The 72089-nt window shown below is 41.3% G+C and overlaps 2 protein-coding genes across 7 annotated transcripts in view; one reads left to right on the forward strand and one right to left on the reverse strand.

Annotated features, from left to right (window-relative positions):
- The window catches only part of LOC128691902 (uncharacterized), a 343852-nt gene extending 341714 nt beyond the window's left edge, over positions 1–2138 (forward strand). For all 5 annotated transcript variants that reach the window (XM_053780875.2, XM_053780876.2, XM_053780874.2 and 2 more), the window contains one exon: positions 1–2138. This exon is cut by the window's left edge and continues 4346 nt beyond it. The gene's annotated coding sequence lies outside the window, so the exon portion shown is untranslated.
- Positions 2139–11770: 9632 nt separating this feature from the next.
- Rh50 (Rhesus blood group-associated glycoprotein Rh50) lies at positions 11771–57027 on the reverse strand. 2 transcript variants are annotated; one of them, XR_008407507.2, is made up of 11 exons: positions 56859–57026; positions 41227–41345; positions 32763–32946; positions 32332–32482; positions 19775–19916; positions 18019–18182; positions 17069–17206; positions 16518–16651; positions 15140–15321; positions 13661–13877; positions 11771–13057 (listed from the first exon to the last, which is right to left on the reverse strand). XR_008407507.2 is itself a non-coding variant. In XM_053780879.2 (11 exons), exons 1-11 carry the CDS (start codon positions 56936–56938, stop codon positions 13021–13023), a joined length of 1488 nt encoding a protein of 495 aa, XP_053636854.1. In that variant the 5' UTR covers positions 56939–57027; the 3' UTR covers positions 11771–13020. The 2 variants fall into 2 exon arrangements, 1 of the variants encoding a protein (XP_053636854.1); XM_053780879.2 differs by having other exon boundaries at positions 13721–13877; positions 56859–57027.
- Positions 57028–72089: the final 15062 nt, after the last annotated feature.

Here is a 72089-nt window from a genome sequence, read left to right on the forward strand (position 1 = left end):
AGTGTGTGAGGGATGAGAAGAAATGGTGTATTAAAGACATAACAGATATATAATTTGTGTATGTACAGTAAAAACCTTGCATAACACTAGGATTACATTCCTGAAAATGGGTTTCTTACCAGCTCTGTAAAGTTAAAGCATATTGGAGACAAATTGGGTTACTTTCCAAACATCTCCAAATCTGCCAGTTATTTTTTTATATATAATTTTCTAGGGAGATTATTTCCTGGTAAAAATAGGCCTTAGACAAGGGATGTGTGATGTCACCATGGTGGTTCCATATACTTATAGATGGGGTTGTAAGAGAAGTTAATGCAAGGGTCTTAGCAAAAGGTGTGGAGTTAAAAGATCAAACACAAAGTGGGAGTTGTCACAGTTGCTCTTTGCTTGATGACACTGTGTTTTTAGGAGATTCTGAAGAGAAGTTGCTGGATGAATTTGGTAGGGTATGTAAAAGAAGAAAATTAAAAGTGAATATAGGAAAGAGTAAGGTGATGATAAAAAGATTAGGTGGAGGTGAATGTATGTATTCAGATTTAGGAGTGGACGTGTCAGCAGATGGGTCTGTGAAGGATGAGGTGAAAAGGGTGAGTGGTGCACTTAGGAGTCTGTGGAGACAAAGAAATTTGTCCATGGAAGCAAAGAGGGGAATGTATGAGAGTATAGTTGTACCAACACTTGTATAGGTGATGAGGAGGCTGGAGATGTCATGTTTGAGGGCAATGTATATAATGCAGAGAATTCGTAGTTTGGAAATTAGTTGAAGGTGTGGGATTACCAAAACTATTATCCAGAGGAGAGGTGGTTTGGACATGTAGAGAATGGAACAAAACGGAACAAGTTCGAGAGTGTATAAATCTGTAGTGGAGGGAAGGGGTAAAGAAGGTTTTGTGTGCGAGGGGCTTGGACTTACAGCAAGCATGCATGAGCCTATTTGATAGGAGTGAATAGTTTTTAATACTTGATGAGCAAGCAAAATAACATTTACGAAGGGATTCAGGGTAACCAGCAGGCTGGACTGAGATGGGAGGTACAGTGTCTGCACTCTGAAGGAGGGTTGTTAATGTTGCAGTGTAAGTGCACCTCTGGCAAGACAGTGAATAATGATTAAAGTTTTTCTTTTTCGGGCCTTGGTGGGAATCGGCCGATGTGTTAATAAAATTTTCTATCGTTTAACTTCATATTCAGTTAGGCATTAAGAGTTTGGGGAGGGTCTACTGGGCTGAGCTGTTTGTTGCAAAGTTTATCAACTGCATGTTTACATAAAAATAAAAGGCACATTACCTAATAGCTGGGAATTCTCCACCCCTATACCAAATGTATACTGTACTAAAAAGTGAAGCAATACGCAAAATTTTGTTGGAGACTGACCCTACGGAGAGAGCTGCTGACCATTTTTTACTTGGCAGCAGACTGTTCAGTACATATCTATCTGAATTGCCAGTATAACCTTTATACGATCTATGCATGAGGAGATAGTAATATGTTGTTTAACAGAAGAGAAATGCCCCATGTTTTGGCCAAATGGAAGCTAGTCAGCAGGGAAATATCATGCCTGCACATACTTTGACTATTAGTGACATGTTGGTAAAACCTCGAGAGGTTCCTTGGTGTAGGGCTCTCGATTCAAGCTATTGAACCTGATTACCCCAATCCCTTCCAGGGCTGATTTGTGAAATTGGAGCTATTGTCCATTTCATTAGTTCAATCCTGATTACCTCTCATTCTCCATTTACTAAATGACCAATTCAGATTTGGTGCTTCCTCACAAAAATAATTTGCGTAAGATGTTATTTTATTCCTTTGGCTAGAAATTTCACTATTCATAATTCACCACTGTATATAGGATTTCAATGCATCAGTGTAAATATGCACCTCTTGAGTAATTTTAGTTATACTTTCATCTATAATATTTCACTAGTCATTTACATTATATTTCACTATAAGCCCAAGTATCTTTTCTTTACTCTTTGTTTTACTTTGGTTGTAATTAATAGTTATATATTTTTTAATATAGTCAGAGAGGTTAACACTTAAGTTTTGTACATATCAGTTTTAAGTCTAGAGTTAGTTAATGACCCCCACAGTATTCCTCTGGTTGTGCTGCACCCCATCCCGTGATAAATGTTGAGGACAAACCCCGTAGTTTCATTATCCTATTTGCTAGATTAAAAATTTATAACCAAAATTATTTTAGCGATATGAAAAATGGCCTGACTTGTAGGTTAAGTACATTTGTGTAAATTAAAAAGTATTACTGTATATGCCTCTTCAAGAGGGGCTCCTTGGCGTGGTGAAGAGGCTCTTGGTCTGAGGAATTAGACCTATCGATCTACTTCCTCAGACCGAACCTAATTACCCCCCAATCCCCCGTTCCCTATCCCACCTCCTCCTCCCCACCCCTCCCTTTTGCCCTTTGGTTTTTTTTTTTTCCCCCCCCACAGGCACGCTAGTTCCTAGGTAGGGGAAAGGGTACCGGGGTCCATCCCATTCCGTTGAGGTTCTTGGCGGTGGCGTAGTTTGCCTTGGAATCTGGATTGCCTGGGGATATCCTGATCCCTCTCCGGTATCCCGGAGGGTGGCTTTGGGTGTCTCTCGGGCGAATCTCTGGAAGCCACCTTTCGGATTCCGGGGGTGGTGGCCGAAGGAGGTATGCTTTGTGGCGGATTTCCGGCTGCCCTCTCTTGTCCACCGAGGTAGCTCGGCACATGTGAGGTTGCTATCCCGGATTGCCGGTTTACTGGCATGATGGGTAGGGTATGGCACGGGTTCCATGCTGAGGTCCTCTTGGGCGCGGAGGGAGATTTCTGGCCCTTTCATTCCTCCTAGGAACTATCCCTCCCCGGTCCCCCCTTTTTTTATTCTTTTTTTTATTTTTATTTTCTTTTCTTCTTTCTTAAAAATAAAAAGAAAGAAGTAACCTAACCATGGCAGCCCTAGTCCATGAACCTACTACCCCCGGGCCCCTTCTTGATACCGCACCCCGTTCTGACCCTGCCTCGTGTTTGGACCACTCTTCGGACACTCCTCATGCCGGTGCTGTTTCCTCACCCGCTTCAGGTACTGAGGCCTCGACTGACTCCTTCGATTTATCTGACCTTCGCTCTCCTCTGACTATGCTTCCGGCCTCTCCCTCTACGGTGCGGCAATTTTCGAATCGCCAGCCCGTTCCACGTCGGACCAACTCTGGTCCCACGCCTAAACACCAACGACAATTACCTGCTGATGATACTTCTCCACCTTCTCGTTCTTCTCAGAAAAGATCGACACGTCCTTCACTACCTTTCCACGCTCAGTTTCAGACTGCACAATGGACTAAATTCTTCACTTTATGACAGACTTCCTCTACTGCCTATCTTTCTGACCACAGTATCGGCAAGGCACTCCTATGCCATGTTGGTAAAGATATTTCTTTTCATGCTCTTAAGAGCGGTACGCACATCGTCACCGTACAGAATGCTACCCAGGCTCATAAGCTTTCTCGTCTTTCCCATATCGATACTGTTCCTGTAACTATTGAAAAGCATCATTCCCTCAATTCTTGTAGTGGTACCGTCATTCTGCCCCATACCATAGTTCAACAAAATTTCCAGACATGTGGCACTGACATTCTTGAACAGCTGGAACTCCAAGATCTCCCAATCCTCAAGGTAGACACTTACGTTCTTCCTGCCCGCGGGCGGAGACGATACCCTAGCAATGTGGCTCGTTTAACTTTTGACAGCCGTGAACTCCCATCCTCAATTTATGTAGCAGGACATCGGTTACAAGTTCAAAAGGTGATCCCTACACCGCAACAGTGTAGAAATTGCTGGCGATTTGGCCATCCAGCGAAATATTGCAGGTCTATCGCCGAATGCCCAGTCTGTGGTGCCGATGACCATTCTAATACGTCTTGCAATCGACCTCCCTCTTGCCTTGTCATGAGGCTCACCCTTTGTACTCTCGCCGTTGTCAAGTCTACTTAAACGAGCAGGAAATTTGTTACCTCAAAGAGGCAGGTCTCCCTTATGCCATGGCAGTTTCTCATCTCCGCCTCCAAGGGAGAGTACCTCGTGTTTCTTATTCCCGTGTTTCAAAACGTCCCCCCACTTCTGGTATTCCATCTTCTGCACCCACCTCTGTGATTACCTCTCCCATAGTCACTCCTGTAGCTAATTCTTTTGCTGTCCTCGGCTCAGACGTCCCTACTTCAACGTCTCAGTCTGATCTCGCTTCTTCGTGTTCTCTACCCCTCAAGGAAGGTTCCTTGATGTTGGTGAGGGGCTCTTGATTTAGGGAATTGGATCTGTGCTCCAGTTCCCCGAATTAAGCCTGAATGCCTTCCACATCCCCCCCCCAGGCGCTGTATAATCCTCCGGGTTTAGCGCTTCCCCCTCGATTATTATAATAATTCGTTTTCTCTCTCACAAGCCTCAGTAGCGACGAGATCTCATATGACACCTCCTCCCAATTGTCCCTCTACTTCTCAAAAGTCAAAAAAAGGTCCGTTAACACCTCCTACCCATTTTCCACCTCCTCATTTTCCCTTCCCTGTCTCTGTACCTGGTTCTCCCCCTCTCACTGGCTCTGTTACAAGTGTAGAGGTTCACCCTCCTCCTCGTACTGTACCTTCCTCCCCTGTTCCCTCCCAAGTTTCTTCCTCTTCTGCCACCTCCCAGGTTTCTGCCTCTTCTGTCTCCTTCCACACTTCTCCAGTTCCCTCCACCCTTTTGCCCCCCCCCCCCCCCCGTACCTTGGTACAGTTCCAATCTTTACTCATCCTCCCCCTACCATTTCCAATATTGTCTCCCATACGACGTCTCTGAATTCTGAAACACTTGAAGCAATCTCTGAATATATTGCAGAGACCAAACCATCAATGGACACTGATCCACCCTCCGCTCCTTCTCTCTCCTCTACTCCATCTGCGCAACTCCTTTCTTCGCAGCGCACCATTCCTTCGCTGCTTGAATGTTTTCCACTGCCTCCGCATGTGGACTTTTCTAACCCCTCTAGTCCGTAGGAACCCTTACCTGCGGATTTCAGGTATCTTTATCATTGCCAATCATGGTCTATTTACAGTGGAATATACGCGGCGTCAGGGGTAATCGGGGTGAGCTTCAGATGTTACTCTCCCAGTTTTCCCCTGTTGGTGTTTGCTTACAGGAACCAAAATTACACTCTGCTGTTATCTCTCCCATCTCAGGCTATAATTTATTGTATTCTTCAGATCCTTTTCCTGATGGGACCTTTAATGAAAGTGCCCTTCTTCTCCGCACTGATATTCCGTACCATCAGCTATTTGTTCATACTTCGCTGCATTACACAGCAGCCCGTATCCACTTGCATAGGTGGTATACGCTCTGTTCTTTATATCTCTCTCCTTCTCGGGCATTATCTATTCCGGATATTGCCTTTCTTGTTTTGTCATTACCACCACCGATTCTGTTACTTGGTGATTTTAATGCCCACCATTTCCTCTGGGGGGGGTCTCACTGTGATTCCCATGGCATTCAGTTAAGAGGCTTTTCTTGCCACCCACCCCCTCCATGTTTTAAATACAGGTACTCACACCCATTTTGATCCTCGGACTCACACTCTCTCTTGCATCGATCTCTCAGTCTGCTCTTCCTCCGCCGCATTAGACTTCACTTGGTCTGTTCTTCCGGACTTACATGACAGCGATCATTTCCCAATCATTCTTACTTCCCCTTCATATTCACCACCTCTTCACATCCCACGCTGGCAATTTGATCAGGCAAATTGGAACCTTTACTCACACCTAACTGTTTTTAGAGAGGTTCCTTCTTCGTCCTCCATCGATGAGCTTTTACACCTCTTCTCGTCCTCCGTTTTAACCGCAGCTTCTCATTCTATACCCCAAACTTCGGGCAGGCATTCTCAGAAATGCGTGCCTTGGTGGTCTCCTGCTTGTGCTCGTGCAGTACGTTTGAAACGCGCTGCATGGGGCAGGTACCAGTACAATAGAACCACAGAGAGACTTCTTGATTTTAAGCAGAAGCGTGCGATCGCTCACCGTGTCATCCGTGACGCTAAACACACTTGCTGGCGAGATTATGTCTCCACCATCACCTCTGCTTCCTCTATGAGTGCAGTCTGGAAAAAAGTACGAAAACTGAGTGGTAAATATTCTCCTGACCCGGCTCCTGTTCTGCGGGTTGCCGGTATTGATGTAGCAAACCCACTAGATGTTGCCAATGAAATTGGCAATCATCTTGTCCGTATTTCTCAGTGACTCCATCTGTGCCCCTCATTTCTTTCCTCAAAGTCTGCCAGAGAGTTAGCACTCTTGGACTTTTCTTCTCTCAGGGAAGAACAGTATAATGTGCCTTTTACACTTCAAGAACTGGAGGCAACACTCTCAGCTTGCCGATCATCGGCAGCTGGGCCCGACGACATTCATATTCTACAACATTTACATCAGTCAGCCCTTGCAGTCCTATTATGCCTTTACAATCTTATTTGGTCACAAGGAGTTCTTCCACAGCTGTGGAAATCCGCCATTGTTCTCCCTTTCCGCAAACCAGGCACTACGGGACATGAAACCTCCCACTATCGTCCCATTGCTCTTACCAGTGCAGTTTGCAAAGTGATGGAACGCCTAGTAAATAGACGTTTAGTGTGGTATTTAGAGACACACAACAGTCTCTCCACTCGTCAATATGGCTTTCGTAAGGGACATTCTACCATAGACCCCCTTACTACGCTTGGATACGTATGTTCGTAATGCTTTTGCGAATAACCACTCAGTTATTGCCATATTTTTTGACCTTGAGAAGGCATATGACGCTACTTGGAGGTATAATATTTTAGCCCAAGCCCACTCCTTAGGCCTTCGAGGCAATCTACCATCCTTCCTTAAGAACTTTTTAACTGACAGGCATTTCTGTGTTCGGGTTAATAATGTGCTCTCCCCGGACTTTATCCAAGCTGAAGGTGTTCCTCAGGGATGTGTTCTGACCACAACACTTTTTCTCCTTGCTATTAATGATTTGGCCTCTAGTCTTCCATCAAATATTTGGTCATCACTCTATGTTGATGACTTCGCTATTGCTTGTGCAGGCGCTGACTCACCTTATTACAGTTTCTCTCCAGCATGCAGTCGACCGTGTTTCCAATTGGGCCACCACACGTGGGTTTAAATTTTCCAGCACTAAAACCCACCAAATTACTTTCACTAGACGCTCTGTCATCTCCGATCATCCTTTGTACCTCTATGGCTCCCGTATCCCTGAACGTGATACAGTCAAGTTTCTGGGCCTCCTCTTTGACCGTAGGTTATCCTGGAAACCTCACATTACCTCTCTGAAGGCAGCTTGTCACAGCTGGCTGAACCTTCTTAAAACCCTTGCTCATCTTTTATGGGGAGCTGATCGTTGAACCCTCCTTTGCCTACATTCCACCCTTATTGTATCGAAACTTGATTATGGTGACCAGATCTATTCAGCGGCATCTCCTGCTACTCTCTCTAGCCTTAACCCCATTCATCACCAAGGATTACGTTTATGCCTTGGTGCTTCTTGTTCTTCCCCTGTCGAGAGCCTCTATGCAGAAGCGAACGTTCCATCCTTATCCGATTGCCGTGATGCCCATTGCCTTCGCTACTATGTACGCTCTCATGATCTCCGCAATCCTTCCATTTATAGAATGGTCACTGATATTAGTAGACATTCTTTATTTGTTCGCCGCCCCTGTTTACTCCATCCCTTCGCCTTCATTCGCTCGTCTTCTCTTCAATTACCACCTTTCTATGTACATGTAGCATCTCGCTTTTCCCTACCCCCCTGGGAAGTTCCAGCTGTTCGAATCTGTTCTTTCTCTCTCCCTTGCTCGAAAGCCCAACTGTCTACGGTCGCTTCCCGCTCTCTTTTTCTTGACCACTTTCACTCTCATTCTCATGCCATTGCTGTGTACACAGATGGCTCTAAGTCTTCCGACGGCGTAGGATTTGCAGCATTGTTTCCGGACAGCGTCGTACATGGGCATTTACTATCTTCGGCTAGTATTTTTACTGCTGAATTGTATGCCATCCTTACAGCACTTATCCGTATTGCATCTATGCCTGTGTCATCATTTGTGGTTGTCTCAAGACTCCCTTAGTGCTTTACAGGCTATACAGAAATTTGATACACCTCGCCCCTTAGTCCTCCGTATCCAACTTTGGCTACGCCGCATCTTTACTAAGCATAAAGATAGTTTTTTGTTGGGTCCCTGGTCATGTTGACGTACAGGGCAATGAACAGGCAGACACTGCTGCGCGGTCAGCAGTACATGACCTACCAGTTTCATGTAGAGGTATTCCATTTACGGACTATTTTGCTACAATATCTTCCCAACTTCACACCCGTTGGCAACAACGTTGGTCTACTATGCTTGGCAATAAACTTATATCTATTAAACCGAGTATAGGTTACTGGCCGTCTTCTTATAACCAGTGTCGAGGTTGGGAGACTACTCTCTCCCGTCTTCGCATTGGCCATACTCGTCTTACTCATGGAGAGGCGTCTTGCTCCTCTCTGTGATCAGATCAGATCTGATCGGACTCACAGGTAAGTACCCACGAGGGGCGAGGGGCAAGTGGGGACAGTGCGAAGAATAGACGGGGAGAGGAATGTCTTCAGTCGAAGAGAGAAGAGTCAGGACTAGACCCAACTGCTAAGCCTGGATAACAATGACGAAAGACGATGTAGAGACAACAGGAACTCTGTAGGAGCTGACTGCAACTTGCTGGATGGAAGATTACTGCTTCTTTATGGTGATTGGTGGCTGCAGGCGACAAGGGAGGAGCTCAACGTTGATTGGTCATTTCATAATGGCTTGGTGGTTATCTGGAATTGTGGCGTTTTTTTTTTTGAAGTAACTGAGTGGTGTTCCATTTTCAAGACGTTTGAATCGTTGGAGAGGAATTATTATGAGACGAGTTAACGAGTGTCGATATTTCCCTTCTTCGATTAACTTTTCAGCTTGCTTAATAAGTTGTGAAAGTTCAGTTCTACAATCAGAGTCGGTATCTTCAACAAACTTGACTGTTTTTTGGATGAGGTGAGATTTGAGTTCAGCTGGCTCCATGTCTTTAGGATAATTTTCTGTGGTACAGAAATATATTCCACCCCAATCAAGATATTCATCTGGTACAGTATTTGATCTTGGGTCTTGGGATGGTAGTGTTGGTGCTGGTGAATGTACATTTTCCACTTCATCTTCAATGGACGAATGAGAGGATGTTTCTGGTGGAAAGGCTTCTGATTGGTCGGTTTCGTTCAGGAGTGGAGGCGATGGAGGCTTCTCATTGGACGTTGTTGGAGTGACGTCACTAATTGTTGATGGTGTTGGAGCTGCAGGCATAGAGGTGTTGATTAGGTCCTTGGTGAATTTTAGTATTTCTTCCGAAGGTGGAGATGCTGGGAATATGAATGATGGCATATTATTTAGTGCAAATAACTCGTTGATGGTAGAGTTAAAAGATCCAGGTACAGCCATATTTTGCATGTGAGCGTATAGTAGACAGTAGTGGATCTTGGTTACGTCACATGCTGGAGGAGTGATGATGGTGGAGGCTGGCTGAGTAGTAGCTTGAAGTAATTTCGTAGTGTTAGCGTGAATCTTTGCAATTGCTGCATACGTTGGTGTGTTGCTAGTAGGTTTTTTCTTTGCTGCTTCTTGTGTTTTGTTCACAATATCCTTACGTGTAGGACATTTTGCTGCCAGTGTATGGTGGTCGTTACTCTTACAGTTTAAGCACAATGGTTGTGGTGGAGTAGCAGCGGTGCAGGAACTGAAGGTGTGTCCCTCACTACCACATGTAGTGCAGAACAACTTGTCTTTTACTGGACATGCTTTGGTGGTATGATGGTAAGAATAACAGTTCCAGCAGTGTTGGATGTACTGATATCTCTCTGCTTCGATGTAGGTTGGACTGATGAAGTAGTAGTAAACAACAAGACCTTCAGTCAGAGCAGTGGCAGCCATGTTAACGTCGGTGAAGGTGACCTTGAGCATGGACGATGCATTCGGGATTTTTGTGATGCTGTCAACAGTAGCCCAAGTATTTTGCGTCTTGATGGATGTCTTGAGTTCAGCAGGTGATTGAGACGTCAGAATCTTGTCCAGTTTTTTGAGGAATACTGATTTCCTGGCCTTGAGGGCAGGAGATGACATAACAGTAAACCCTTGAGCGGTAAGTGTAGTGGTGGCATCTGTAGCGAGTAGCTTCTCTGCTTCAGCATCATCGTGACACACAACAATGAATGCTTCTTTCAGAGACAAAATGGTGTTGAATTTAACTTGAAGTGTTCCTTGAACAACAGTTGCAAGAGCAATCTTCGTTGAAACATCAACGGTATCACTTGTTGGCTTGATCTTGACACGATTTGCGTAGCTCATCGTGCATGAAGATGAAGACGACGCTGGTAAAGGTTCCCCTCCCCAACGGGGATCGTAGGGAGACAGAGTAGGGAAGACTTCACCCAGCTACAAGAGTGCAGAGGCCAACTGTCTGCCAGGGGGCAGGCAGCCAGCTACGCACCAAGTCCTGGAGCAGGATGAAGAGTTCCTCTTCTCTTGCCTATACTAGTTGCTGAGTGTCGAGGTCTGATCCTCCCAACCGGGAGCAGGTACATCTTGCCAGTGCAGAAGCCAGTCGAAGAGTCCCTCCTCCTCTCTGTGAGAATTGCCAAGCTCCATTATCAGTCAGCCACATTCTGTTGGACTGCCCACTTTATCAACGAGCACGCAGAATTTACCTCTGTCGTTGTCTTCACTCCGCTGCTCTCTCTTTACCTTCCCTTCTCGCTGATGGACCCACCTTTCATCCGGACTCTCTCATTGACTTTTTGACAACAACTGACTTACTTCACAAATTCTGATACCTTCAGCCCTTTCTACTTCAATCTCTTGCTACCCACTATCCCCTGCCCCTCTGTTTTCTGTAACCTACTGATCATCCCTCCTCCCATCCAATACCCTCGCTTCCTTCCCTACCCTGCAGCGTTGTATAGCCCTTGTGGCTTAGCGCTTCTTTTTGATTATAATAATAATAATCAAGGGAAAGGAATGTCTCTTTAAACATGGCGAAGGGCATGTGATCTGAGGAATTGGATCGAATACAATTATCCCACATCTCTATTTAGCCTTTGAGGATATTTCTCTTTCAAGACTGCAAAAATAATTTCAACATATTAAGTGCTACAGTCTGGTAGCTAGTAAAAACAATTTCCTACTTAAGGCAATACATATTTTGCTATCAAATATTTTAATACAGGTTATATATAAGTTACATATATAGAAGTAGGTAGGTAGACAGCAACCGCCCAGGGAGGTACTACCGTCCTGCCAAGTGAGTGTAAAACGAAAGCCTGTAATTGTTTTACATGATGGTAGGATTGCTGGTGTCTTTTGTGTCTCATAAATATGCAAGATTACAGGTAAGTCTTGCTACTTCTACTTAGGTCACACTACACATACATGTACAAGCATATATATACACACCCCTCTGGGTTTTCTTCTATTTTCTTTCCTCTTATCTCCATGGGGAAGTGGAACAGAATTCTTCCTCTGTAAGCCATGCGTGTCGTAAGAGGCTAGTAACCCTTTCTCCTGTATATATTACTAAATTTAAAAGGAGAAACTTCAGTTTTTTCTTTTGGGCCACCCCACCTCAGTGGGATACGGCTGGTACGTTGAAAGAAGAAGAAGAACATATATAGAATAGGTCAACCTCTAACTTGTCTACCTTAGGGGGGGGGGGGGAAAATCACTTGTTACCAGATAAACTTTTACAATATTTATTTCTTCATAGCACTGATACATTATAGTATACAAATAAGTTGTCTTGCAATTTTTACCCAAAATGTATAAATCTGGAATCCTTGAAAAATCTGTCCTAAAATATTTTTCTATATAAACACATCATCATACATGTTATTACAATGAAATAGGGTGTCAGTAAAGCTGACATGTTTTGAGAAAATTATAAACAATTTAAATGTATCAATGTTTTTCTTTATGATACTATATTAAATTTTTAAGACCAAGTGCTAGATGTGGAAACCTTGTGGCCTCTTAAAATAAAAAAAACTGCCAAAGCGTGTTTGAGCAATTAATTTTTCTCTTTGGGACAACTGGATGACACTTTATGCAGTGAAAAGGTTAAGAATATTTGTCTTGCCTTATATTAACATTGTGAATCAAAAATAAACAACTAAAGGGATGTAAAATCCTCGACATTTAATTAACTGAATAGTATTTGTAAAGCATGCAATATATGCTACAGTATATAAACATTTGGTACCTAATTATATAACTAAAAAAGGAAAACATTAAAAAGTGAAAAGTTATTTTATGTAAAATATGAACAAGAACTTACTCTGCTCACTAATTTTCTAAGGTCTATAATTCAATATGTACAATTATTTAAGTAAAAATGTACTCTGGTCGAGTAAATACTTAAGATATAAAAATATAAATGCTATATCAAATTTTACACTGTACAGTAGAACCCCCACATCCACGGATTCAGTATCCGTGGTTTCAGTTATCTATGGTTTACTGTGGCTCAAAAATAACCCTTAATTATGCCCCCCAAAATTAATGATGCTGGCAATTCTTCAAAACCAAAGATGTGAAATACTTCCCATCAGTGAAAGTGCTAATTCTAGACTTTGTATATGAAAAATTACTTATCCATGGTAGGTATTTCTGGGGGAGAAAACTACTATATTTGCCGAAGCAAAATTAAACAGAAAGCTACATTTAACATTTTCAATGCACAATCAAGGCAACAGTGAATAGATTACTTGATGTTAAAGCATTAATTTTAACTACAAAACTTACATGGTAGTAAATATGATTGCAATTAAAGCACTGTTAGAAGTTTGAGGCAGGAACAGTTAATTGGTGGTGATGGCCATGGAAATTATAGGTAGAGGGTCAGATAATATCCTGTGTGAGACTAAAGGCTGGTTCACCGCCATTCATCCACTAATGCAGCCGCAAGTGTGGTCAGCAGGGCACCCGATGTTACGAAGACAGGAGAGGACCCATTGAGGCATCCGCACTAAATAAAAGAGGACATATGAACATGCTAACAAAACAGATCAAATATTTTCATTACAATGCATATTAACACATTCATCATTTAAAAAGATATACACAAAGGGAAATACTTTATCCCCATTGTATAGATCCTAATCATGACTCTCATCAAGCTTTCATATTATTAGCTGCCAAGAATAAATGACTATTAAGATTAAATTTAGGTCACTAAGTTAAAACCATAGAAAGTACATTGTGCATATAGAAGCATCCTGTTACTTCATCACTAGCAAAGACTGCTCTCTCATGTACCACTAATTTAATATTAAAAATAGCCACTTAACCTGTTTAGTATGGTACTCAAAATTATACACACTTTAGAATACTGGATACAGTTGTAATATGAGAGTATTCTCCATGACTGATGTACACAACTAGAGTATTAAAATATTAATGAAGTTTTATTCTCTATTGTATGCACCAATGTTAAATGGATAATGAAATAAAATTGCCTTTATATTTTGAAGGGATAATTATTTGATCCCAATAGGAAATGAAATCAAGGTAGCTTATCAACAAAGTTGTAAATGCCTTTTAACCCCTTAGCACAAGAGTAGAATCATACTAAGAGAAAGTAGCTAAATGCAGCATGGTGGCCATTGTGAGGACTTGTATGAGGCTTTACTTGGAGGTGCCATTGTCAGCTGCATCATTCATGGGTATGCTGATGGTCTTGTGGGCCTCATGCTCATCCTCTTCTGCCTCCACCAACCAGTAGGTCTCGTCCTCGTACAGTTCGTCTGTCTTAAGCGTTGCGAAGGGTCGCAGCCTTAGAATCAGGCCTGCAAGGGAAGTTGCATCAGTACTACAATTTTCCATCTAGAATACCCTCGCTCCTTCCTGCCCTGCAGCACTGTATAGCCCCTTGTGGTTTAGCTCTTCTTTATGTTTATAATAATAATAATTCCATTTAGTTGGGAACTACTAGGTCATTATGAAAACAAAAATCTAGAAATTACTTGCAGTGTGAAGAGAACTTCAAAAATTTCATTGTAACAGTCCCTCACTGTACCCCCTGGCATACAGGAAAGAAATCAACATAATTTACACGGAAAATACTGGAGCTGATTTTCCTATGATGGAGTGCCTATGCTTTTGAAGGGCTCTCGATTCAAAGAATTGGAGCTACTGTCACCCTTCCTTGGATCAAACCTGCTACCTTGCATTCCCCAGGTGCTAGATGACCCTTATGGGCTTAGCACTTATCCTATGATGGAGGTTTCACATCTACAGTTGGAATAGAAATTTACATAAACAGGAAGGAAAGCAGATTGTGTAAACTACTACAAATTAAAAAAAAATATAATATGAGAACTTAGGGAGTAGTGTGCTTAAAGGCTTTTCAATATTTATAAGATACAAGAGATTTACCAGCAGACCCTGCAGCGCTGTATAGCCCTTGTGGCTTAGCGCTTCTTTTTGATTATAATAATAATACCAGCAGACCCATGGCCTTGATAGGAAACAAGTGACTGCAAACTTCATAATCAGCTAGGCTGTGGTACTTTTGCCAGACAGCTTTAAACAAAAGCCAGATCAACCAGGTCATCAACAGAGGGCACACTGTATGTGTCTTTGTTATAATAATAGTTTACTTTTATAGCCAATTTTCAGCAGCAGTACCTAAATTAACATGTACCTTCAGTCACTTTATCATTTAGTTGCCTTTGCTTTGTGTTTATGATTTACTATAATGACCTCAGGCTATAATTATTGCTGAATGATCAACCTGTGTGTATCAAACTATTTGCATTTCATCTCATGTGCAGCATTCCCAAACGAGATGTTCATTTGGTGAATCAAAGAGTAAGTCTTTTATTCAACAATGTTTTGCTGGCAACAAGGCTGTCAAGTACTTAATGAAGGCATTGCAAAGCATTAAATAACAGGCCTGCTGTGTGTGCCCAATTCACCATTCACTACCTATCCAGATTGATTTTATGGAATCCATTCAGGAATTCTATAAATTTATTTCCACTATAGAGATGAGCTCTATAAAGTAAAATAGAGAAGAGACTTTGGGACAAAGTCAAAAATTCCTGACCTGTAACAATTCCTCCAACAATTGAGACACCCATGGTGATTACAAGAGCGAGAATCTGATTGATGGCTTGTGCAGTAGCAGAGATCCCTGATCCACCTTCCAAGTCAGGTAGCAAGACCCTTAACTGATCCAGCTGTGCTGTGCCGTGAGGAGGGGCTCGGGCAGGAAAGATCTCATATAAGCTGACGAAAGAGGCAAATATCAGTGAAGTCGACAGTGTATGAATTGAAGTACAGTACTCTAGGTACATCCTTTATCTATTTAACCTCATAATAACTGTACTCCTGACATGATTAAGATTCCACTGGAAACAATTCACAGCATTTTTTTTTTTTTTAGAAGTTAGGGTAATTGCCCAGTTGTCAAAATTGGACTATCTTAAAGTATACTTTGTGTTCATTACTATAATACAAATTTAAAGAAAATTATAGATACACTGTATATAATTATAAATATAACTGATTTGTCACCAACATATCTACTTGCCTAAAAAATTAGAACTTTAACAGATGATACCACAGGTACAGTATATGGCAGGTTGAACTCAAGTCTTACTGTGAGAGAATTTACTGGTGTACAGTTTTGACTGAAATACTGCATACCTCAAGTAAGGTGATCAAACTGATAATTTATCATGTATTCTCACTGTCTTATGTAATGTATAATTTGTAAACTAGGCTCCTAAATACAAATTGTAAATTACAACATTCAAATTACAAACTACAGGTATTACATTACCATCATTCATTTTCCTATCAAATGTTTTAATACAAAATTTATATGGATTAAAATAACTGTTCGGAGTTAATGCTATGTCTTATATAATTTTTTTAATACCATCTCTTACAGAGGTAGGGTTACCCAAAAAAGAAGAAACACTCACTATCACTGTCTTGCCAATGGCATGCCAACATCACAGTTCAGATGCCAATCCAAATCACAATATCCCCACCCATTCTTCAGATTGCAGACACTGTACTTCCCACATTTAGGAATCAAGTTTGGCTAACCAGTTTTCCTGAACCCCTTCATAAATGCTTCCCTGCTTACACTAACAGCAGAGTCTACACTCACTCCTAACATGCTTTCACATGCCTGTTGGTTGTCCAAGCCACTTACACAACTCTTTTACCCATTCCAACCTTTCTTAGGACGACCCTTACCCTTTCCTCAACTGCAGATTTATACACCCTCCGAGTCATTCTAGTTTGCTCTATCCTCTTAAATGTCCAAGCCACCTTAATAACCCCTTTTCAGCTCTCTGGATAATACTTTTACTAACCCCACGCCACCTCCTAATCTCCAAACTACGAATTCTCTGCGCAACATTCACACTGCTACTTTCATAAAGTATGGTATAAAAACAAGTTTGCCTAACCTTGGGCCATAGTTTGCCTCTGATGCCATGGCTGCTACAATACAGCCAATGATGCCAGCCAGGATGCCAGGCATCCCATGCAGGTTATTCACTCCACAGGTGTCGTGGATCCTCAGGCGGGAGGCCAGGAAAGGCTGCAGGAAAGAGTGGAGTTAACCGACTGTTCTTGGGTGAATAAAGAGCCTAGCATGAATTAATTACACATCAGACTTTTTAGTATGTTACTGTATATCCCATTGCTGATGACCAGTCTTTCATCGTTAATTGATGATTACCATTATGCATGTTTTAGACATGTTTGCTATCACTAATATCCATTTGCCTTTGTTTTCTTGTTTACTGAATTGATTTCTACAAGCTTGAAATAGTTTTAATAATAAATAAAAGGCCATATTTCTTATCAATCCCTTAGTATTAACAACTTCATAAAATAAAACAGTACATATGATAAGCGTAAATTATGGAAATAGCTCAGTGCAAGATTAACATAAAATATTGAACAAGAAAATGGGGAAAAGGAAGGAGGGGGGGCAAATGCTGCAAATACTTACGGTGAGGTAAACATAGCCGAGGACAGATAGAGTGCCAGCTATAATGCCAATAAGGAGGGCACCCCAAGGTTGTATCATTAGGTCAGCTGCTGTCCCTACTGCCACACCTCCAGCCAATGTACTGTTCTGGATGTGAACCTACACAAGATGCAGTGAATGTTACTCAAGTTATAACAAGTAAAATTACATCTTTTCACTGATACTGTAGTATCAATTACTCTACACAGATTTTAGTCACTGCTGCAATTTAGTGAAGTACCCCAGCTCCTAATATTTTTATTTTGTAACACGTCGGCTGTCTCCCACCGAGGCATGGTGACCCAAAAAAGAAACACTTTCACCATCATACACACAATCACTGTCTTTGCAGAGGCACCCAGATATGACAGTTCAGATGTTACTCCACTGCAATACATCTCTTGAGGGAGTTTTTAGGAATCAGAAAAAAAAAATTCCATGCCTTTCCAATCTTCTTTAAGGAAACATTAAATGATAAGAATTAAATGAATCCTGAAAATTTTTATAAAAGGTCTTCCACAGGTACTCCACCAAAACAATGAAAGCTGAAGATGCAAGGCAATATAAAATAAGTGACAGTCAGAGGCATACAAGCTGCATTGAGATGTAGGATCAACGATAGAAGCATATAAACTACACAGGGGGTAGTATCAATGGTAGAAGCATACAAGCTACACAGTAGGATCAATGAGGTGCATGTTCTCTATTCTCAAACAAGAGAATAATAGTCTTATGACAATTCCCTCTACAGCATCCACAAGCATTTAAATATGTAATTTGATTTTTTCATAAGTCCTAATCAATATCAATTCACATGTACTGTAGTATGAAAAGTTAAGCTATTTTAGATCCAAAGGCACTTCCTTTTAACTGCAAAATAAGCTTTTCTATACCTATTCAGTTACATTTTGTGTGAAACTAGTTATTCCTACCATATCAAACTTCTTGTCCTTATGGATGATTGATGAGATGGCAAAGGCTGTGAAGCAGCAGGCAATGAGAGAGACATAGGTGTTGACAATGCCTCTGTGCTGGTCATCTCCAACAGCAGCTCCCGCATTGAAGGACGGCCAGTACAACCACAGAAACAGTGTGCCTGATCAAAGATGTGAGCTTTAATTTTATATACTGCTTAGTATAAACAAATATATGGATAACTGCCAAAAGTCACTTTTCCATTAGCTGTAAATATTTAATGAAACCTCTCACATTACTTAATGTCAATCAAACATCAATGAGAGTAAGTTTATTTTGGTACAGGTCCACATAAGTACAATTATCATGCAAAGTAACATGTGTAAATTACCTAGTAATACATATATATATATGTACACATACATAACCCTGAAAAACCCTAATTTTTAAAGGGGTGGACCAGTAAGCCAGCGGAAGGCCTCGGTCAGATGACCAAAAGCTCCACTGGTGGGTCCTGATTCCTGACGAACATTACCCAACCTAGTAATATACTGTACATATTTTTTTTTTTGACAAACAGGTCATATCCCACCAAGGCAGAGTGACCTAAAAAGAAAAAATTTGGTAATTTATACAAGAGAAGGGGTTATTAGCTCCTTGATTCACTGTATATATGACTACACTTTTATATATGTACTTTTTCCATCTCGCATTCACCAGTTCACTCCCAGTCTTTCCAGTTGCAAAAACATCACTAGTCAATGACAACCAAGCTGCAACATCTCTCACCCATCTCAGACTTTCACTTACATCAACCCCTAAATATGACTCCCAGTCCCATACTTATGAGTTCTGAATCTACACACATTTTGAAAATCTCAAGATTAGGAAGGAATGATTTTAAGAACACTGACCTGGTAGCTTACTCTCTGGTCATGAACATAACAGCAAATACAGTTAATAATCCTACTAAACTGTCAATGTTAAAAATTACTGAGAAGTTGAGTTACTTAGCCATTTTAACTTTTAAGAGTTACCGTATTTCATGGCTAATAAGACGCAGTTTATAAGACTTTTTTTTCGTTTCAGTGACTCAGCATCGGAAGTAACTGGGAGAGCTGCAGCCCACACTGCAAACTTATAGCTCCCATCACTGACCTTCAGTTTATAAGATGCAGGGTGGTTTTTGGAGAAAAACATGCATCTTATAAACAAGGATCCCAATGGAAATAAGTTATCTAAGTAATTTACATCTAGCCATGCTAGGTGTTCTAGTGGTACACTCTGTAATTATTATTTTACTACATGTAAACCACACAATAACCAAATTCTGTAAACTCAGCATTGTAAGCCTTATAGAGAATAAACTTTGAATTGAATTGAATATGTATGTACTGTACCTAAATAAACTTACTAATGACAAAAGCCACAACTTAAGCATAAAATGCTGAAGCTAGAGGCAAACTTTAAATGTGCTCCATAGTCAGCTGCACGTTACAAGTCACAGAGATGAGCAGGAACACCTGCAAGCGAGTAAGTGACCATCTATAATAAACCATCATTAGCCAATTATGTCCAATAACTAATAATGAATGTGGAGTAATTAAGAGAGGCACAGCAAATCTTATTGACTTAACATGGGCATTACTTTCTACTAACCAATCCTCAGTTATTGAATTAATGAGGGTAATGTTACTAGCCAATCACTAAAATTCTATTGACAACTTTGCCGAGACATATACTAATAAATCAACTTCAACACTGTCCACTGACCGATCATAGCGAAGATGTCTGATTGGTAGCTTGAACCTTCTTTCTCTGTGGATGAATCACGTCTGTACAGCATCAGACTGAGGGCCAACCCAAAGTAAGCGCCAAAGGTGTGCACAAACATAGAGTCCCCCATATCAACAGCCTGCAACACAAGAATGATCACTGCAGCAGGCCTACTGGCCCATATTTTGTAAGTACAGTAGTTCAAAATGCAACCCCCTCTCACTCACATATTTAACACGATTCATAACTTAGATTGGTTAATCAATGGAATGATATAAGAGAGGTAATAAGTGATATAATTATTAGAAATTGAAAAATTAGTCAGACAAGTATAAAGTTATTGGATGTGGGGACACCACAAGCATCCTAAACAATTCTTTAACAAGTTTATTCAGGTACATGTGCACAAATTATACATTGTAACGTGTGTAAATTACCCAGGATAACCCCCGAAAAAAGTCAAAGTGACTTATTTCCATTGGGGGTCTTTGTAATATCTTATTATTTCAACCTTGAAAGTTAAAACATCTCAGTAACTCAAATGTGTGAAAATCAATTACAATAAAAGATGATATACTAGGAATAAATTAAACAGAGTTATTTGCATTAACATTAAAAAGAGGATTAGTTTACAATAATATACATGAATGTTAGCTATACAGGAAATCCCTCTTCCCCCCTTTCTGTAGCTTCATTCATTATGTAGATTTTGGCTCTCTTCCTGAACTGGCTCATACTATGACAGTCTTGGACATATACAGGCAGTCCATTCCACTCCTTTATTGCTGTACAATAAAAGGTGTTTGAAGCATTGGCTTAAGCTGGTAGGAGACTTGGACCTGCCTCGCATGGGCCAGTAGGCTTGCTGCAGTGTTCCTTCGTTCTTATGTTCTTAAGCCTGACCACCTACTGTGGAGACTGAAAAACTGTGTACTTCTCTTAGTACCATACTGGTTAGGTATGCAATTAAAGTTTATTCAGGTACAGGTGCACAAATACAGCTAAATACAATGTACTACATACTTATAAAATAAAAATTATTATACACATTTTTATTGTACACCTATTATATTCCTTTGTACAACCATGTGTCATGTCAAAATAAAAATTATTATTATTAAGAACACCAATTTTTGGGGTTATCCTATGAAGTCTACACAGACTGTTACATATGATTATTTATGTAAATGTATTTATGTGTACCAGTACCTGAATAAACTAACTTACATAGCAGCATATGTGTAGATTACCTAGGATAACCCAAAAAAGTCAAAGTGATTTATTTCCATTTGGGTTCTTGAGTTATTGTGCCAAAACAAAAGCATTCACACTGCTAAACTCACAAACTATAATATAGTCACTTAGCCTTAATACCATAATCTGTAATAATTTAAAGTTAAGAATTAATCTAAGTCTGCCCGAAATGCCTAGCCATGCTAGGTGTCCTAGTGGCCCCCCTCTCTAATTAGTATTTTAAAACATGTAAGCCACACAATATCCAAAATCTGTAAACCCCGCATTGTAATCCTTATAGAGAATAAACCTGATTGATTGATTATGGTTCCTAACCTTGACAAACTTGGCACCAAGATATTTTGGACACTGCTTGTGAACAATTTTATAAACGTGATTTAAGTTCAGCTGCTTTACTCAACCACAAATATATGTTAAAACTATTCTTATTCTCATTACTTGCAATCATAATTCAACTTTAAAGAACTAACTGTCTGCTTGTTTGTCCTAACTGCTCAGGCATGTTAATGGCTTTCTTTGTACTTATCATTTTATAACATGTAAATCACACATTGTATATTACGCAAAGGAATAAAATTTAATTTATTTGTAATGCCTAAATTTGTAGTTTGTATACTTTCAATGTTCTTGTGTATATGCAAATAATTCCTGTCACTGCATTCTTAAGTTAGGCTTAAGAGGAAGTAACCATCAGTTGCTGTAGGCCTATGTACGATAAGCCTAAATGGAGTTATCGCAATAATGAGATGACAACTGCGGTAGGCCTATATTTAAAAATAAATCTGAAAATGAGTTAAGCTTACAAAAAAAAAAATAGTTCTTAAATCTAGCAAAATTTTGGTAAATGTATGATCTCTAAGATACATAATTCTTAAGTGGCGTTATAGCAATTATAATGAGGTGATGACATCAGCTGAGGTAGGCCTAAAAGTAAAATTCTAATATTTGTTGTTCTAACTTATTTATGATCCAATCATTATGATTTCTACAACAGATATTCTAGAGTTAGTTCTAAAAACTGTTAGAATATCAATAATCATCTCCATTTTTGCATATCATGGGCATAAAAAAATAGTTGAGACAACTTAAATTTTTGTGGGGGACTACTAAAGACTTATTTTAGATAAAAAAATGTACCTAGGATTTGTTCATCATTTGTTAGTATCCAAAATAACAGACATTTTCAATATGGAAACAGATTTTTTGCAATTTAAAAATTACATTTTATTTTTTCATTTCTTTATTTATTGTACGATCTTGAAACTTTTTCGTCATACACTCCCAATCTACGATAAAAATTTGGATGAAATCGTATAATGGATAAAGAAAACCCCCTCTCCCCCCCCCCCAAAAAAAAATGGCAATACTCTGTATAACCATGGGTTTTCTGCATGCTAAACAAGTTTATTTAGGAACAGGTACATAAATACAATTATCATACATAGTGTAAATGTTACCCAACTCCGTACAACTGTAAAACTTATCTATTTTAACTTTTAAGGTTTACATAATAAGATACTACAAGGACCCCCACAGGAAAAGGTCACTGTTGCTATGTATGATTATTTGTGTAACTATTTGTGTACATGTACCTAAAATCTTACATATTAGGATGTCTTTCAGACACTTGTCCCTGTTCACACAGTAAAAATGGGTACCTGGGTGTTAGTAAATTGGTGTGGGTCGCATCCTGGGGACAAAATTAACCTAATTTCCCCGAAATCCTCTGCATAACAAGGGGCTTTCTATATAGTATATCACTGATGTCAGCTATGGTCTGTATACCTTGTGCAAGTACTGGTATAAATAAAGATTAATTATTATTCTTGTATCATGTGGAAATCAGTGAGCAACTCTCAGCATTACTAGACTGGGAGAGACAGCAGGGCAGGTGAGACACATCTCTCCTTCTTTAACACCGATAACAGGCAAAGTACATGTTGCTGCTACCTGATATCACTCATTGGAACCCATCTCAATAATTAGTGTGCAACGGCGTGAGAAATCCTGTAGGGTTTTTTGGCCTAGAGTGATAAAAAGGAGATTAATGTGAGGGTAGAGAAGCCATCATGGTGGCCTGAGGGACGCCAAGCCACACCCATCTGCCAGTAATATTTCTCTCTCACATCTTTTGTGTCTCCTGTATGTCTATTTGCTTGCTACAAGCAAACCTCCGAGTGGTTGACACGGGTTTTGCAAGCATATTCAAGCAGGCTTGGAAGCAACATTAAGCCAGCCAGGACAAGCCAAGCCAGCCTGCAGTTACTGCTCTCCTGACCCCCAGTACGTCAGTGTACTCGCCTAATTGTGGTTGCAAGGGTCGATTCACAGCTCCTGGCCACGTTCTACAGTGTTCCTGCATCGAAGAAGTAAAGCCATCAAGCCAGCCCAGGCCAGTCCAAGCCAGCTTTGCCGAGGAAGCCAGTGTGAAATCTACCTTCCAGTGTGTCTGCATGGCTTTGTATTACAGTAAAACGCTGGTAAAAGCAAAATTTTACCTAGTGGCTTAATCTGGGTTGATAAGCCAGACTGGCTTAGAGAGTAGTGATAGAGCAGAATAGCTACCATCACCCACATATCTCTCCATGCTTATATATATGTCTACCATTCCTCAGACCAGGTGAAGAAAGAAGCTATTCTGAGCACCGCTGATGAGGCTGGAGGTTCTGAGAATCATCAGGAAATCTTATATTCATCTCAAAAAGAGTCGCCTGTGTGAAGGTGCTGTGTAGTATAGTTGGTGCAACTGCCGCGACGGTCGCCAGCGCCACCCCAGAGTAACTCCAGCTTCTTTTCACCTCTACCACCAGGATCATTTTTGACTTTTCAGTCAAGAGTTTCGCTTTATAGACAGTTAATTGGCATTTTGTGTGAGAGCAAGACATTTGTAAGCCTGAATTAAGACTTAAGGCTCAGAGTATATACCAGTGTAATGACTCCTTACATTTATTAACTCAGTGTAATACACTCCCCCCCTCAGTGTAACTGAACTATTACAGTTACATAATTAAGTTGCTTGTCCTAGTGTCATTGCTGTGTTTTCCAAATAGTTTTTCCGAGACAGACTGAAATATGCCCTAATAGTTCTTTATTTTTTTTCTCTAAATACGATGTAATTTTTTATTAGTTTGTGGTATAATTTTCACTGTTTGCAATGTTAAGTCAATTTTGACTGCTGTAATTTTCTTGTAGAAATATTTTCATAGTACATTTAAAAATTCCAGCATTGTTCTGCCCCATATTTTTCTTGGGGTGTAATTTTTCTCTTGTGCCAAGCATTATATATTTATGTATGCTGTGCTTTGACTTCATTTTATTTTACAGACTTATTGCAAAATCCCTGGTTGTCGTAGCAAGATTCCTTTACCAGTATTATTTCAGATTGCCTTGCATGGGCCAGTAGGCCTGCTGCAGTGTTCCTTCTTTCTCATGTTCACTGTTCTCCTGTACTGTGAGTGTGTAGCTTATTTTTGAACATTTTTATTCAGGTACATAAATACAGTTACATAAATTACCATACATACCAGCATGTGTGTGGATTACCTAGGATAACCCAAGTCAAAGCGACTTATTTCCATTATAATTTTTACCGAGATTATTGTATTTTTACTGTGAACAAGCTTACTTCTGCATGTTGTTTATTTTCATGAATACTTTCCTCTCTCTCTATCTCAATTTGGTTACCTTTAAATTGTGATAAGCAAGAGGCAGCTTGCTAACATTTATATTCTTTGCCATCTCATCTAGTGTTTAGTTAAGATTGTAATAATTTGCAATCATTGTATTCCTACCTATATATTCCGTGTAAATTGTTTTTGATTATTTGTGCTCATTCTGCATATTTTATTGTTGAAAGTGTGTGTGTGTTTGTCTTCAGTATATACTTTAATTTTTGTTACTTAGAGACTTCTTGTTTATTAATTTCTTTTAGTGCGTATATTTTGAATCTAATTATTTTTTTTACTGTTTTGCATTCATATTCCAGAAACTGAGAATTAATTTCACTTCTTGATATTTCCAAGAAATTGTCCATTAATTTCAATTTACAATTTTTCCATTCATACAGCATCTTAATTATTTTTATTGATATCTTTTCAATTTCTCACAATTTCATATTCCGTATCTACACATTCTTATGTTTTTATATATTTGTATTTTTGTAATCATCTTCCTAGTGTACTTGAATTTTAAATTTGATTCACAATTTTATTGCTTAACAATTTTTCTTTGTAATTTGTGAGCAGAGGCAGCTCACCAGCAAATTTAATTAAATTTCAAGTGTTTCCTTTCCCCATTTTCTCTCATTCATTGTTTCTATAATTTTATATATGCAGAGTTAGTTCTGCATCATTAATTTTTCTTTTATGTAATATCTCTGGCCTAATTTTCATATTTCCTTGTCCTCTGCTTTTCTGTATTAGCTGTAACCATGTCTGCTGGTACAAATAACTTAACCGAAGGTGCTCAAGAGCCGCATCAGAACCCTAGTGGTTTCTTGCCCTCTGTCAGACGTCTGAGAGTTCACAGCCCTTACCTCTCTTCAGGTCTACCTCTAGATGTTATCCCTAGGTTTGATGGATTACTAACTAGTCTTGAAACCTGGTTCACCGCTATACGCAATGCTGCGAATAAAGCAGCTGGTGGTGTAGCCTCAGAAGACTTTATCATTAAACTAGCTAAAGACAGTCTTTCTCTATGTCCTTCACCTAGAGAGGTTGGTACCATCTTCAATCTTCCTGAGTGCAAAAAATTCACCTGTTTGTCGGAGTATGAAGCACTTTGTTACAGGCATTTATTTGCAGAGTCTGTCTCTGATCCTTATACTATTTTCATGCATGACTTAACGTTTGCAGCACCAACTGAAGGTGAAACTCTAACTCAATTTTCAGCCCGTTTATGCAATTTGTTGAACTCATTTATGGTTTCAGTTAACTCTTCAACCTTCATGACTGAAAGCAGGAAAGTACTTGCCCCTTCCTATGGCAAAATAGCTGCCCTCAGTGCTATTAGGCGGTTATTACCACCTTCTGCTTTAGCAATGTATTCAGTCAACCCGCCTACTATGGATATGGAGCCTTTGGAGGTCCTGCTCAGGGCGCGATCATTTGCTGACCCGGGTTCATTTCCTCCTATGGATTTTAAACTCCGTGGTTCTGCTATGACAGCGAGTAATTGGCTTAACATCAGTGAAGAAATTTCATATAGCAATCTTTGTCAAGAGAATTGTTACAAGTGCGGTAAAAAGAGAGAGACTAGTGGAGATTGCCCGTGCTTTCACAGCAAGAGGTACTGTATTCTAGGAAGTCCTCAAACTAATGCACCATACTGCACTATCCACATGATACATGGTCATGACACATCTGAGTGCTTAACTTATCAGTATATCATCACGGAAAGACCTTCGGGGATCCCATTAGTGAGCACAGAAGAGAACGTGGTTCCTAGAACTAGAACGTCCAATTGTGACATAGAGTACTCCATCCCTATCCAGAATTCCTTTGAAGTCTTAAGCAATCTCAAGGATTCCGATTCTCTTGCTAACGAAGACACTTGGGGATGAAGTTAAAAATGTCTTCTCTGATGATTTGCCAGCCTGTTTATGTCTATTCCAATGCAACAATAGGTCCTTTAGGCAAAGCTTCTGTGCTTGATGCGCCTGTCCACGTGTTCTTGGACTCTGATAAGCAACTCAACATCCTTTTGCTCTAGCCTCAAGTATAAGCAAGTCAATCATGTCCTTGTAAAACCTACTTGAATAACCACCTTTAGTGGAGTGGCCAGTTCTAGTCTGCTTGTCCAAGGTCAGATTATGCTCACCTCCATTCATACAGCTTCTTTCCTCGTAGATCACATCAACTTCCCTGATCTACTAGGATTTGCATTGAATGGTCCAAGCAAGTCATTGCTCGAACCATTCTGTAGCTACCAGCTTGGATCTGAGATCAGCCATACTGCGTCAGTATGAAGAAGCAGTCAGGCACTGGTACCACATTCTTCTGTCTCAAAAACATTTCTCAACTTTTTGCATGCAGAATAGTATGCAGCTACCTCAGGTGTCAAGAGGACACTGACAGTCTCAGGCACTGAGACTTCCTACAAAGACATGGAGACATCTTGGAAGATTGGATTTGGTACTTGGTAAACTTGAAGCTAATTTAAAGATAAAGTTCCTTTGTGGGCTTAGGTATTTAGATTTCATTGTAAATTTTTCTTCTATTGCAACTCCTCTTAAGTTGCTTAAGGATTCTTCTTTCATTTGGACCTTCCATCAACAAAGAACATTTCGGACATTAAAAAACAAGCTAACTTATGTTTTAACATTTCTAGATTTTATAAAGCCTTTCTATCTGACAACAGATGTTAGTTCTAGGTACTATCCTAGCTCTAAAGACCAACAGCAAATATAAGCCAGTTATTTGCTAGTCGAGTCCTCACCAAGGCTGAATGTAATCTACAGTAATTGAGCAAGAAGCATTAGCTATAGCTTGGTCCTGAAGTTTACCTAGAAAGGGTTTCGGGGATCAATGCCCCCACGGCCTGGTCTGAGACCAGGCCTCGTGGTGGATCAGGGTCTGATCAACCAGGCTGTTAATGCTGGCCACACTTAAACATACGAACCACAGCCCGGCTGATCAGGTACTGACTTTAGGTGCCCGTCCAGTTCCTTCTTGATGACAGACAGGGGCCTATTTGTGATCCCCCTATGACATATGCTAGTACATATCAAGGTCAATTCATTCTTTTGTTCCAGAACAAACACCTGACTGGACAATTAGCAAGATGTATGGTCAGAGACCTTGCTAATTGGCCGGTCAGGTGTTTGTTCTGGAGCAATAGAATGAATTGACCTTGATACTAGCATATGTTATCTCGAAAATGCTTTTAAATAAAGACCAAGACTGTTCAACTGCCTCCCAGCATACATAGAGGAGGATCACAAATAGGCCCCTGTCTGTCAAGAAGGCACTGGACGGGCACCTAAAGTCAGTACCTGATCAGCTCGGCTGTGGTTCGTATGTTGGTTTAAGTGTGGCCAGCATTAACAGCCTGGTTGATCAGGCCCTGTTCCACTGCAGAACCTAGTCATATACTCCAGGTATCACATACAGATGCTTATTGCCCTGGAGGGAATGTTGGAAATTAATCTACAACTTTAGTGTACTCTTTTCCAAGGTTCACTAGTAGTATGGTATACCTGAATAGTATTTGCTTCAACATTGCGCTTGTTACATTTACACGTTGCATTTCTTGACGTGTTATTACTTTTCTTGCTGTTGAACAACGGTTTAGTGCCGATGGAGGTAGCGTAGGTAACAATGATACGGCCGTGGACTAGTTTGGCTTTAATTCGAAAGGAGTGAGTACACAACGGGCAATGTGAGGGAATGACCGATAGCCAGTCCTTGGAGGGGAGCGCTTGTACCTCTCAAGTCAGTCAGCAGGGAAGTGAGAGCGAATGGGCCCAGTTTCCCACCGAGCTGGGTAAGCCTACAGAGGGCAGCACTTAAATGCCGCAAAATATGAACTAAGCTGGCAGACAGCATAGGCTGTCTACAGATGTACCCTGAAATATGTTTGACATACAAGGCCAAAAGTATTTCAACCTAGCTTGTTTAACTGAACGATCCATACCAGGGTGTGCTACACCTGGTACACAGTGAACTGCTTCGGTACAGGAGTTTTTGCTTCATGAGCCAAGGATGGGAGCTGGTGGTTTCACCGAGTCTGATCTTCCTTCAGCAGGAATTGAATCACACCAGACCATGATGGATCTGTTCTTTGGGCACATGCTCCATCTTCTGCAATGAATTGAGGATCGGCTATGACTGCACTAGTGTGTTGAGATAATATATCTGCAACTACATTTGATTTGTCTGGCAAGTGTGCTCAAGTCAGGTTGAACTCTTGTATGGTCAGAGACCATACAGGTATACCATACTACTAGTGAACCTTGGGAAAGAGTACACTAAAGTTGTAGACTAATTTCCAGCGTTCCCTCCAGGGCAATAAGCATCTGTGTGCGATACCTGGAGTATATGACTAGGTTCTGCAGTGGAACAAGGCCTGATCAACCAGGCTGTTACTGCTGGCTGCACGTAATCCAACGTACGAACCATAGCCCAGCTGGTCAGGCACTAACTTTAGGTGCCTATCCAGCTCCCTCAGGAAGACAGACAGGGGGCTATTGATAATCCCCCTGGGAGGCAGTTGAATATTCTTGAACCCCTGACTTTTCATTGGGGTTATGTTGCACCACCTGCCAAGTATTTTGCTTTTGAGGGAAGTAATTTCCATGTGCAGATTTGGGACTAGTCCCTCTAGTTTTTTCCAGGTGTAGATTATAATGTATTTTTCTTGCCTGTGTTCCAAGGAGTACATGTCAAGGGACTTCAACCATTCCCAGTAATTCAGGTGCTTTATTGTACTTATGTGCAGCGAAAGCTGTCTCTGTATTGTCCAGGTCTGCAATTTTGCATTCCTTGAACTGGGGCCATTAGAGTACAACAGTACTCCAGCCTAGAGAGAACAATCGATTTAAAGAATCACTGGCTTGGCATCCCTAACTCTGAAGGTTTGTATTATCCATGCTATTATTTTCCTAGCTGATGTGATAGAATGAGGGTACTTGTGTGATCCAAGAAATACAGCCCAGTAAACTGCAAAATGTTGTCACTGCTTACATATGAGTACTGTAACTCTGGCAGTATAGATTTTATGGAGATGCCATCCTGTCAGCAATTGCTTAACTGAAAGGATAAATAATTAAGTGCTTGATGACAGAGCAACGATTAATCCTGACAGTGAAGCCACGCTGATGTTCAGTGTGACGTCAATTCCGCGTACAATTTCTCCTATACACACACTCCACATAGACCCTACCTTACGTCTACCTTATGAGTTGCTGCACTATTCTAAATCCTAGTTATAATGAAGGTGACTTTCTAATAGCTTTTACCAGCTTAGCCCAAAGTGTTTCTACGAGAATCTGAGAAACACTTCAAAAGTCAACAGCAGAATTTACCAAAGTTACAAACACTTGAGCAAAGCCAAGCAAAATTAAAGTAGGCTCGAGGGTATTGCTAACTAATTTTAACAAGATGTCTGCAATGCCAAAGCTTGACCATAAGTTTGTTGGTCCCTATGAGGTTGTTGAATGCCTCAGTGGTAATAAGTACATAGAGAAATCAGTAACAGTCACTGCAGAGTCCCACCTAGACTACACTAAGTTGATGAGACTTCTGGCACCCAGACAAGTGAGCTAGATGTTGACAATTTTGACCCAGTACCTTCTACCTCTAACAACCTGACTGATGCACACCTCAGGTTTCAGCTATTACCATTTATGTGCAAGACAGGTATACAATACCGACAAGATGAAAGTTAAGACACTTGTGCAACATCTGGTTATCTTTATTGTAAACGTTTCGCCATCCAGTGGCTTTATCAATACAAATTCTTGGACATAATTAGAAAACAGTAGAACTATATACAAAAGATGAGGTAATCAGTCCCTCAGCCTTGGAGGTGGTGTTTACAACACCGTAGTTGTAGAGATTCTGAAGCACAGGTAAGGAGACTGGCGCTTATGTAGGTGTCAGTGAAGAGAGACGTGTAGCAGACGAGGGCATAGTCACTGGTGACTATGCCCAGATGTTGCACAAGTGTCTTAACTTTCATCTTATTACCATTTATGTTAATTCCTCTCAGTCACAGCAAGTATTAGTCATTGCCATTGAATTTGACCCTCTCTAGAGCTTATGACCACTCTGCATATGTAAATATCACCCCAGTAGGGTTGGTGTTAAATGTAAACACTATATTTTATACAGGTGATTAGATGAATTAAGTCATTACTTAACTGTCATATTTCTTAATTGTGTATTTTTACTTTGGATTAGAAGTTTTTTATACATTGATTATTCTCGTTCTCCACGAATTCTGAGATTTAATAGTAATAACTTCAGTGCATCTAGTTGTCTTGTCACTTAAATATTTTTCTCTTTGTATGTAATTTTCCTCAGAATTCATAGACCACCTGAATAGTGATCTATCAATCTCCTTTATTTTCCATGATCCACCCCATTTAATTATACTTCTAATCTAGCATATGTCCTTTTACAATATTCTTTTGCATAATATAGAATAACTGCCTGTTGCCCATTATGTCTGCCATTCAGTTGCCTACACGTTGGGGACACCATAACATAGCATTTACAGAGTTGTCAGTACTGTATGTAACTGTAGGTGTTACACCCAATAACCATTATAGTTGGTCATGTGATCACACTATAATCTAAGACACCACTTGCTCCAGCACCCTCAGTCCAGAGACAGCACAATGGCAGGCAAGACGTGGAAGACAGGCAGATCCCCATTCTCCAATAAACTGATAAACCAAGTATGTGCATCATTGCTACCTGATATCACTCGTCAGAACCCATGTCAATAATGATGATGATAATATTGATCTAGAAATGATATTACCCTCTCATTCCCTGAGATCAAGCTTCATTATCACTAACCCTCCCCATTCCTGATACCTACGTGACCTCCAAGCAGGGTCTGACAGCACCCGAGAAATAGAAAGCATTTAGGCTAAGTTTAAATAATCACCGTTAATTAAGAAAACCATAAAATTATTCATGTCAGAGGATTCCCATGAAAGTTCCTTGATGTCCCTACAGGCATCCATGTAATAATATAATCCCTAAGGTTGAAAGGCATAAGCCATGGACAAACTTAAAATGTGTTCTAGTCAGCAGTACGCCACAGGCTACATGGGGAGGCAGGAGCGCCTGTGGCTGTGGGCGAGATGTTTGTGGCCAATCTTCAATTGACAGATTGGTCTGAAAGTGACTTCCTGTTGTTGGAAATCCAAACTCCCACATCCTTCCAAACCCTATACAATTTTTGGGACACCAATCTGAATCAGGCACCAAGTTTTTTTTACACAAATCAATTTTATAGGCAAAGGGCCGTTATCCTACCTCAGCTCATTTCAAAGCCCAGATCTAGGTATTCTACCACCCCTTGAGATGTGACCCATAATGGTGTACTAACACCCAGGTCCCTACTTACTACTAGGTGAAAAATGGCAGCATGTGTATGAAAACCTTGTGCCATACATGAAGGAAAGCTAATCACTACTGCATCTTCTAGTCCACAGTGTGGTCTGAAGTATACAGGGTTGGGCAGAGAGCACACTGGAAATTTTAGTACACCTTTCTGAATGTGAGTCACGATAAGTTGTGGAATGAGGACCCGCTAGCATTAGAAAAAGTCAGGGCAGCAGGACTTACCCCTAGGTACTGCCTGCCGATGATCTCGTTGATGGTAAAAAGCGGGATCTCTATCATGGTGACGAGGATCAGCTGCGTGGGAGTGGTCTTGCCTAAGACAGCCCCAAAGGTGATAAGTACAGTAGCTGCCGTGAAGTCAGCCCCCAGCAGCCTGTTTACACATTACATATAACTTAAACTAAACGAGTAATATTAAAAAATAAAAAGAATGATGTGGGATTTTATATTCCAACACAGGGAGTACATGGGTACAAAGTAGAGCATCTGGGAAACATGCATATATGGCCTATTTAGAAAGTTTAACATTTTTAGGTTCTTACTTTGTATTTATATAATTTGACCTGATAACATGGTAGGCATGATCGTGTTAATCAGTGAAAGAAAGATTACTTAAAATGCAATGAGTAGAACACATGGCGACTTAGACTTACGAATTCAAGTCGACGAAGATGGTGCCATACTTGAGGTGAAAGAAGCCATGGATGAGGATGGCCCACTGGAGGCACAACGCAGAGATCATGAAGTTGAGACCCACAGCACTGAATCCGTATTTCTTCAAGAATGTCATCAAGAACCCGAAGCCCACGAAAATCATTACGTGTACATCCTGAAACACTACGAACAGGAAAGAGAAGCTAGACAGGATGGAAAGCCATGTACATTTGTACGTATTCTGTTGGGGTTGTGGGAAAAGTTGGAGGGTTAGTTAATATCTTTATGCAGTCCATACCCATCCCATGGTCAGTAGTCAAAAAGATTATAGAGGCAAATAATGAGTCCAGGGACTGGGTTGCAAAGTTCTAATCACTAAACTAGTTACAGCACTTAGTAAAGAATTATTTACATGTTTATATCCAGTTACAATCACAATAATAATATTTCTACATGTACAAGGTATACAGGTCTAGCTGACATCAATGACATACTACTATATAGACCCCTCAAGGAAGGTTCCTTGATGCTGGTGAGGGGCTCTTGATACAGGGAATTGGATCTGTGCTCCAGTTCCCTGAATACCTTCCACCCCCCCACCCCCACAGATGTATAAACCTACAGGTTTAGCGTTTCCCCTTGATTATAATAACAACAACTACTATATAGAAAGCCACTTGTTATGCAGAGCATTTCGGGCAAATTAGGTCATTTTGTCCCAGGATGCGACCCACACCAGTCCACTAACACCCAGGTACCTATTTTACTGATGGTGAACAGACAACCGGTGTAAGGCAACACGCCCAATGTTTCTAACCTAGCCTGGAATCAAACCCTGACACTCACTCTGTGAAGCGAGAGCTTTGGCCACCAGGCACCTTTAATGAGTTATTTACAGCAATATGAACAAGGTCACACAGAAAAGTTTGTGGTAATGTGTTAAGTACAGTGGTCAAAAATTAAGGTATTTTTCCACAATGGCTGGTAATATACCATTGATACAATACTTTAGGCATTTCTTGAGCACGTCTGAGTTGTCTCTGAATTCATTAATTTTATTTCATTCCAGTACATAAGGTGTGACGATTGTCCATCTGGCAAAGTTTACATTTAGTTTGGTCTACATTTGGTGGTGATTTAACCACCCAGAGATATTGGTAACCCAGCCGGAGCCGGGTGGTAGTGACATCCAAGAGTCTGCTTATGTTGTTAAATGCAGCCTAGACATATGGCTTCTCCTGCATGACAATGATGACAGATGGATTGACTGGTGTCAGTTTTCCTCAGTCTTGATCAATGAAGTTCAACTGAAGTTCCTTTCGTTATTGTTCTCAAATTGCTGACAGCCCAAGATTGTAATCCACTTCCTCTCCAAAAGCACATGACTGCATCTGAAGACCAATGCAAGATGAAATCCACAGGTGTACTGTGACCCCACTGTTCACAATACTACCTGTGTCTGGTTTCTGACAAGTGTGCCACAATTGATACTTAAGAGTTACGAACATTTATGGATGATAAAGAATCGGTTACAATTAAAGTGTTAACCTTTGATACAGTGACGCAGAGTGCGAGGAGTTTGGCTAACTCGTTGATCAGGTCCTGATCCACCGGGAGGCATGGTCGTGGACCAGGTCGCGGGGGCGTTGATCCCCAGAATACCCTCCAGGTAGACTCCAGGTACAGTTCAATTTGAACGGTAGAGGCCCAGTTATTTATGTGTGCTCCAATTTATGAGAACCATCACTCAGAATACTCAGGAATACCAGCTGCATTTTTGAGTGTGTGTACGTAAGCAATTTTACTAGATAATTTAGTACTTTTGGCAATAAAACAAAACATGGGAAATGAAGATACTACAATTAGATGAATAAAACAAATATTACATGTTAAAATAACTTACTACCTGGAGTTTACCTGGAAAGAGTTCCGGGGGTCAACTCCCCCGCGGCCCGGTCTGTGACCAGGCCTCATGGTGGATCAGAACCTGATCAACCAGGCTGTTACTGCTGGCTGCACGCAATCCAACGTATGAGCCACAGCCCGGCTGGTCAGGTACCGACAAAACAGTTTTCCCGAGATCGCTGCAGTCACTCCTAACAAGTGAAGCCGAAAAAAAGCCACGTTGGTGCGTGGTGGTAGTGATAATGGTGGTTTAGAAAGACACGTAAGCAAACACTGACATATTTATTAGAAAACGTTTCGGTCCTGGGACCTTGATCACTTCTAACAATGGTGCTGTTGCATCATTTGCACCGCCACCTATAGCTAACACGCGGATACCAATGAAGCATTACCACCATTGTTAGACTAGTCCAGGCCAGTACCACTCCAAGAACGTCAATATGCACGGGTCAGACTAGGCTGGCTAACTGGTTCAGGATTCATTGCTATGTGCATAACGTTTCTGTGTAATTAATTCATGAATCACGTTCAAGGACGACCTGATCAGGACAGCAGCTGACATAACAAGTAGGTGGGCCCAGTAACAGGGAAAGCTTAAGTAAATAGGAAGACAGATTTTAACATGTAAGTCAGGTGCCCGAACTTGCATGGTCACTGTTGATGCTCTACTGTATAGCCCTTGTGGTTTAGCGCTTCTTTTTGATTATAATAATATTGATGCTCTACATCTGTTTTGAAAGGCTTTTAATTAATTCAGGTCATCCATAACTACCACACCAGTAATCAGAAGGGTCAGTTCCCTCCCAGCAATCTTGCCGTACACAGCCCAAGCCCCCCCCCTTTTCTTTTTATTTTACACATTCAAGTTTACAGGCTAAGAGTTATCCTATCTCAGCTCATTTCAAAGCCCAGCCCTAACTATGGTATATTACCACCCAGGAACCATATATAGTTTTAAGACGAGGTACGAAAGCTCATGGAGCAGGGAGAAGACCCAGTAGCGGTCAGTGAAGAGACGGGGCCAGGAGCTACGAATCGACCCCTGCAACCACAAATAGGTGAGTACTCCCCAGGATGCAACCCACACCCGTCTGCTAACACCCAGGTACCTACTCATTGCTGAGTGAACAGGGTTAGCAGGTGTAAGGAAACATGCTCAACGTTTCCACCCTGACCGGGATCGAACCCCCACTCACTGTATATACCTGAAGTATACCTGGAGAGGGTCTGTGACCAGCCCTCATAGTGGATCAGGAACTGATCAACCAGGCTGTGAGCAGTGCGCGCTACCAACGGAGCCACGGGACACCTGATCTCTTAATATGGGGTTAACATTCCCTCAAACCTTCATTTCTTTACCCCTGCCAGCCCTTCACCAGCATCAAGGCGCCATCTTAAAGGGATAACTGCCCGGAACCTGGGAGGAAGGGGGGGGGATACATTATATACCAGAACACAATGACATTTATATTAATCAGTGGTAAACACTAGAATTCAGGTTTGATTCAATGTGAGGATCAATGTTGGATCAAGAGCCACTCACGGGCATTGACAACAATGCCCTATAATCCCAGAGAGAGAAGACATACAGTAGGTTAGCAACGCTGTCACACACACACACACACACACACACACACACACACACACACACACAAAAGGCCTAGTGTCTAATTGACATTTGCCTCGGACAAAATGGTAACTAACACACACACACACACAGTCCGTGGTTTGATTCCCGGCACGGGTGGAAACGCTAGCAGTAATAAGATAACTTTGGTGTTAGTCGATTGGTGTGGGTTGCATCCTGCTGGACAAGATTGAAGGACGCCAGTGGTAATAAGATAGTCCTCGATGACGCACTGAGTTAACCTGGGTGGCTAACCCTCCCGATTAAAAAAAAAAATCAACACATTTCATCTTATCCAGCAAATAATAGAGCCTACTAGACTGGAGAATACACTAGACCTCATCTTCACTAACAATCATGATCTGATAAGAAATGTCACCATATCAAAAACAATATACTCAGATCACAACATAATTGAGGTTCAGACATGTATGCGTGGAGCCCCAGACCGACATAATGAGACTAGTCACGAGGGAGCATTCACCAAATTCAACTTCAATAACAAAAACATAAAGTGGGACCAAGTAAACCAAGTCCTAACCGATATAAGCTGGGAAGATGTACTAAGCAACACAGACCCCAACTTATGCCTAGAACAGATTAACTTGGTGGCACTCGATGTATGCACAAGGCTTATTCCTCTAAGAAAAAGGAGGAGTAGATGTAAAATAGAAAGAGACAGGCGCTCCCTTTACAGGCGACGGAAAAGAATAACAGAGCGGCTAAAAGAGGTCAATATATCTGAAATGCGTAGGGAGACACTGGTCAGAAATAGCAAGCATCGAACTTAAGCTAAAGGAATCTTAAAGGAGTCAGGAATTGCGGGAAGAACTAAAAGCCATAAATGAAATCGAAAGAAACCCAAAGTATTTCTTCTATGCCAAATCAAAGTCGAGAACAACGTCCAGTATTGGGCCCCTACTTAAACAAGATGGGTCCCACACAGATGACAGCAAGGAAATGAGTGAGCTACTCAAGTCCCAATATGACTCAGTTTTTAGCAAACCGCTAACCAGACAGAGTCGAAGATCAAAATGAATTTTTTATGAGAGAGCCACAAAATTTGATTAACACAAGCCTATCCGATGTTATCCTGACGCCAGATGGCTTCGAACACGCGATAAATGACATGCCCATGCACTCTGCCCCAGGGCCAGACTCATGGAACTCCGTGTTCATCAAGAACTGCAAGAAGCCCCTATCACGAGCCTTTTCCATCCTATGGAGAGGGAGCATGGACACGGGGGTCGTCCCACAGTTACTAAAAACAACAGACATAGCCCCACTCCACAAAGGGGGCAGTAAAGCAACAGCAAAGAACTACAGACCAATAGCACTAACATCCCATATCATAAAAATCTTTGAAAGGGTCCTAAGAAGCAAGATCACCACCCATCTAGAAACCCATCAGTTACACAACCCAGGGCAACATGGGTTTAGAACAGGTCGCTCCTGTCTGTCTCAACTATTGGATCACTACGACAAGGTCCTAAATGCACTAGAAGACAAAAAGAATGCAGATGTAATATATACAGACTTTGCAAAAGCCTTCGACAAGTGTGACCATGGCGTAATAGCGCACAAAATGCGTGCTAAAGGAATAACAGGAAAAGTCGGTCGATGGATCTATAATTTCCTCACTAACAGAACACAGAGAGTAGTCGTCAACAGAGTAAAGTCCGAGGCAGCTACGGTGAAAAGCTCTGTTCCACAAGGCACAGTACTCGCTCCCATCTTGTTCCTCATCCTCATATCCGACATAGACAAGGATGTCAGCCACAGCACCGTGTCTCCCTTTGCAGATGACACCCGAATCTGCATGACAGTGTCTTTCCATTGCAGACACTGCAAGGCTCCAGGCGGACATCAACCAAATCTTTCAGTGGGCTGCAGAAAACAATATGAAGTTCAACGATGAGAAATTTCAATTACTCAGATATGGTAAACACGAGGAAATTAAATCTTCATCAGAGTACAAAACAAATTCTGGCCATAAAATAGAGCGAAACACCAACGTCAAGGACCTGGGAGTGATCATGTCGAAGGATCTCACCTTCAAGGACCATAACATTGTATCAATCGCATCTGCTAGAAAAATGACAGGATGGATAATGAGAACCTTCAAAACTAGGGAGGCCAAGCCCATGATGACACTCTTCAGGTCACTTGTTCTATCTAGGCTGGAATATTGCTGCACACTAACAGCACCTTTCAAGGCAGGTGAAATTGCTGACCTAGAAAATGTACAGAGAACCTTCACGGCGCGCATAACGGAGATAAAACACCTCAATTACTGGGAGCGCTTGAGGTTCTTAAACCTGTATTCCCTGGAACGCAGGCAGGAGAGATACATGATTATATACACCTGAAAAATCCTAGAGGGACTAGTACCGAACTTGCACACGAAAATCACTCACTACGAAAGCAAAAGGCTTGGCAGACGATGCAACATCCCCCCAATGAAAAGCAGGGGTGTCACTAGCACGTTAAGAGACCATACAGTAAGTGTCAGGGGCCCGAGACTGTTCAACTGCCTCCCAGCATACATAAGGGGGATTACCAACAAACCCCTGGCAGTCTTCAAGCTGGCACTGGACAAGCACCTAAAGTCGGTTCCTGACCAGCCGGGCTGTGGCTCGTACGTTGGTTTGCGTGCAGCCAGCAGCTACAGCCTGGTTGATCAGGCTCTGATCCACCAGGAGGCCTGGTCACAGACCGGGCCGCGGGGGCGTTGACCCCCGGAACTCTCTCCAGGTAAACTCCAGGTTATCCTACCAATGTTCAAGAAAATAAGACATGGTACGTTAAATTACAGACGCATAATCTTCACGATTTTGAGGACAGTTATACCACCGGGTATGGACTGGGTTTATCACAGATCAACAAAACTACAGTAAAAAGCAAAGTAATTCAGACGAAATTTAAGTATTCTATGACAGGATGACCTTATGTAAAGTAAAAGGACACAAGTGCAACTAATGTGACATTTATTGTGGCAACGTTTCGCTCTCCAGGAGCTTTATAAAGCTCCTGGAGAGCGAAACGTTGCCACAATAAATGTCACATTAGTTGCACTTGTGTCCTTTTACTTTACATATTGTCGGGAATTCTACCAACTTTATTACAGGATGACCTTAATTGAAGAGAGACTACATATTCTAAGAAGACACAAGGCTTTTGAGAGGGGTCTCAACAGCAATTATTTTCCAGTCTGGAATACTTGTAAAGGGTATTTTACTTACATGATTACGAAGCACTAGAAAAATTTAGGTATTTAACGCTTTCTATAGACAATTTCCCATATTAATATTTTACTATAGTTAAAAAATTTCATCACTAGGCAAGCTAAATAATTAGAAGTAAATAGCATTCGGTAAACCTTAGTAACTAAAGTCGCTAGCCACAAGTCAACGAATTTTAGACAAAATGGTTAATATCTCTAGATTTACGTTAAAAAACAGACCAGCAGATCATACGTAGTAGAAAAAAAAACATACCACGGGTGGGGATAGAACCCGCGATCAGATCGCGGGTTCTATCCCCACCCGTGGTATGGTTTGTTTGCAATAGTGTCATTTCGATTTCATGAGTCATGTAGACGTAGTAGGTTCGCCTTGTCCCGGCCCGGGACTTTTCCAGATGGTGACCCGGCGAGCACATCACAAAGACTCTCTCTCATGGGCAAGGACGGGGGTAAGAGAAGGAGGGCGGCAGCTAAGGTACTCTACCAGATGAAGGAGTACTTGATAAACAGAAGGCTAATATGTAGGGTGGGTGAAGCAACACGGGTTCCCTAGTGACCAATCCTGTGTGGCAGTGGTCTGAACAACACTATTCATGATATTCCTTTCCCCTCTTACCAAAGCTTTGGCCATACAAGTCAAGTATTCATGGTACATTACGTAAATAACCTTGAGTATATCTTCTAATGTGAATGTAGATCACGCAGAATTAATGGGTAAACATAGCAGATATTGCAAAAGCTACAGCACATGGATATGCTCCAAGAATGTTCTAATTAACAACCCAAATTAATGCAAGGTAATGAGCGAGAGGCAGTTGTTCATGTCAGACAGGTTAATTAACCTCAAGACAACAGAGATCCTGTCTCCAGAATCTCTCAACCCGGATAACGTCAAATGCATACGCAACATTGCAAGAAAAAAAAAGGCTTACAGAAATAACAAGGATTCCTTCACGATGCAAGACACCTTACCTAAGAGGAGTATATAGCACCATCTTTAAGATGTATCTCCGTGAGAAGGTCCAGACATGTGGTTTCATTCCTAGGCTGTTCCCGAGATAAAAGACCAGTTATGTGGTCAATACTTCAGAAAACAAGGCTCCTGATGTGCCATGATCACCTTAATTGACACACACAGGTTATTGATACCGGTTAGACCGAGAAAGGGGAAGGCCATGGGCAGAGCGACGAGGTAAAAATGTTAAATGTACAACTAAACGGGCCCGAGGAGTAAGCTCCTCCACACCAAGAAATTGGGCAACACCACAGTGGAAAAAAAGACTGGGGTCCCCTCCCACACCCACTAATAGAGCAATACCAGTGTATCTACGTAACTACAGGCTTTGGCAGGTGTTGCCTGGCAAACCCCGGCAAAGGGAGCCAACCTAAGCAGCAGAAAAAAAAAGCAGCAGTGAGTAACAATAATATTGACGTTGCTTACCCTTACCAATATTATTATAATCATGGGGGAGCGCTAAATCCATAGGATTATACAGCGCATGTGAAGGGAGGGGAGGTATTCAGGCTCAATTCAGGGAACTAGAGCACAGATCCAATTCCCTAGATCAAGAGCCCCTCACCAACATCAAGGAACCTCCTTGAGGGGGCCCTTACCAATAGTTATGGTTAGAAGAAGAAAACAAGAACACTAGTCACAGACGGCAACATGAGAGTAAGAAACACTCACTAGGGTAGGTCCTGGCGTGGATCCACGGGTCGCCACTGCTGTGGTGAGCCATCTTAGTCTCCACCTTCGTGGCGTTCTCCGGTAAGGGGTGGTGGCGGGCGTCTGCATCTGGGCTGTACCTGGGGGTGGAGAGGCAGCATCGCGTACTTATTAAAACAAACTGATATGAACTCAGGTAACTCTTAAAATTTGACTTCAGCGTGTTGAAAGTTTCATTTAATAAAACTTTGGAGTTTACTTTGAAAATGCTCTAGATTTTAGATTAGATTTTGCCACCGAAGTGGCTAGTTTATTGTGCACTCATATCCATCCTGTGGACGGTAGCGCGAGAGCATGTGGATACACAAAAAGCCTAGGAACTAGGCCCCAAAGGGTTAACAGGAATACATATGGATTTATATCTACATATCTATAGTTCAATTATTTGTTACAAGCAAATTTAGGAAATATGCTTAGTATATCTGGTATCTGATTTTCATTAATAAGATATCTTGACATGTCACATACGTTATTATACTGTCTCTGTATTCCTCAATAAGTGGACAATTAAGCACATAGTGTTCAAGACAGTGACCATATGCCTGATCACATAATTTACATTTAGTTTGATCATCATCTGTGTCAAAACGCCAAAACTAAATAAAAAAATAATCAAATTGATACTTTGCAAAAAAAAAAAAAAAAAGTTACAGACGTGACTACACAACAGTAAACCCGGGTTCCCACAGACACCTTTCATCTTTTATTTAGTGTACTCTTGGCGACATCATATTATAATAAAAAAAGGCGCTAAACCACAAGGGCTATACAGCGCTGCTTGGCGACAAAGCACTGTCTTCCCCTGGTAGACAGGATCGAGCCTCCACCAACTGAAGGGTTAACCAAGGATGATCCAAGAAAGCAGTGTGGTAATTTTCCGTTGGTGGTCCTGTGTCCTCCAAGATATGGAGAAGTTAGTCAACTTAGTGCAATTATTTGATGCCAAGGAGAAAAGAAGTCTACCCACGGTTCTTAAAAGATTGAACCAGAGACCTTTTGCGAGCCTAATGCTGTATTAATGAATGAAAACATACCAAACTATAGTAGCCCTCAAGACTTGAAACTAATCTGACTTATCTTCTGGAATAGAGAAAATAAAGTAAACGATGAAAAAACAACATGGAGTACTTCACTTAGAAATCCAGATTCATTAAAACAAACCAGAAACAAAAGAACGTTTAGTTATTTAAGCAGAATACAGAATGCAAATCATTTGACAACAGCTTGGCTGGTCAGAAATCAATGTGTAATTAGCGAATTTAGCGTAACAAGGATAGCGCCTCCACCACTGTACTTAATGACCCACACGAGTTTCCCCATTTCATGAAATTAGTACAGTGGAAGAACACGTCAAATGCAAAGCAGACGTGACGGAAGCAATGCTAACAGAAGCAAACCATTAACACAAAGACAAAGAATAAATACTTTTACCGGTGTGCTTTACCTATTATTATTATTATAATCAAGGGGGAAGCGCTAAACCCGGAGGATTATACAGCGCCTGGGGGGGGATGTGGAAGGCATTCAGGCTTAATTCGGGGAACTGGAGCACAGATCCAATTCCCTAAATCAAGAGCCCCTCACCAACATCAAGGAACCTTCCTTGAGGGGTGCTTTACCTATGACCGTTTTCTAGGGCTCTTCTGAACTGAAGCCAAGACCTGGTCAACCGGGTTCAAATTTGTGATAGAGGCCCCCAGGCCCACACAGCTACTTTGGCACTTTTAGCACTTCAATCTTGAGCAATGGATGCTAACAGTTCTCTAGAATTGTACCCATGATACCCCAGTTCTTCACTATTCCGAGCTTCTCCCATAGCTTTCATTCCAATAACTTATAGTGTGCAGATCCTTATGTACCCATATACATATCAGTTCTCTCGTTCCAGAGAACAATGTTGATGCGTTAAGGAGTTCCTGAATACCAGACAACAGATGTTGAAAGTTACCCCTAGGCACAACACTGGAAAATACACCAGCACACAGGAACAAATCAACTCAATCGCGGACTAAAGTGATATTCGCATAGATTTTTTTAAGTCCTGTCTAAAATTAAGTTTCAAAGGATTATGTAACCTAAGGAAAAATGAAAGCTTTAATATCAGAGGAAAAGTTGAGTTGACTTTGGGTACCTCTTAGGAGAGAGAGGTGCGTGCCGACACCACACAATACCCACCAGTTTAAAAAATTGACTTATACAAGTAACTTGTCCGTCACACAGTGAAACTATTCTATATTTTGAAGGTAATATGTTATAAAAAAAATATACGTCCATGCTAAAAATACAGCAGAATTACGTAAAATGGACACAAGTGTACGTCTATCTGAAGTCAGAATATTAATAGAAAACGTCCCCCAAAGTAGTAATCTAATAACATGAATACAATATCGTTTCACAAGGGAGTTTAATAGATCATTCACATCTATGAGAATATTTAACGTTCAATAAAAGGCATACCTGGAGGGTGATCCGGGGGGTCAACGCCCCCGTGGCCGGTCCATGACCAGGCCCCGCATAAACAAACTAAAATTAACCATAAAAAAAGTCACAAACACACAAGTTAAAATTATCACCCGAACATTAATCTGCAGCATTTAAAAATCAAGGCACGAATAAAAGCACGTCTGATGCGTCAACATACAGCTCAGAGGACCTAGACAACGCTGTGTATTTGTTTGTAATAAGTGTGGATAATCAAATGCCACAAGAAGCAAATCCCTGACCTCAGATCTGGAGTTTGCTCAGTGGGTTGAAGCTCGTCAATTCCCTGCAATCAAACTGTACGCTGAATTTCTTCTTGGCATATCAATGTATTACAGAACAGCTCTTTTCGTTCTCTGGCGTTCAACTAAACTCTTTTAACCTTTCAATGTGACAGGTCCTTAGTGCGTCTCCTCACACACGCTACATCAAGCTAGGGCTCCACCCGGGCACCCCCCTATAGGGTTTCACCCGGGCACCCCTTACAGGGGTTTCACCCGGGAACCCCCTACAGGGTTCCACCCGGGCACCCCCTACAGGGTTTCACCCGGGCACCCCTCCCAGGGCATTTCTGACAACAGACAGATACTGGGCAGTTAAGGTAAACCCATGAGGGTCATGCAGAGCCTGGGAATGGAAGGACTGGGGGGCATTTATCTTGATTACAAATCATCAGAACCATTTTGTTATTCACTAATTTTTTTTAGCGTATTTGTATAATTATCAAATTGCTAGTCATAGTCATGACCAGTGCACTCCTATAGTATGTAAATTACAATCACAAAATAAACATAACTCGCATTCCATAATCCATATCCATTATTTACTCCATCACCCACAAGTGTATTAATTTAAACAAAAGTTAAATATCCACAACATTTATAACAAAAGACTAAACCGCTCACAATGTTAAGCAGACCGAGCGTGGGGGAAGGGAAGATCTGATCAGAGGAAGGAGAGATTAGCTTCAATTCTTTGGATCAAGAGCTCCTTCGCCGTTCAGAACAAGCATGGGCAGCTGCCATTTTTTATTCTGGCTGCTTAACAATGAAAACAATATATTCTTCATGGCAACAAAATACAACTAAATCTCCAGCAACACTGACAAAAAGTATAAAAAATATTGAAAACAAAAGCAATACAAATTTCCACCATACGACTGCCAAAGTACCAAAGTAGGTAATAGCGGCAAATAAAACTTATGGAGAGGGTCAATATAACTCAATGATCCATCAAGTGGACACCCACATAGCTGGGTGGGGTTGGTCACTGTGGGACGCGAGAAGCAACGAATTTTTACTAAATACTTATAACGATATCTTTACTGTGCTGAAAAACAAGACTTACCCAAGAATTATTGCATAGGATCAGATATACGCGAGTTCTATCCCTAACTGGAGTATTGCTTCACTTAGAAAACTGAGTTCTATCCCTAACTGGAGTATTGCTTCACTTAGAAAACTGAGTTCTATCCCTAACTGGAGTATTGCTTCACTTAGAAAACTGAAGACTCTCTGACCTCAACCACATACTACTAACCCTTCTGGTACAGTCTTCCTACACAATTCCCACCGTCTGTATTACCCTCTGACTTAACATTTTACTATTTTTTACAGTCCAAATTATGTTACGGCCGGTTTTCTCTTAATGGAATATTTAAATTTTTAATTGTTGGAGATATGTTACAAGATTCTCTTTATAAATAAGTTTTACACATGCACAAGATGGATGGTTTCTGTTTTGGCTTCAACATTGGCTATTTTTATTTTTGGGATACGAGAAAACATTTTGAAAAAATGGCCCCCATATTTAAAGAAAACCTAGACATGTATCAACCTAAGGTCCAGTTCCTGGACCATGTTCCTGATATGTTGTTAATAATGCTGTCAAATCAATCATTACTAAATTCAACATTTATTACATTTGTGTATTATAAGTATCCCCCCCCCCCTCTCTCCGGAGTTCCAAAACTATCTCAAGCTCTCAATTGTATTAACTAACACTACAGCAGTACTAGGATAAATATACTATGAAATAGATTTTACCGAGCATCTTCTCTAGCGAAGAACCGAATCCTGTGGTATTAAAGGACACGCTTTTATCTAGAGGACTGTTCAGTAATCAGTACCATTCATTAGAACAGGTTCTCTCTCGCTCGTTATTCAAGGATGCTTTACGGTAATTAAAATTCTCAGCAACCCACAGGCCGTCAGCCAGCCTTTTAAAACCTCTTCAACCGGTGGCCGGCAGAACGAGGAGATTAACCAGTGCCAGGAATGATGAGATTGCTGAATTGATGAGTGGTAGAGTCCAGCTTGTTCATCGTCTCCTTTGAGGATAATGAAACACATGGAGGAGAAAGGGGGTCAGCGCACACAAGAACAATCTGAGGCACCAGATAGGTGGATCAGGAACAAGTCAAGATACCAGCTGCAGAATAAGCTATTAAAGGAATACCTTCGTTCAACTAGCAATTAGGCAGAACTGTCTACTACAGATATTTTCATAATATCTGTAATATCCTGAATCAATTAGGCAACCAGGTATAAATGCTAAGGGCAGCAGAGCAACATTACATAGTGAACATTCAAAGGGAAGCGCTAAACCTACATAGGGAACAGACTTGAGAGATAGGAATTAGATTCAGGGAGAAGCGCTAAGCTCGTTGGGGTCATATACCCCCTGGGGAAGAGGGAGGCATTCAGGTTCGATCCAAGGAAGGAGAGCACAGGTGAAATTCCTTCGAGGTTCCCCTCACCGGCATCGATGAACCTCCCTCGAACAGGATACGGAAATTTATAGCATAATTTAATAGGCTAACTAATGCCAAGACAATCTTAACAGCGGCTAATACTTAATATTTGTTCATTTATAATTAAAATTTGTTCAGTTAAAAGATAATGATTTAATTATACGTTTATGTACAAGAGTTTAAAGTGATTTTAGATTTTTGACCATTCTTAAAAGCAAGGAAAATTCTAAACCATTTCAAATTGGAAAAAAAATGAGATTTGTTAGATTATTCGTAGGCGAGAACAGTGATTAAATGAAGTGCAAAACGACTGTAAAACAAATTATATGAATGCATTTTCACAGAGGATATCGGGCGTTTAAATTTGAAAGTGAAGAGAAAATAAAAATTAAGAAAAAAAAAAAAAGAAAAATATGCACTAAGAATTACAGTATTACTAGTCAGCATAACTCAAGTTATATTTGTTAAGCAACACGGACCTCTATAAATATTGATAAGGTTATACATAACAGGTGTGGAGAGTATACCAAGTGGTACTGAGGAGCACCCGCCATAGTGTGTTGTCGGAGGGGGGGGGGGTATTTTCTTTGACCTGAGGAAAAAAAATACTAATTTGAAACATTTTCCACTTCACTTGCACACATTCAATATTATCAATACGAGCACTGAGCTACACAACGCTTAAGTTCCTTTAGGTGACTGACTTAAGGAGCTACATTAGGCTATGCAAGATTCGTCAGGAAAGTGTTTCTTGACGCGGGTCTTGGTTAAATGACCCCCCAATGAAAAGCAGAGGTGCCACTAGCACGGTAAGAGACAACACAGTAAGTGTCGGGGGCTCAAGACTGTTCAACTGCCTCCCAGCATACATAAGGGGGATTACCAACAGACCCCCTGGCTGTCTTCAAGGAGTTGGACAGGCTCCTAAAGTCAGTACCTGACCAGCCGGGTTGTGGTTCGTACGTTGGATTACGTGCGGCCAGAATTAACAGCCTGGTTGATTAGGCCCTGATCCACCATGAGGCCTGGTCACAGACTGAACCGCGGGGGCGTTCACCCCCGGAACTCTCTCCAGGTATACACCACTGGAGTTATTGGTCATCTGACCGAAGCCTTCCCTCGGCTTACCTTTGCACCCCTTTAAAAATATAAGGCTATATCTTAAGCTCATTTAGAGAAGGTCCTTAATAAAAAATACTGTAAAGCCAACAAGTTTTATAACCATATATAAACGTCTTATTAAACCTGTGCACATTATTATATTATAATCATGGTGAAATGCTAAACCCGTAGGATTATACAGCGCCTGTGGAAGGGGGGATGGAAGTTATTCAGGCTTAATTCAGGGAATTGGAGCTGACATCCAATTCCCTAGATCAAGAGCCCCTCACCAGCGTCAAGGAACCTCCCTTGAGGGGAAACCTGTGCACAAATATTCCTTTCATACAACATTTAACGTAATTTTTGGTACCAACTGATAATTATCATAAGCAATTAAGAAACTAAGATTTTTAAATAAATCTTGTTTGACTGGTCCAGGACCTTAGAGTGGAACCACACATCCACTGGTGTGATCTGCGTGCTCTCACCCGCACGTTTATCTTCATTAAGATGAATACATTAAGTGTGAGGAGTTGCAGAAAGTGTGAAAAGCGAGCTGACTCGCAAGTGGTGTCGGTAGAGAGGTGAAGCCTGAAATCTGATCCTCTTTCACAATTCTGTTGGAACCTACGTGATTAAGAGATTACTACAGAGGCAAACAGTGGGTTCAGGTACTACTTGGAGGGTATTCTGGGGATCAACGCCCCTTGCGCCCCGGTCCACGACCAGGCCTCCAGGTGGATTAGGGCCTGATCAACGAGGCTGTTACTGCTGGCCGCACACAGTCCAACGTACGAATCACAGCCCGGCTGATCCGGCACCGACTTTAGGAACCAATATATGCATAGCTAAGTTATAGTAGCAATGAACTATTTACAAAGTGGATCACTTTGTAAATAGTTCATTGCTATAACTTAGGTATCCATACATTGGTTCCTAGTGTCTGGACTCATTGTTTACCTCTATAGTAATCTCTTAACTGCCGTCCATAAGATGCATGAGATACACAAAGTGATCCAAGAAAACCACTGTTGATCCTTCTCTTTTTCTCGCTTCTCCATATTATCTGCCTGGCTGGCTGCCCTTCCCAGGATGTATACACCGAGAGGTGTACACCTCTCATCGTAGATACATGGTTTACCTTAATTCCTATTTCAGGGAATATAATATTCTTGACTAGTGGTGAACAGGCTACAAGCAGTATTAATGACCCACGTTTAACAGATAGGCTTTAAACTCCATTAATCTTCATCACCCCCTCACCCAGCAGTCGTCACACAGACGCCTTGACGGCTTCAGTTACACGCTAGCTAACACCTTCACTTGTGGTCTAATACTTTACAAAATATTACTCGTCCCGCTGATGTACTGTCCGTCCTCGCCTCCCTGTGTGGCGCCTTGTAACCTTCCTGACTCCCTACCCTGGAAGGGTAAGGTGGTTGATGCATCTATGTGGCGCCTGATAATTTCGCTGACTCCCTTTCGGGGGGGATACCTATGCAGCACTTTGTAACCTTTCTGACTACTTATCTCAGGGACATTATATGCTACCTTGTAACCTTTCCGACCCTCTACTCGAGAGTAACACCTTGGCCTCCTTACCCAAGGTGTTATTTTGATAATTATTACGAGCTCTTTTGAAGAGAGTGTTGCTATTGTTTTCATTAGAACTACATATATACAATAAATAAACATTAAAAACAAGCTGTAAACCCGTGTGGGGACAGAGGTCCAATACAAGTCAGTAGCACATAGTCAACATCTGCAAGAAAACGCCACCAGTACAAGTGTTCTAAATCTAATTATATCCGAGGAGGTGCCTTGGGAATGGGAGGCAATCACGTTTGATCCAAGAAAGGGAAGCTCCAATTCTCTATCAAGTCCTTCAATATCCAAGCACCCCCCCCCCCTCCCTGGCAAGACCTAACACCATTAAAATTAGAAATGCAACTTTTTGACATACTGGACAGAGCTATACTTCAAGTATCAATAAAACCTGCTAAGAAATGCAAAAGATGTTCGGAAAACAAGGTGCAATATTTGAGAATCTGACCTATAAAAGTTATGCAGCACACTTGTCAAAAAAATATCGTCGTATACTAGTAAGATAAATCCACCCATCTCAAAAAAAAAAAAAAAAAAAAAACTCGTGCACAAAAAAATCGGAAGCTAAAATAACCTGAATCAATACATAAATATTAAGTTAAAAAATTTCCCGAAGTCTCTACTGGTATGCCGGTAATTAATACAAAACTTTTGTAATAATGGCGAAGCGTTTTTCCAAGTAAAATGTTTTATCAGCTGCATACCTCAAGTTTACAGAGGGGCAGGAGTACCTGCGAGTACGTAACTTTAGTACGTGTACTCTATTCTCAATTTACAGAATCATTTCTAGTGACCTGTTGAAAACAGGATCAAAAGCCCAAAACCTGTAGACCTCTTGCATAACTTTTTTTTTTACTATTCTATAGGGTCCACAGGGCCTGCCACTTTCACAGAATGTATCAATGTAAGTGGTCCATGAAACAGCAAGAGCAAAAGTGTGCTATAGAGGGAAGTAGCCTTCGAGTATGCATCCGTCCGTTCATTACCTGGGACCCAGACTTGTCCAGGGCACCAACATGACTTCACACCATAGTGCAGAGCATGTACAGATGTTCATAACCGTAATTTTTAAAGGGATGGACCGGTAAGCCAGCGGAAGGCCTCTGTCAGATGACCAAAAGCTCCACTGGAGGGTCATCCTGTGACTAAGACCCACGTCAGGACACGCATGTCCTGTTTCCTGACGAACCTTACCTAACAAATGTTCAATTCCAAACGAGTGTGGTTGGAAAAACAGATCGAACGTAAGTCTCTTCCTCTGGGATGGACAATGATATATTGTATACCAAATTCCTGGACTGCTTAACATAACCACAGGCAGATATGCAAAGACTTGCCGTATACACTGACAGATACACAACTCGAGAAAACCTCATCACTCACTGACGAAGACTGGAGAAAATTTGACTGCTTCTTGAAAGGCAAAAGAATGACAGGTTCACAATGGAAGACAACAAAGTTAACATTCCTGAACAAGTGTTATGCCGCGTCTGCTGACAATGCGTGTTATTGTTCCCTTCATTCAACAAGTTGATGTAATACGCTGACATTTGTTAAGAGGAATTTTGCTATATTTGTAAGCAGAAGATAAGAAGGGTATGGCAACATGTCAAGTGGCCCCTACTAGGCAGGTACTTTTCAAACTCAATACTCCGGAAATTAAATCAGTGGAAATTATAACTCGATAAATCCAGCATATAAAAAACTATACACAGTGAATGTATGAAAATCAGGGGAATTCAAAAAAGGCAAATTTCTTGTGTATCGCGTCCCAAAACACATCAATAACCTATCAGATCCACCTCCTTAATAGGCTGTGCTTCACTTTAAGCCTCAAACTAAATCACCATGTACGGCTCAACATGCCTAACATTAGATGTGAGCAGAAAATTAAAATTATCTGGACTAGACAAAAGGTGTGTGGAGTTTAAGTTCCACTCTCTACAAACGACTGAAGAATCTCGGTTTCTTCAATTAACATCCGCGTGACATCACACATTATCCTAGTTCATCCCAGGCACACGGACGGAAAATTTTAAGATGGTCATTCAAGCAAATAATAAGAGAAAGTAATACCACTACTGAGTGGCCCCGTACTAACAGCTGACCGACATGACTCGCTAAAACTTAACAAAATGAGAAACAAATCACGGAAGTGACTTTTAGAAGAGTCTTGTCATGGGTTCAAACTCCATCCCATAATGATAGATATATCTATTAAAAAATAAATATAGTAAAAGTAATTTAAAGTACAAATTCCGTTTCAATTTTGGGTAATTTAAAGGGATAATTATAAATTGTGTTGTTCTGGGTCAAGAATTTTTTTTTAATGATACTGATACCACTGACCTCGTAAACCAATTCAATTCAGCCAGAACAGCGGGACTATTATAAAGACTCGTCGAATCATGGTAACAATGACATGGAAAAAATTCAGAACATTTGTCACTTTGGAATATAAAATATTTATAGAATTAGATTTATCTCCGTGAAAATATTTAAACAGCCACAATTCAACAAAATATTACATTCAAATAGTTCTTATAACCAACAAATACAATATTAACAAGTTTAATTAAAAAAAATCCAATTTTAGATTTGGATAACGCTAATTTTTACCATAACCTTCAACCTCATCGGATGAGAAGAAATTGGTAATGCAAGAAATCAGCCGTGTTGTGACTGTTAATGTATTATGTATTTTCTAACGTCATGGGAATTTGTCATTTTAATGATTATGTGCTAACATATCTGACTTAAATTTAAGACATCTCTCAATCGAAGTCTCATGAGTGCAAAACTCAGGGCTTTATCTTCGTATGAAAGATTCCGTATACAGTGCATTAATTTTAACATCTTTTCTGAACGTTCTCTAATGTATTTATATCCATTCCTGTAGTATGGAGACCAGAAGTGCACCGCATAATCTACGATAAACCCATCCCCCATGACAGTTTACACTCGCACACACTTGGATGATCCACATAAAACTGAAGTATAGAGTAATATATACAAAACTCTTGCTTTAGATCTCTCCTCACATTATGTCCACACACTCGTCTGTGCTAATACCAGAGCTAGTGTTGCTACAACCCACCGCATTATACTCAGGAGTAAGAGTTAAACCCGTACGTGTCAGAGAACAAGTGAACCAGGCTTGATCCGAGATGGGAATGTAGTTCTAATTCCCTGGATCAAGAGCCCTTCAGCATCAAGGAGCTCCCTTATTAAGGGAATGGTAACAACTAAGCACTACTGTGCAGCTCTGTACTGACATCTCAGTGATTCCTGTTAATCCTGCTGACAAGTCTCCTCACATGATCTTGTAACTTATCTGTTGATGGGACGATGTTACCAACGAGGCTTTGCAGTAAGTGACTTTCAGAAGCCTAAGTTGAATCTACATAACGCTAATATATGCCTAAAACGTATGCGTCCTCAGAACCATTGCACAAATTTATAATACCCCAGCAAAATTTTAAATTTCCTGACTAAGGATTGCCTCTTCTAAAGAAATGCTTGTAAATCTAGGTCACAAAAGGGCTTGTCACAGGCGATCACATATTTTATTAATATTAGAAATACATGAGTAAACGAAGTAAAAGTCTCACATTTTCGCTGAATACGACAATGAACTCTGGTAAATACTGGCTACTCTACCATGTGATAATTTGACCCACGATAATAATCAATAATCTTAAATACTAACTCAAAGAACTGTAAATACAACTATTGTACAAGATGTCCAAGGAACAGTTATTACCGACTGAGAAATTAGATCAAATATAAATGATCACAAATGGACAACAAGACTGCCCATGATATAATTAGAGGCCGTCCATGCCAAATAAGTTTACTGGCTTGTCTTTACGACATGTGAGGATGTAGACTATGGTAAAGAATGTGATCTACCTAGATTTAAAGGCTTTCAATAGCCCTACACAGAAGATTTAAGAAATTTGCAGAACATGGGGGGAGGAGAAACAAAAGGGAAAATTCTCATGGCTCAAGGATTACAAACAGGCAGAAGTGTTTGCACATACGGAGTGAAAACAGAATAGGATAGTAAATTTTCATTCCAAGAGGATTATTTTTGGGCCCTTGATTTCAAAATCTACATTAATGACTCTGATGAAGGAATGAATCACGTCGATTTGCTGATACAAAGAAGCAGGCAAATTAAGAGAAAAACATAACTGCAGACTGATTTGTTCTAACGTAGTCTAAAAAGTGGTAGATATAGCGTAATGTGGAAATGTACAGTCTTGATCCTCAGGAATAAAAACAAACAGTTTTAAACTAAACACAGAGCTATTAACATACGTAAAATAAGATGTGGGAATTAGGGTGAGCAGAAATCTGAGGCCATAATAGCAGTACCCATGGGTCTGTTTCTCCACACATTTACTAAGACTTTTAGGATTGTCTTATGCGGTTCTGGTCTTCATATTGGAGAATGTAAATAACACACTGGAGAATGTAAATAACACACTGGAGAATCCAAGAGAAGGATGACAAAAGTAATCCACTGTACATGGACTCTCTATTACGAAGATAGTCTGAAGACCTGAACCTTCACTCCTCTAAGACGTAGAATGAGGGTAGATATGAAAGGTAAAGTTTAAATCAGATATAAATAAAAACCTAACTAGGGTGCTGAAGATATATAACCAAGAAAACTGGTCAATGGATTAAGGTTAAATGTAGATTAAGACAAAGGTACTAGTAATGGTTTAGAAATAGTTGCAAACAAAAGGAACAATTTGATAAGGAGCTCTGAGATTAATAACAGTACAGTCAGAGCTAAGCGCTAAACCCACGAGGATCATACAGTTCTTGAGGTTATAAACGAAAGCCTTTGGAAGCAAGTTAGTGGAAAAGAATACTGTGCCTAACAATATGACCGGATCGGTCATATAAATCATAGGAAAGTACGATTTTATACCAGTGTAACTTATACTGTCAAAATTTTGAATGCATGAACTTTAATATTCTCAAGCCGATTAAACAGGGTATTTAGTATCTGAATGGAAATCAGTATCACTATTTAATAAAATTGGGACTTAGGACAATAACAGGCACCTTGTTATCTAGACTATAATATACCAGGGATGAAAAAACATTAGAAGATCAGAAGCATTTTCCAGTTATGGCATTGGATTCCAACGATTCCATTTTTTAACTATTTCAATATACTTGCTAGCACAAAATACAGTAAAATGGGTACTATCCGATCCGTAAGACGCATCAGTCATTAAATATTGAAGCTATTCGGAAGAAAATTAATATTTAACGTTAATTTATGCGGTAGTCGAGGTACGAGGCGCCTTTTTTTTTTTAACGTTTCAAGCCAAGGAGAGGAGACTAGAAGAATATGTTGGTTATAATTATGGAGGGGCAAGCCAGTGGAAGGCCTCGGTCAGATGACCAAAAGCTCCAACGGTGGGTCATCATCTAAGACCCGCATTAGGACTCGTAATATTCACTTAATGGGTTGAGCAACTCTGGTCATAGGACACCTGCCCATGCTAAAAGTTGCAAAACTCTTATACCTTAGTTACAGTAAACCAGCCTTGAACGAAAAAAAATATAGGCTAGAAGAAAAATAACCAGGCGAGTACTTAAATACTTCTGGGAAGCCTAAAGCAAATTCATCATTTATACACTCAGCAGTTCATAAAACCTTGTATTCTTGAATTTTTTAAATAATTTAGGGTTTTGAAATTAATAGCACCATGCCTGTTATTAGTTAAAACTACATATTAGGGTAAATATAATTCCTGGATGAGTGTGTACAAGACAGTGATGTAGCTGGATTTTAGTAATAATTTCTGTGCTGGTTTGGTAATAGAGTTGTGGATGAGTGGAACAAACTCCCAAGTACCGTTATAGAGGCCAGAACGTTGTGTAGCTTTAAAAATAGGTTGGATAAATACATGAGTAGATGTGGGTGGGTGTGAGTTAGACCTGATAGCTTGTGCTACCAGGTCGGTTGCCGTGTTCCTCCCTTAAGTCAATGTGACCTGACCTGACTAGGTTGGGTGCATTGGCTTAAGCCGGTAGGAGACTTGGACCTGCCTCGCATGGGCCAGTAGGCCTTCTGCAGTGTTCCTTCGTTCTTATGTTCTTATGTTCTTACACAAACACACAGTCATTAACACAACACGATAATTACACGCATAAACACAGTCATTAACACGACATAAATTAGTCAGAAATGCATAGCATGCTAGTGCCTTTGTGCTTAACTATTTTATATCATGTAAACTCCATTTTGTATATTGCACAAAGAAATAAAGTTTTTTTTAAAACAAAGTCCGTATGTAAATATTCCGACCCCCCCAAACGCGCAAGAAAAACCATTCCAACCCCCCCCCACACGCGCAAGAAAAACCATTCCAACCCCCCCCCCACACGCGCAAGAAAAACCATTCCAACCCCCCCCCCACACGCGCAAGAAAAACCATGCCAACCCCCCCAAACGCGCAAGAAAAACCATTCCAATCCCCCCCCACCCGCGCAAGAAAAAACATTCCACCCCCCCCCCACACGCGCAAGAAAAACCATTCCAACCCCCCCCACGCGCAAGAAAAACCATTCCAACCCCCCCCACACGCGCAAGAAAAACCATTCCAACCCCCCACACGCACAAGAAAAACCATTCCAACCCTCCCCACACGCGCAAGAAAAAACATTCCAACCCCCCACACGCACAAGAAAAACCATTCCAACCCCCTACACGCGCAAGAAAAACCATTCCAACCCCCACACGTAAGAAAAAACCATTCCAACCCCCACACACAAGACAAACCATTCCAACCCCCCACACGCGCAAGAAAAACCATTCCAACCCCCCAAACGCGCAAGAAAAACCATTCCAAACCCCCCACACGCGCAAGAAAAGCCATTCCAACCCCCCACACGCAAGGAAAAACCATTCCAACCCCCCACACGCGCAAGAAAAACCATTCCAACCCCCCACACGCGCAAGAAAAGCCATTCCAACCCCCTACACGCAAGAAAAAACCATTCCAACCCCCACACACAAGAAAAACCATTCCAACCCCCCACACGCGCAAGAAAAACCATTCCAACCCCCCACACGCACAAGAAAAACCATTCCAACCCCCACACGCGCAAGAAAAACCATTCCAACCCCCCAACACGCGCAAGAAAAACCATTCCAACCCCCCCACACACAAGAAAAACCATATATAATACACACACACACACACACATTATATATATATATATATATATATATATATATATATATATATATATATATATATATATATGCATGCAAAATACACAAAACTATAGTGTAAATTAATTTATAGCTCAGAGCTCACTAACAGGAAGACACTAGTCAACTACAACCATCAATAATTGTGATAGTCTCCTTCTGGTTTAAATTTTACATCATAGAAGGGCAAAAAACAGCCTATTTAATCCTAGTGGATCAATATAGGTCTACACTGTCTTGCAATGGTAGGTTTTTCAATCCCGAAAAAACAAAATTTCTGTATTCAATATACTTATTTTGAAAGGAAAATGCTTAGAATTAAAAACTGATGAAACACGTAATCAACATTTAATTTTTAAATGTCGCAAATTGGAAAAATCAAATTTGAAAAATCTTCTCGGTACCGACCTGACGAAGATGCAGAAGAGTCCAAAGAAAATCAGTTGGATGATGACGGCTAAATAGCCATGAAGGTGTGAAAATTTCATGATGTGTTATGGTCTCGAGAGTCCCCAACCTGTCTCTTGCCTCGCCCAAGTCCGTGTGTCTCTTCTGAGCTACCTCGAGCCCTCTTCTGCAACTTAAAACCTCTGAAGGGAATACTTTACTACTCCAGAGAGTTTCGTGCGGTTTTCTCCGTTTTGCGATCAATATCTTCAAAAGGTGAACGATAAGAGAATTGCGCACCAGAGGGAAAGGGGGGGGGGGAAGGTAAGACAACTCCCCCCTACACAGCCAATAAGAACGTCTTTCGTCCCATGGCATTGCTCTAGTTATGGGGATGCACTTCCCTGATTGGCTAAGTAGCTGTGATGGGGTAATGGGCGTAATCACTCCCACTGTTTCAACTAATCAAGTTTCACAGCGGGGGAATGTCAGTCCTGCCGAGCAAGCCAATCATATAACACATTTAACATTCTTAGTCTCGTCCAGTACCCTTGCGAGACTTCGAAGACCAAGAGGCCTTCTGACAGTGATTATCTCTAAGCTGCATCGGGAAGAACGGACGAAATTCACTCCAAAACACTAGAAACCCTTTACTCGAATAATATATCATTAAACGATTACAACATAACACAATCATTAAAAATCGGAACATGGTGAAAGTAGGAGTATTTTCGATTAACACTCAGTAGAGGCCTCCATGGCCGAGACCTTGATAGAAGATTGCTGATGTGTTGACCACCCCGGGCACGGACAACCACACACGCACTTCACACACAAAACACAATGTAGCACCAAGTGACTCCGAAAAGAAACATTTAAAAACAAGTCTCGAAAAAAAAAACACATTTAAAACAGGTCTAGTGCAGTGGTGGGGCCGATCACAGGCGGCCCGGCAGAGCATATTCTGAAAGTTGGACACTGCTTAAACACACTGAGGCGCGCACTGCCACAAACTCACTCAGATCTGATTCAGTGACTTCACTCACCCACTCAATCACAGGTTCACTCACTCCAGTAGCACAACAACACTCTTCACAGCTCATGTGCTCGGTAATTTTTTTTAATGCCTAAAACCTATCAGCTGCATCTGGGTCATTAGGAATGTGATTCAGCTGTACACAATCAAGACTAAATTAATCCTGAAAGTAGGAATGAGGAGCATGGACTAATTTAACTATAAGAGAATTTAATAATCTTTATACAGGGTCCAAAGGTACATTTATTAAAACATTCGAAGTGTTGGGTTATATGGGTGTTACTTATGGGTTCAAGGGAATGAACTTACGCTCCCTTTCCCTGGATCGAACCTGATTGCCTCTAATTCCCCAGGTGATATATGACCCCTACGATTTTGTCGTTTCCCCATAAATATAATTATATATTATTTATTTGGATGCCTAAGGGAAGGATGCAACACACATCTAGAGGTCCCCTCTAGGGGGGTTCCTTGATGCTGGTGAGGGGCTCTTGATTTAGGGAACTGGGTCTGTGTTCCAGTTCCCTGAATTAAGCCTGAATACCTTCCATCCCCCCTCACAGGCGCTGCATAATCCTACGGGTTTAACGCTCCCCCATAATAATAATGTAGAGGTAACCTAGCAGAAACCTGGACTGCTGCTCCTGTTCACTTAACCCTATGTGCTTACCATGATGCCAGTGAAGAGCTCTTGATCCAAGGACCCCAATGGCAACAAGTCACTGATTTTTTTGAGTTATCCTAGATTCTCTACACATATGCTGCTATGTATGATAATATAAGTAACTGTTTCTGGTATACCTGACCCCTCAAGGAAGGTTCCTTGATGTTGGTGAGGGGCTCTTGATTTAGGGAATTGGATCTGTGCTCCAGTTCCCCGAATTAAGCCTGAATGCCTTCCACATATCCCCCCCCAGGCGCTGTATAATCCTCCGGGTTTAGCGCTTCCCCTTGATTATAATAATAATAATGGTATACCTGAATAAACTTACTTATAATCTACCTTTCCCTTCATCGGATCACATCTGATTACCACCCACTCTTTCTTATTCCCTAGGCGCTGTTTAACCCATGAATATAATGTGTTCTCACAACCAATCCTCCTAGAAAAGCCTATTAAACACTACCATAACTCATGAAATCGTAATAACACGATTTCGTGAATCATAATGGCGGCTTTGAAAGGGCTTGAGCTCGAGTACAACACAGCCATGCAGTTATGTGATTCGTCCGTAAAAACCTAAATCTGTGGCCACAGTGGCGGCCCATACTAACCTCCCTATGGTGCACAGAAATATACCTAGTTGGGTGAATCTTATCAGAGCCAGCTAGCCCAGTGGTTATTATAATTTACGGCAGCTGACAAAGCGACGGTCACGTAGTACATTACTATGCCGTGCAAATTTCTATATCACTACACCGAGCATTACAAAGCTTTTTGTTATGAATAACCAACACGAGCTTAGCATAAGCTATGAATAAAATAATAATTACACAACTCTGCATAACAATAACATAAGTATACCATCCCTGCTCCTCACTACATCACCCAAGCTCTGTGTATATATACTGATATATCTGTGTATATACACGAAGTTACACACCTCTCAGTGCATATACACTGAGATAAACACAGTTGTGTATAGTATACACTGATATACACAGCTTTCGGTGTATATATACTGAGGTACACACCTCTCGGTGTATATACACACTTGTTAGTGTATAAACAGTGATATACTCCTTGGAAGACACACACATACACCTCTTGGTGTATACAGAAATACACAACTCGGTGTATGTACACTACCGCCTCCTTTTCAACCAGGGTGCCTTAATGCTACCGAAAAGCTCTTGATCCAGGGAAACACAGCTACCCTCCCTCCCTTTCATGGACCAAACCCTGACTGCTTCCCATTCCCCAGGCACTGACTCCTATGGGTTTAGCGCTCCCCTCGAATACATGTCTTCCTATTTTTGCGATTAAGTTTTCTTGACTGGTATACGCCCTTAATAACTCTCATGTAATCTATAGGCTTGAAACGCATATAATCAATCTATTTCATTTCTGCAACATTGCAAGCTCCTGGTGTGTTGATTGCAATACGAAAGGCCTAGAGCTATCATTTAACTCCTCGGTGGTTGTATAAGGTTGCTTACTGCTGTATTGTAGTGCCTCACCCTCCCTATCTCCTCCAACAGTGCCCCGTGGCCTGGTGGCTAAAGCTCTCGCTTAACACGGCGACGGCTCGGGTTCGATTCCCGGCAAGGGTAGAAACATTGGGCGTGTTTCCTTACAACGGTTGTCTATGTTCACCCATCAGTAAAATGGGTACCTGGGTGTTAGTGGACTGGTGTGGGTCGCATCCTGGGTGTTAGTGGACTGGTGTGGGTCGCATCCTGGGACAAAACTGACCTAATTTGCGGGAAATGCTCAGCATAACAAGTGACTTTCTATAATAGAGTAGTAAGTCACTGACATCAGCTATGGTCTATATACCTCGTACATGTACTGGTAGTAAATAAAGATATTACTAACACCCTCCCTTCCCTCCTTCCTGGGGTCAAAACCTCCTTCCACTACCCAACAATTAGCAAATTTGAAAGTCACTCTCACATCTTCAGTTTGTTTACATTCTCGCTTTACCACAGACTTAAATTTTAGGTAAAGGATCCCTTCCTGAGGGATCCCACTTTAATTTTAGAGTTTGTTGTGAATATATGAACAAAACAACAAAACAATAATAATGAACGAATGAAAATAAGTCACTCTGACTTTGGGTTACCTGGAGACCTGGAGAGAGTTCCGGGGGTCAACGCCCCTGCGGCCCGGTCTGTGACCAGGCCTCCTGGTGGATCAGAGCCTGATCAACCAGGCTGTTGCTGCTGGCTGCACGCAAACCTAGATTCTTAAAACATACTCTGCTATACATGATAATTTATGTAAGTATATTTATGTATACCTGAATAAAGTTGCTTACTTGTTATTCGTTATAACGCACTGGTATAATTCTATATCTAAGGTATGTATACACAGAAAGGTGTATAAGACAGGATATATACACCTAGAGGTGTATCAAGTATAATTCTATATCTAAGGTATGTATACACAGAAAGGTGTATAAGACAGGATATATACACCTAGAGGTGTATCAAGTATAATTCTATATCTAAGGTATGTATACACAGAAAGGTGTATAAGACAGGATATATACACCTAGAGGTGATGAATGGTTTGAAAAACCGACAAGTTGAAGATTGAGACACTTATGCAGCATATGGGGATCTTTATTCAGGAAAACGTTTCCTGAATAAAGATCCCCATATGCTGCATAAGTGTCTCAATCTTCACACCTAGAGGTGTATCAAGTATAATTCTATATCTAAGGTATGTATACACAGAAAGGTGTATAAGACAGGATATATACACCTAGAGGTGTATCAAGTATAATTCTATATCTAAGGTATGTATACACAGAAAGGTGTATAAGACAGGATATATACACCTAGAGGTGTATCAAGTATAATTCTATATCTAAGGTATGTATACACAGAAAGGTGTATAAGACAGGATATATACACAGAGATGCATTTCTCTCATCGTACATATGCTGAGAGTTTACTTTCCTTAAAGTACTCTTATCTGGTGTTGAAAACTTTACGTATAGCCTAAACAACGCTACTGTAACTGTAAGCTTTAAACCCTAAAGCTGATAGGCTTTAAATTTAACCCCAAACATAGTTTGCCCGAAATGTTTTGCATAACAATGGGTTTTCTGCATGCACATCTAAATTTTACCCAACTCTGTACAAATATTGTATCATGAAATAAAATCTTATTAAAATTATTATTAAGATGCTTATTTCTCCATGGTTACTTACACAGAGTGGAGTGTCTCTGTGTATATAAGCTGAGAATTTTCTTTTATTCCTTGTTTTAGGGATTAGAATCTCCTCGACTGGCGATGTATACATGTAGATCATAACTCTTGTGTAGCCTATAGGTTTTAATTCAACCGATTATCTCTCAATGTATATATACACACAAATATATTTTTTTTATGAATAATTCTTAATTGGTTGACAAATTTACCTTTGCTGTGACCTATTACAGAAAAGGTATTTCTCCCTCTCCCAGATTCCTCTCCTTATAAAAGCTAGCTTTCTTTCCCATGGTCCTCGACTTCTCAGGATTATCTCTTCCAGATCTCTCTCTTCCTATCCCTTTCTTCCAGGTCCCTCTCTTCCAGGTGCCTCTCTTCCAGGTGCCTCTCTTTCAGCATCCTCTTAGAGGTCACACTGTTTCTTCTAGCCCATTCCCTTCCAGGTTCTACTGTCTTCCAAATCCCTCTCTTCCAGATCTCTCTTTTCTCATGTAGGTTTCTCTCTTCCAGCCCCCCTTCTTTTTTTTCTAGAGCCCTTTCTTCCAGGTCCCCCTCTCTTTTATGTTCTTCTTTCTTCCAGACCCCTCTATTACAGGCTATGTTGTCTTCCAGGTATCTTCTTTTTGCAAGTACCTTTCCCTTCTAGGTCTCTTCCAATTTTCCCTTGCTATTGGTCCCTCTCTCTCTCTTCCTGGTCTTTTTGTCCAAGTCCTTCTCTCCTTCAGGTCTCTCTCTCACTTTCAAGTCCGTCTCTTCCTGGACCTCTTTTCCAGGTCCCTTTCTCTCAAATGTCCATCTCTCCTCCCTCTCCTAAATCCTCTCACCCCCTCCTCCCTCACTTCACTTTAAGCGTTATATCTACAGAGAGAACACAGGTATCAATTAAAAAAAAACGCGAAGGACCTAAATCTTCTCAACAGCTTCACCTCTTAACTTAATGTGACGAAGATAAACCAGCTGCTGCTTGACGCACGCTCACGTCTCTTAGTATCCTAGTCACGTACAGTCTTCATTACGTTGGTGAATACACAGCCTGGTGTTTGTCTCCCATCAGGTTGCAACAGGGCTTTTGAGTTGTGGAAATGGAGCTGCCCTCCCTTTCAACGGATTGAACTTGATTACCTCTCATGCCCCAGGGGCTGTTTTGCCCCCTACAGGTTTAGCATTTCTCGTGATTATTATGCACGTTGCCTTCCGTTCTTACACTAGTGATGCGTCCACGTACAATTAAAATCTGGCTTACATACTGGGGGCCGAATTATAAAACCAAATTATGAATAATATTCTTAGGCCTTCTCCAATCTTGAGCACCTCATCGAAAGAGCTGGAGCTACTTAATTTTGGCACTGGTACAATCATACATAATGCAAATTCCCTAGAATAACCCCCAAAAAAGTCAAAGTGGGTTATTTCCTGTGGGGTCTTGTTACCCTTTCATAGATCCCGCCTAATTACCCGCCACTTTCCAAGTATGGCCCTAAAATATGTATGGGGCATACGACCCATACATATATCAGGGCTTCACACAGATACACTAATTTATTCTCGACCAGCGACACCATTATGTGCTCATTCAAAGGGATTGTAACCAATGTGTATTCATTCCCACCACGTTGAAGGCTCTGGCGAGCCATCATGTGTATGCCCAGTAGACACATGGGTGTATTAGCATGTGTGTTGTGTGAATATGTTTAAAGAGGGTACACTTGATGAGGCTATAAATTCCTGATATTTTGCCTGTTACCTCTATGTATAAACTGTGTTTTTTAGTATGGATGTGTCAACAACAATTACTTAAAATAATTTTGATTGTAAAAATTAATGTATATTCTGCCAACCGGAAAACTATTAGATAGCTAATTAACTTTAAATCCTAGCGACTACGCAACAAATCAATATTATATATATATATATATATATATATATATATATATATATATATATATATATATCCTCCATGGGGAAGTGGAACAGAATTCTTCCTCCGTAAGCCATGCGTGTTGTAAGAGGCGACTAAAATGCCGGGAGCAAGGGGCTAGTAACCCCTTCTCCTGTATATATTACTAAATTTAAAAAGAGAAACTTTAGTTTTTTCTTTTGGGCCACCCCGCCTCGGTGGGATATGGCTGGTATGTTGAAAGAAAGAAGAAGAAAGAATATATATATATATATATATATATATATATATATATATATATATATATATATATATATATACAGTGGACCCTCGAATTTAGTCGTGCCTCTGTATGCAAAACTATTTTTATCTATAAAATGTATTTTTTGTTAATATTTCCCATAGGAAATAATGTAAATCCAATGAAACCATTCCAGACACCCAAAAATATTGAAAAAAAATACATTTTATAGATAAAAATAGTTTTGCATACAGAAAAGGCATGACTAAATTCGAGGTCCACTGTGTATATATATATATATATATATATATATATATATATATATATATATATATATATATATATATATATATATATATATAACTACTGTGAAAAGTAGTGAAATTCCAAGTGCTTTCGTGACTTCTTACATTATCAAGGAACAAACCTTACCAAACCTCACATTATCAAGGAACTTGATAATGTGAGAAGTCACGAAAGCGCTATATCCTTTCTAAATTTCATCATCTTGGATCCATTGGTTTAGAAAATCGACAAGTTGAAGAATGAGACACCTGTGTAACATTAGAGAATCTTACCTGAGAAAACGTTCCGCCAGTCAGTGACTTCTTCAGTCCAATAGAGAGACGAAAGATGAGGAGAATAAGGTAATCAGTCCCTCAGCCTGGAGTCGATGTGCTCAGTCTATCACTCTTGAGAAAAGTACAGCATATGGTTAGTTGGTAAGGTTTGTCAGGAAACAGGACAAGTGTTTCCTGACGCGTGTCTTAGTCATATGACCCACAGCTGGAGCTTTTGGTCATCTGACCGAGGCCTTCCGCTGGCTTACCCCTCCACCACTTTAAAAATTATGGTTATAGTTATAACCATTTAAGTACAACTTAAGCTCGGAGAAGTGGGTTATATACTGTAGTCAGGCGAGTAGCAGCAGGAGGCGGAGTCACCACTGGACAAATCTACTAATGTAAGTAGGTCGTACCTGTAGATATACCAAAAAGTTACTGGAATGTTTATCACAGTGATAAAATACTAACCGGAATGAGATATGAGAGGCAGTAAGGTAGCATTGTGATTAGAAAACAAGTATTTGCTAGAGTGAACATGAAGACTGGACATCACGAGCACATCTCTGGTCCTGTATTTAGGGAATTGGATCTGTGCTCGTTCCCAGAATTAATCCTGAATGCCTTCCACATCCCCCCCGTATAATCCTACGGGTTTAGCGCTTCCCCTTGATTATAATATAATAATAATTTGGTCCTGTAACTACAGATATGTAATCACATCTGATTTCTCTGTCTCAACAACAGATGGTAGGTATAATGTTCGTCAGGAAACAGGACAAGAGTTCCTTGATATGGGTCTTAGTCATGATGACCAACAGCTAGATTATTATTATAATCAAAAAGAAGCGCTAAGCCACAAGGACTATCCAACAGCTAGAGTTTTTGGTCATATGACTGAGGCCTTCCGCTGGCCTACCGGTGTGTCCCCTTAAAATATATGGTTATGATTATAACTATTTGCTTGTTATTGCAGCAACAGATATACATGTAATCAGTTCTGCTGATTTAAGGCCACTGCCAATTTCAGTTTACGTAAGATGCATTTGAGGGGGAATAAAGCACATGGCTATTATTATTACTGTATTCATAAATAAGCGCTAAACCTGAATACATCGTACAGCACTGACTGTAGCAATGTAAAACTTGAATATAACACGTAATTCCTCTGGGTAACTATGGAGAGGCTACAAACAAGGTCCTTTTGTAATGGAACCTTGGGAGGGCTAGGATGGCTGCGTTCCGATTACAAATTATGTATTTTTGGCACGCAAGTACAAGTCAGAGAAAAGTGCATGGTCACCCCTCTTGAGAACTCTTGAAGTTAAGTATACGTATACCACCCAAAAAACTAACAAGTTCAGTGACTTCTTTCGGCACTTCACTTATGTGGACCATATTATCAACACTGAGATAATGCTTTCAGCATTCCCCTGGTAAATAAAAATCCTAAGCAGTATTAGTGTCGATTTTTTTTCTGAGGCTGATGCTGTTTAATTGTATGACAAACCAGAGCTCTGTACAGTGGACATATTATTATTATTATAATAAAAAAGAAGCGCTAAGCCACAAGGACTATACAGTGCTGCAGGGCAGGAAGGAAGCGAGGGTATCAGGTATCAGATGGATGAGTAATAGGTTACGGATAACAGCAGGGTAGTGGATGGTGCAAGGGTAAAGGGCAGCAAGAGACTGAACTAGAAAGGGCTGAGGGGAGTGCGAAAAGTATCATCAGAGTTTGTGGAGTAAATCAGTCGTTGTCAAGGAGTCAATGAGAGAGTCAGGATTAAAGGAGGGTCCATCAGCAAGAAGGGAAGGTAAAGACACTGCTCATAGAGAGGAACAGGGTGCCTCTCCATGAGATACCCACGAGTAAGACGAGTGTGGCCAATGCGAAGGCGGGAGAGAGTGGTCTCCCAACCTCGGCACTGATGACAAGAAGACGGCCAGTAACCTATGCCCGGTTTAATAGAATGAAGTTTGTTACCGAGCAGAGTTGACCAACGTTGTTGCCAACGGGTGCGAAGGTGGGTAGCTATTGCAGCAAAATAGTCCAGAAATGGAACACCTCGATAGGAAATTGGTAGGTCATGTACTGCTGACCGCGCAGCAGTGTCTGCCTGTTCATTGCCCTGTACGTTGACATGACCAGGGACCCAACAAAAAACAATATCTTTATGTTTGGTAGAGATACGGCGTAGCCAAAGTTGGATACGGAGAACTAGGGGATGAGATGTATCAAATTTTCGTATAGCCTGTAGAGCACTAAGGGTGTCTGAGACTACTGCAAATGATGACACAGGCATAGATGCGATACGAATAAGTACTGCAAGAATGGCATACAGTTCAGCAGTAAAAATGCTAGCTGAAGATAGTAAATGCCCCCACACGACGCTGTCCGGAAACACTGCTGCGAATCCGACGCCATCTGAAGACTTAGAGCCATCTGTGTACACAGCGGTGGCATGAGAATGGGAGTGGAAGTGATCAAGAAAAAGAGAGCGGGAAGCCACCGTAGGCAGTTGAGCTTTCAAGCAAGGGAGTGAGAAAGAACAGACCTGAACAGCTGGAACTTCCCAGGGGGGTAGGGGAAAGTGAGATGCTACATGAACATATAAAGGTGGTAACTGAGGGGAAGACAAGAGCGAATGAAGGCGAAGAGAGAAGGGACGGAGTAAACAGGGGCGGCGAACAAATAAAGAATGTCCACTAATATCAGTGAACATTCTATAAATGGAAGGATTGCGGAGATCATGAGAGCGTACATAGTAGCGCAGGCAATGGGCATCACGGCGATCGGATAAGGATGGAACGTTCGCTTCTGCATAGAGGCTTTCGACAGGGGAAGAGCGAAAAGCACCAAGGCATAAACGTAATCCTTGGTGATGAATGGGGTTAAGGCTAGAGAGAGTAGCAGGAGATGCCGCTGAATAGATCTGGTCACCATAATCAAGTTTCGATAAAATAAGGGTGGAATGTAGGTGAAGGAGGGTTCGACGATCAGCTCCCCACGAAAGATGAGTAAGGGTTTTAAGAAGGTTCAGCCGGCTGTGACAAGTTGCCTTCAGAGAGGTAATGTGAGGTTTCCAGGATAACCTACGATCAAAGAGGAGGCCCAGAAACTTGACTGTATCATGTTCAGGGATACGGGAGCCATAGAGGTACAAAGGATGATCGGAGATGACAGAGCGTCTAGTGAAAGTGATTTGGTGGGTTTTAGTGCTGGAAAATTTAAACCCATGTGTGGTGGCCCAATTGGAAACACGGTCGACTGCATGCTGGAGAGAAACTGTAAGGAGGTGACAGTCAGCGCCTGCACAGGCAATAGCGAAGTCATCAACATAGAGTGATGACCAAATATTTGATGGAAGACTAGAGGCCAAATCATTAATAGCAAGGAGAAAAAGTATTGTGCTCAGAACACATCCCTGGGGGACACCTTCAGCTTGGATAAAGTCCGGGGAGAGCACATTATTAACCCGAACACGGAAATGCCTGTCAGTTAAAAAGTTCTTAAGGAAGGATGGTAGATTGCCTCGAAGGCCTAAGGAGTGGGCTTGGGCTAAAATATTATACCTCCAAGTTGTGTCATATGGCTTCTCAAGGTCAAAAAATATGGCAATAACCGAGTGGTTATTCGCAAAGGCATTACGAACATACGTATCCAAGCGCAGTAAGGGGTCTATGGTAGAACGTCCCTTACGAAAGCCATATTGACGAGTGGAGAGACTGTTGTGTGTCTCTAAATACCACACTAACCGTCTATTTACTAGACGTTCCATTACTTTGCAAACTGCACTGGTAAGAGCAATGGGACGATAGTGGGAGGTTTCATGTCCCGTAGTGCCTGGTTTGCGGAAAGGGAGAACAATGGCGGATTTCCACAGCTGTGGAAGAACTCCTTGTGACCAAATAAGATTGTAAAGGCGTAATAGGACTGCAAGGGCTGACTGATGTAAATGTTGTAGCATACGAATATGAATGTCGTCGGGCCCAGCTGCCGATGATCGACAAGCTGAGAGTGTTCCCTCCAGTTCTTGAAGTGTAAAAGGCACATTATACTGTTCTTCTCTAAGAGAAGAAAAGTCCAAGGGTGCTAACTCTCTGGCAGACTTTGAGGAAAGAAATGAGGGGCATAGATGGAGTCCCTGAGAAATACGGACCAGATGATTGCCAATTTCATTGGCAACATCTAGTGGGTTTGCTATATCAACACCGGCAACCCGCAGAACAGGAGCCGGGTCAGGAGAATATTTACCACTCAGTTTTCGTACTTTTTTCCAGACTGCACTCATAGAGGAAGCAGAGGTGATGGTGGAGACAATCTCGCCAGCAAGTGCGTTTAGCGTCACGGATGACATGGCGAGCGATCGCACGCTTCTGTTTAAAATCAAGGAGTCGCTCTGTGGTTCTATTGTACCGGTACCTGCCCCATGCAGTGCATTTCAAACGTACTGCACGAGCACAAGCAGGAGACCACCAAGGCACGCATTTCTGAGAATGCCTGCCCGAAGTTTGGGGTATAGAATGAGAAGCTGCGGTGAAAACGGAGGACGAGAAGAGGTGTAAAAGCTCATCGATGGAGGACGAAGAAGGAACCTCTTTAAAAACAGTTAGGTGTGAGTAAAGGTTCCAATTTGCCCGATTAAATTGCCAGCATGGGGTGCGAAGAGGTGGCGAATATGAAGGGGAAGTAAGAATGATTGGGAAATGATCACTGTCATGTAAGTCCGGGAGAACAGACCAAGTGAAGTCTAATGCGGCGGAGGAAGAGCAAACTGAGAGATCGATGCAAGAGAGAGTATGAGTCCGAGGATCAAAATGGGTGTGAGTACCTGTATTTAAAACATGGAGGGGGTGGGTGGCAAGAAAAGCCTCTAACTGAATTCCACGGGAATCACAGTGAGACCCCCCCCAGAGGAAATGGTGGGCATTAAAATCACCAAGTAACAGAATCGGTGGCGGTAACGACGAAACAAGGAAGGCAAAATCCGGAATAGATAATGCCCGAGAAGGAGAGAGATATAAAGAACAGAGCGTATACCACCTATGTAAGTGGATACGGGCTGCTGTGTAATGCAGCGAAGTATGAACAAATAGCTGATGGTACGGAATATCAGTGCGGAGAAGAAGGGCACTTTCATTAAAGGTCCCATCAGGAAAAGGATCTGAAGAATACAATAAATTATAGCCTGAGATGTGAGAAATAACAGCAGAGTGTAATTTTGGTTCCTGTAAGCAAACACCAACAGGGGCAAACTGGGAGAGTAACATCTGAAGCTCACCCCGATTACCCCTGAGGCCGCGTATATTCCACTGTAAATAGGCCATGATTGGCAATGATAAAGATACTTGAAATCCGCAGGTAAGGGTTCCTACGGACTAGAAGGGTTAGAAAAGTCCACATGCGGAGGCAGTGGAAAATGTTCAAGCAGCGAAGGAACGGTGCGCTGTGAAGAAAGGAGTTGCGCAGATGGAGCAGAGGAGAGAAAAAGAGCGGAAGGTGGATCAGTGTCCATTGATGGTTTGGTTTCTGCAATATATTCAGAGATTGCTTCAAGTGTTTCGGAATTCAGAGATGTCATATGGGAGACAATATTGGGAATGGTAGGGGGAGGATGAGTAAAGATTGGAACTGTATTGGACTGTACCAAGGTAGGGGGGGGGGCGAAAGGGTGGAGGGAACTGGAGAAGCGTGGCAGGGGACAGAAGAGGCAGGAACCTGGGAGGTGGCAGAAGAGGAAGAAACTTGGGAGGGAACAGGGGAGGAAGGTACATTACGAGGAGGGTGAACCTCTGCACTTGTAACTGAGCCAGTGAGAGGGGAAGAACTAGGGACAGAGACAGGGAGGGTAAAATGAGGAGGTGGAAGATGGGTAGGAGGTGTTACCGGACCTTTTTTTGACTTTTGAGAAGTAGAGGGACGATTGGGAGGAGGTGTCGTACGAGGTCTCGTCGATACTGAGGCTTGTGAGAGAGAACTCGAAGAAGTGAGATTAGACTGAGGTGTTGAAGTAGGGACGTCTGAGCCGAGGACAGCAAAAGGATTAGATACAGGAGTGATTATGGGAGAGGTAACCACAGAGGTGGGTGTAGAAGATGGGATACTAGAAGTGGGGGGACGTTTTGAAACACGGGAATAAGAAACACGTGGGAGTCTCCCTTGGAGGCGGAGATGAGAAACTGCCATGGCATAAGGGAGACCTTCTGTCTCTTTGAGGTAACGGATTTCCCGCTCGTTTAAATAGACCTGACAACGGCGAGAGTACGAAGGGTGAGCCTCATGACAGTTAAGGCAAGAGGGAGACCGATTGCAAGACATATTAGAACGGTCATCGGCACCACAGACTGGGCATTCGGCGATAGATCTGCAATATTTCGCTGGATGGCCAAATCGCCAGCAATTTCTACACTGTTGTGGTGTAGGGATCACCTTTCGAACTTGTAACCGATGTCCTGCTATATAAACTGAGGATGGGAGTTCTCGGCTGTCAAAAGTTAAACGAGCCACATTGCTAGGGTATCGTCTCCGCCCACGGGCAGGAAGAACGTAAGTGTCTACCTTGAGGATTGGGAGATCTTGGAGTTCCAGCTGTTCTAGAATGTCGGTGCCACATGTCTGGAAATTTTGTTGAACTATGGTATGGGGCAGAATGACGGTACCACTACAAGAATTGAGGGAATGATGTTTTTCAAGAGTGACAGGAACAGTATCGATATGGGAAAGACGAGAGAGCTCATGAGCCTGGGTAGCATTCTGTACGGTAATGATGCTCGTACCGCTCTTAAGAGCATGAAAAGAAATATCTTTACCAACATGGCGTAGGAGTGCCTTGCCAATACTATGGTCAGAAAGATAGGCAGTAGAGGAAGTTGGTCGTAAAGTGAAGAATTTAGTCCACTGTTCAGTCTGAAACTGAGCGTGGAAAGGTAGTGAAGGACGTGTCAATCGTTTCTGAGAAGAACGAGAAGGTGGAGAAGTATCATCAGCAGGTAATTGTCGTTGACGTTTAGGCGTGGGACCAGAGTTGGTCCGACGTGGAATGGGTCGGCGATTTGAAAATTGCCGCACCGTAGAGGGAGAGGCCGGAAGCATAGTCAGAGGAGAGCGAAGGTCCGATAAATCGAAGGAGTCAGTCGAGGCCTCAGTACCTGAAGCGGGTGAGGAAACAGCACCGGCAATAGGTACAGAGGTATGAGGAATGTCTGAAGAGTGGTCCAAAGACGAGGCGGGGTCAGAACGGGGTGCGGTATCAAGAAGAGGCCCGGGGGTACCAGGTTCATGGACTAGGGCTGCCATGGTTAGGTTACTTCTTTCTTTTTGTTTTTAAGAAAAAAAAAGAAAGAAGAAAAGAAAATAAAAATAAAAAAAAGAAAAAAAAAGGGGGGACCGGGGAGGGATAGGTCCTAGGAGGAATGAAAGGGCCAGAAATCTCCCCCCGCGCCCAAGAGGACCTCAGCACCGCAAGTAGCGCAGATGCAGCATGGAACCCGAGCCATACCCTACCCATCATGCTAGTAAACTAACAATCCGGGATAGCAACCTCACATCTGCCGAGCTACCTCGGTGGACAAAAGAGAGGGCGGCCGGATATCCGCCACAAAGCATACCTCCTTCGGCCACCACCCCC

The sequence above is a fragment of the Cherax quadricarinatus genome, chromosome 75 (genome assembly GCF_038502225.1).
Source record: "Cherax quadricarinatus isolate ZL_2023a chromosome 75, ASM3850222v1, whole genome shotgun sequence".
Lineage (NCBI taxonomy): Eukaryota > Metazoa > Arthropoda > Malacostraca > Decapoda > Parastacidae > Cherax > Cherax quadricarinatus.

What these genes read in the sequence shown, in the direction of transcription:
- Rh50 (XM_053780879.2), bottom strand. Translation starts at nt 56,938, where the DNA reads ATGAAATTTTCACACCTTCATGGCTATTTAGCCGTCATCATCCAACTG. An exon ending in ATCTTCGTCGACTTGAATTC is followed by an intron (nt 32,483 to 32,762) that starts GTAAGTCTAAGT and finishes ATGTGTAAACAG; the next exon opens with GCTGCTGGGGGCTGACTTCA. An exon ending in TCGGCTATGTTTACCTCACC is followed by an intron (nt 16,652 to 17,068) that starts GTAAGTATTTGC and finishes TCTTTCCTGCAG; the next exon opens with CCTTTCCTGGCCTCCCGCCT.